This window comes from Cordyceps fumosorosea (genome assembly GCF_001636725.1).
Source record: "Cordyceps fumosorosea ARSEF 2679 chromosome Unknown scaffold_47, whole genome shotgun sequence".
In the NCBI taxonomy this organism is placed as follows: Eukaryota; Fungi; Ascomycota; class Sordariomycetes; order Hypocreales; family Cordycipitaceae; genus Cordyceps; species Cordyceps fumosorosea.
Window position 1 is genome coordinate 61403 of NW_017387347.1, and position 62802 is coordinate 124204.

Here is a 62802-nt window from a genome sequence, read left to right on the forward strand (position 1 = left end):
ACCGTGCGGAAATCCTTCGCCCGTCCGGCCAATCGCGCGACGTCGCGCGACGTGGGTGAGCTCCGCCCTAGTGTGTCGCGCGACCCGCTTCAGCTGAACGAGCCAGGCATCCTTGCAGAAAACTGTTTATTGTTGTTCATTTCTTGTCTGCAGCACTCAGCTCATGGAGGCCTCTCCAGGCCGTGACGAAGATAGAATGTATGGAGCTGACAGTGTTGTTATGCTATATTTGACTCTTCTGCTGGGTAAAATAATATTCTGCATCAGATGGCATAAGCGCTCACGTTGCCCATCTAATGCATCTGACTACCTGATTTTCCTTGACTCTATTAACACCTCTACAGATAGCAGTTCGCACCGTGTCCACGACCAGCGGCTTGTGAATCATAGCGATACCACAACGGTCTTGTTCACTTGCTAAATAATAGCTGTGCATACCTCGTAGCTATCTATTTGTGGTCGATCACCGCAATTGTCACCGCATCTATCGTATGGGCACTATTTGCCTTGACCATGACTGACTATACTTTGTACGAGTACGTGCTGCTCGTAAAGTTGAGAAAAGGAGAATTTGTTGCTTTGCGCACCTACCCTGTAATCCTAGACACGCGATGGGCAATAGGAGCAGAGAAAAATTTATTACTTTTAAGGCATATATAGGTTGATTATACTGCGAAATAAATGCTTGGACTATGTCATGACTCCAGGCATCCGTGCAGGAAACCGTTTATCAAAGTACGCTTTACAGTCCTGCCTCATGAATTTTGCAGTGCCGTGACATGCTCAGCCCTGCCTGTAGGATCAAGAATTTCCGTGAACCATGATTGCTGGAAAAGGAATCGATTCGGCCAGTAACAATGCAGACAAGAAGAAAATCGAAGGCACCTGGAACAGCGAGGAGAGACCTTATCTAACCAGTGTCTCGTTGATATCGCGGTGCATTGAGCCTGTTGACAACACTCGTGTTCCCCAGGTCGTTAGTAAGCTACGATGAGCGACGAGCTACGCTTATTGCTTATCCCAAACCCGCGGCTCTCAGTAAGAAACTTAGCAAGAAATTCGGCAAGAAAGTCGGCAAGAAAGTCGGCAAGAAAGTCGGCAAGAAAGTCGGCAGTGCAGAGAAGGAGAAATGATAGAACTTTTTAAATTCATTGACATTTATACCAAACAAATATAGAAGGGTTAAGCGCAACAGTGTACATTGCCATTGTCCTTACTGCTATGCAGGTCGGACTGGTGACCGAGTCCCTCGGCCCCATTTATGCGTTCTAATCTACATCATACAGTTTCACTCGTCTCTTCAGCTTGCCATGTGAGATCACAAGGTGCACGTTGGTAAGCTATTATAGCGTCTCGCTAGGGTAGCAGCATTGTGCCGTCGCGCCATGTCTTGTGCAAATTACCCAACGATTGTATTCCCGTCCTTTTGCATCACTCCTTATCAAATTAACAATATGATGCATTTCTCAATTGACGGCATGCACACATGAGCTCTAGTACGGCCGGCTCAGTTTGTGCGAGCCTCGTGTCTTATCGATTGGGAGGTTGTCGTGGCAACGACTAGCAAGGCACTACGTCAGGCACTAATACTGTCACAGTGGCTCGCGCAAATACATCATCTACCTCCATCTTCATCTACAACTCAAGAGAAAAAGGAAATGGCGGCCCCATACCGTTTGCGGGAACAGTTGCCGCCTCCAAAGCACCCAGACGACGGCCTTCCGACGAGCGAAACCACCTCCCTGTCTGACCACCGAGTCTTCCTTCACCACCCAGGTTACCCGAAAAACTCGAGCACTCTGCTCATCCTCACCGCGCTCGACCCTCAGAAAACCGAAAACTCCTATCAAATACATTACGGCCTCCATCATGAGACGGCGCGCATAGCCTGCGCCATCGTCGCGAACTGCCACTGGGATGGCTTTCTCTCCGAATCCAACGCCCCTGATGCGACGCCCCTCGCGCTGGCACCCGACGACCTCCTGCTCGGCCGCGATTACTACTTCCATGTCCCAGCTCGTGATGGCGACGCCAGTCCCTATCCGACGGTCCCCTCGTTCGAGCACTTTGCATTCCCGCACAATAACCTGCCTCCAACGTGGAATGCGCCCGAGCTCAAGCTCCAGTCTCGTCCACGCGACACCATCCACACCCGCGACAAGTCGTGCCGCATCACGGCGTCGGTCCTCGGCAACGAAGTCGCGCATCTCATCCCGCAAAAGGAAGACGCATGGTTTGCTGCGAATCAGATGACCATGTACGCTGTGCGCACGGAGGCCTCCCCGTCGAACGCGACCAACGATACCAGCAACGCCCTCCTTCTCCGCTCCGACCTTCACCAGGCATTTGACAACCGCCAGCTCGTTCTCGTCCCGAAATGGGGCGCCTGGGCGATCCACGTCCTCTCGGGCCTCCCGGGCGAGGAGCTGGCGGCGGTGTACCACAACGTGCCGCCGCAGGCGCTGTCAGGGCTGGCTGTCGAGTACCTCTTTGCGCGGTTTGCGTGGACGGTGCTTGGGCAGACGACGTTTGTCCGCGCCGGCGTGGCGCGCCGCCTGGTGCTCGTGGGCGAAGATGGTCGCTCCCATGCCAGCGACGTCTCTGGGAAGGAATGTCGCGATGGCTTCCTGCCGGCTCTAGCTAGGGGTAAGAGCCGCAGCCAGAGCCGCAGCCAGAGCCGCAGCCAGAGCCGCAGCCACAGTCCCAAGAAGCGCACGCGCAACGAGCTAGTGCAAGATGAATGGGGAGATTTGTCTGATTCGACGGATGGGGATATAGTTGATTCTGACTGGGGTACACGCGGACGGGCCAGGAAACGGTTATCACACGCATCCAACTCAGTCTCGGTCTCGTCTTCCGCCGCTTCTAGCTTCGGTAGTTGGCGAGACGCGTTGAAAGATGATGACATTCGCGAGGCGCCGAGTGAAGACAAGAATCGGCCACCAAAGATGGCCATAAGTACGGTAACGACGACACCCGCGATCACAGCAACGACGACGACAACGAAGACAGCGAGGGCGACGGAATAGCTTGTTTAAACCTGTAACCATTTCACCGCATAGTGGCAGACCATCCTTTCCCATCCACCCAAGACAAGTTGTCATCCACCAAGCAAGTACGATTAGATGTAGGAAGAGCAAATCCGTCGTCGATATCGCCTGAAAACTCTACTGAAAACCGGAATGCACGGATGTTGTGCGAAGCAACCCCAGGTCCTCTCCACCAAAAATCCGTAACGAACTCTTCAGTTATATATATACGCGAGCTAATTCCGGGCCACGCCTTTGAATAAGGAATTTATAAGCAGGCGTACGGTAAGACTAGCCGGCCTTGGTGTGCGCTAGAGAAAGCTTATGGGGCTAAAAGGAGCCGTCTGTCATAGTACTAAGTTCCGCCATTTGTTTGCTTTCAACGAAAAGATTGCTTGGATCGATTATAGAGCAAGATGAACTTTCAGAACAGAATGATAAGCGTATAAAGGCCAAAAAAGAAACTATGGTATACGCTACAGGCTCATCTCGACCTGCTCCTCAAAAGTGTTGGCACGTTTAGTAACCACAGTAATTCCGTGTGAACGTGATGCGTCAGTTCCGATGTTTCGCCATCAGTGGGCTCCTCTCCTGTGCCATTGCACCAGGAGCATTTGAAACCATCTCTCACTCCGTCGCCTCGACATCGCGTACAATCGGCCATCATGAGAGTATATGCATTCCTAAATTCCGCAAGAAAGTCTTAGTATACGTCGTCTTTTTTAGAGGCGGCAGGGGAGCGTGTGAGACTGACAGGGTTCGAATGGTAAGTGGCTGAGGGACTTATGTCGCCGGGTGAGGGGTTGTTTGCACTGTTTATATAAATGGTGCAGCCCAACCCAAAACATATTTTTGCGGCCCAAGACTTTTCGCCACCTTCTAGTGTAACCCCATCTTACCTAATGGAGTGTCAAACTTGCACGAGACCGTTCCTCTCGAACACAGCGCTTAACGATCACATTAACTTCTTTCGGGTCTGCAGCTGCTTTCTTTAATCTATCTCAGAAGTCTGACGTGGTCCAGTCCAAAGCACAATACCACGCACGCGAGCTCCAACGGTGTATTGAACATATCAGCGACCGCGAAATCGATGGGCATGAACTCACATTTACGGATGCCTCCGCGACAGAGTATAGCAGCATGGAAGAACTACGATGCCCGGAAAACCGGTGTGATCGAAACGACACGTTTGAATCATTGAAAGAACTGGAGAGACATTTCGCCACCCGTATGGCCTGCCCTTGTTTCCTCGAGCAGCAGAGCTGATACAGTGCAAAATAGACATTCCATGTGCTGAAACCTGCTCCTCGTGCGGCCATCAATTCAAACAAACTAGTTCATATCTGCATCACGCTTGCAAAAAAAAAAGCGGGCGAACGAGTGATATAGTCCGCCGGAGACGAAGTGCATTGCGTGACATAGTCAGAACTGAGTTGCGAAGGACGATGCGCAATCCCGAAGAGAAGACATCAAGGGTTCAGCCCATCCGCAAACGGCAGCGGGTTGAGGTCGGAGTCGAAAATCATGGTCAGTCCAGTAACCCTGCATGCTTCAATTTATTATATGCGTTCATTAATTATAGATATTAGCCGCTGAAAGTGCAATTGACGCGACCCTGTTTGGCTCCCCGAACAAAATGCCCTGCAACCCTCAAGTTAGCACGTACCCAGCGCAAATTGCCGCAGAGAGTGCCTTCGATGTTGCATCATCACAACTCGGCATAGATACCTCAACGCAAGACCTACATCAGTTGTCAAGCTTCTCGGTTCAATCCCCCTCCAATCCAGCGCAGTTCGCAAATTTGAATATACCAGCTGGTTTTACAGGGTGCAGGGCACCACTTATGTATTCCAGCAAGATGTTTTTGAAGGCACCGCTCATGAATCCCGCCGTGACGCTCACAAAGGCGCCTCTCATGGATGGGGCATACATGCAAGAATGGCCATTAACATGTGAGGGTCATGCGCCGGCAATGATTGCGAATGGAGCACATGTTGAGTCCTTTGATGCCGACGCTGTACATCAACAGGAAGGACATATTCTCATATCGAGTATAACTTAATGTAGATATAGACCTTTATGCATGGTTATTTGGGGCCTTAAACTTCATCTTCATGTACATCTGTCTGGCCGGTAAAAGAGAAATTCAAGCTGAAAACCGGACTCTCCATCTCCGCCGCTTTCCTTTGAAGGTCAAGATCGTTTGGGTAAAGCTTCTTCCGCCAAGTCTGAACTTCTTCCCGGGTCGCGAACACGCAATGTATAGCATAACCGGCCGTGATCTGGAACGCAAGCCGAGCATCAAAAATAGCTCTGATTCGGTGTTAGCGAAGCCACGGAATAAATGCTATTGAAACGACATACAACCCACCGTTGGCCATATCAACTTCAATCTTGGTGCACCGTTTGAGGGGTGCAAATGGAATATCCAGCAAGCCGATGGATAGGGGAAAGCCCTCAAGTGGCAATAGGTGCGATCCCCGGTAGTAAACCATTTTCGATTTTGGCGCCCATAGTTGAACCACGACTGCGTTTCGCGGCAGCTTGCCAGTCATGAAACCATAAATTGTTTGATCTTTACTCCATCTGAATACTTCATATATACCGAGTCCGAACCGCGAAAATAACGTATGTAGAAACTGTATGATGCGCTGAAAAGACGGGCTTAGAATGAAACCTGGCAATGAGTACTGCGTTACTGACCTCGTCCTTGAGGACAATATGCTTTAAAAAGTCGATCCCATCGCTGGATTCCAGCTGCATTCCCCTTTTTTGCATTGCTTCTACTTGCCGTCCAACCTCGGAATCCTCAACGCAGTAAACAGCATCTGCAGAAAATATCCTCCGCACATCGTCAGGCGAGATTGAAATGCTTGAGGTCATGGTGAAAGCTGCGCTAACTTGAACAACAGCAACCTGTCAGGAAGGTACTAGTGACGTTGTTTAGGCGAACTGCTGACGAGAAATGAGAACTCAACACGGAATCGGCTTAATGACGTTTCCGGGTAATTCTCGCTCTCCTACAACCCCGCTTTTAGTCTGTCGTGACTCACTGCGCCTCGTCGTCATGATACTTTTCTTGTGCTGGCCCTTAGATCATTTTGGTGCTTCTTCGGGGAGCACGTACTAGCGCCGGCCCCACTCACTTTCATGTTCTTGTTCTGTTCGCGAAACATACACTTGCATCACCACGTCTCACTCTCATGTTCTTGTTCTGTTCGCGAAACATGCACTTGCACCACTACGTCGCACTCTCATGTTCTTGTTCTGTTCGCGAAACATGTACCTGCACCGCCATGTCTCACTATCATGTCCTTGTTCTGCGCGAAGCAAGTGCTGTCACCAACCAACGCACCTCATTGTTCCTGTTCTGTTTGAAGAACAGTGCTTTACCTCATATGAACAGTCTTAGCAAAGAACTTGCTGGTGATGGAGGTTCTCGAGGGCTGAGTAAGGATCAAGCTATTAGACTGCATGTCTGAGTATGCAGATAGATCGAAAAACAATGCAACTTTAGTCTGCATCCTGAAGGTAATAAATGGTGCTTTCCTGGACATGATCCTGTATTACCGTTTCGCTACCGTTTCCTTCTTTGCGTGGACTACAATACACCAGTTCAACCTCAAACACTGCACGTCTACCTCCTAGAACATGACGCAATACCAGAAAATGTGAGCAGAGGCATTTACATTGACTGTTCTGTTTGTTCACACATTGGTAGGCTCACAATCTCCGACGCTGCACTAAATTCAACCACCAGCGTTACGCAGACCCACGAAGAAAAGCCCAACCCTAGTGGGACGAAAATGTTCGAACCCCTCGATTCACGGCCGATTCAGAGCTCCATGGTAACTATGGGCACCAGTGCAGGTGGTGCAACGCATTCCGCCGCAGGCCAACAAGTCTACAATCACGTCAAACGCACCACTTCGCCTGCAGGTAGCGCCAGCGAAGGACCACGGAGTAAATTGCCCTCCACCTTTGCCCAGACTACTTAGCTAACTAATACAAGAAAACGGAAGCGAAGCCGGTAGCGCACAATGTGATGTCGTCGAACAGGCTACCCCGTTAGATGCCTTACCGTCCGGGCTGCCTAAATTAGCTATCGCGGACAAAGATGGCAATCCTGTGGTGAACTGTCGGATGCTTCGCTCTCCCCTCCACACACGGAAAATAATGGTGAGAGGGGCGCGGTCCATTGCGAGCAAGAGCATGACAAAGCCAATGTTGCTGCTACCCCGGAGGGCAGCATCTCTCCAGAAACACCACGAAGTATGAGGCCCTCAATATTTTATCAAAACTATCTGGCTGAATGTTACAAGGTATCACAGAGAATGACACTGAAGAGGCAACCTCACGACGCTATGGCGATGGACTAAGTGCTTCCCAGCTGGCGGCTTTGTTGTCTGAGCTACAGGGCCTGCGTTGCTCGTTGGCGGATCAAGACAGCGGAGACAGTGATGGACTATCGTGCACGTGCGAATCCACAGACTCAATGCCCTCGCCGGCCACATCACTATCAGAGCATGACGCATTATATTTTGCGTTTGCAAGTATGTCAACTGCGATTCCAGCTACTGCTGGGATGGTGCTGATAGACAGACAATCTCCTTAGGCTTTAGCTGAGGCCCAATTCCAAGTCACGCGGCCAATGATGTGCGAATATTCGGTGGGGCAAGCACAAAGTCATTAGGTTTAAAAGGCCATGGAACCCCGCCCCTGCTAGATACTAGTCCTCTGATAGCAATAAAGCCCGCGAAGAACATGAAAATGAATAACTCAAACGAATTATATGCGGTGTATACGTGCGATCGAACAGAAGTTCGGTCGCTCTTTGACAAAATCGTTCAATCTCTCCCATCTCTCACCCCGTCTGCGGAGATAGAGTCAGCGAATGGCAAAATGGTCCGTTATGATGAGACACGTGAGATAGCAATGTTCAACGAATTTATTGACGAGAATGTGAGTTTCGCGCTGGGCGATAATTGGCTATGGCTAATCATAACAAAAGCTCCACAATAATGTGGGTGTTTTCCTCGGTCACCGCATAGAGCAAGGGAAGCGCCAACATGAACCAGTCGCGGCACATTTAGAAGGAGACACTTGGATCATTGTTGAGCCGAATCAGGTCGCCATCCTAACTCCGCTATCCAGCAAACCTGTCAATATTATGCTCGGGAAATGGAACACGGCGGAGGGCAAGGTTCAGAAAAGAGGGTTTATTGAACATGCTGTTAGTTCCTATCTTATCTTGCCGGAGGTTAGGTTTCGGTTTCTTCCGCAGGGAGTACCGTTCCACTTGGCTGTTGTTCCGATAAAAAAAAAAGCTGGAAGAGTAGCTGCGTTCTGAAATCCACGTCCTGTATCTCGTCGCTGACGGGAATGCCCTCGTGTGCCATAGTAGATGTCGCCGGGATGCCGTCGAACATTCCGTCCCAGCCGTTGCACGCCATTGCGGATGTGGCCGAGAAGGGGTTGCACATTGAATCCCAGTCTTCCCAACTCAATCCGCATTTCTGCATAAACTCTTCCAACATTTGGTGCTGCACAGGATCTGCAATGCCACCCACAGCCCCCATTGCAACGTCACCCTGCGGAACAGCGCGAGAAGTAGAGGTAGATGCCGAAGATTCCGGGTCAGCATTCGACGCCTCGCTGATATCAGATTGCTCTGTAGTCTCTTCTGCGCTTGGTCTGTGCCTCTTTGAGGTAGGACTGTCCTCGACCTGGGGTCTCTTCTGCCCGGCCGCCCAACCAATCCATTCTCCGTCGCTCTCGCCAGCGTGCGCCGCGCTCTCAGCCGCGGAGCCGCCTAACCAAGTCATGGACTCTAGGTCAAGGTCGCGAGCGCTGTTGCATCCCGGCATGTGATTCACATGCATATTGTTGTCGTGGCTGCCGTTTATAACTGGAGTCGTCCTGTCACGGCGTGAAGGTTCAGACTCGTGTCGTATGCTGACATCGCGTCCGTGATCGTAGCGACTACTCGCAGTCCTGGTGAGAATAGGATCTAATAACTCCATTACCTTTGACTGAAATGGATATGGTGTGCCTGCTCTTTCGTCTCCTAGTGACATTGACTCTAGAAGCTCGCCAAGCGTCATGTCCATAAACAATTCCATGCATGAAAATGCCCGGTCGCTTGCGCCAAACGTTGACGAAACATATTCGTATGTTAGAAGCTGTCCTTCCATCTGGTGGCGATACCAGATACAAAATGACACAGGGTGGAAAAGAGGGACGACTCGATGTAGAGCACGACTACCCTCAAGCCACCGGGCAATATATGGGAGAACTGAACGCAAAGTCCACTCCAGACCAGCTTTGGAGCCAACCCAATCCTCATCAGACGCTTTGCAGATTGAGTAGAAGCTCGTAGTGGCGTGGCCAAAGACCGTAAGAATGAGCAAGCCAGCCATGCCGAAAGGCGCAAGGAGCTGAATCACTCTTGACGCCTTGCGTGCTTGCCGCTTTAGGTCGCCACTCTGCACCACCAATTTCTTGTCGACAATTTCGAAATGCAGTAAGGACAGGTTCATGAATGATACCACCCAGTGAAGGTACTGTGATGTCTTGGCGTTGCCCTTCGTTGCGTCGTGCATTTTGCTGTAGACAACTGTTGCATCATCCTTCTCTAAGGCATAGCGGCGCCATAGGCGTAGCAAAGAGGGCTTCGACTCCCCGCCAAACCTGCAGAGTCGCATTGCTAATCTGAAATCATCGCCGTTGTGCATCATTTGCCTAAAACCACGCGCAAAGGTTGGCAGGAGCGGAGGGGCACCGGTGACTTCCAGGCCAGCCGGGGTTGGATGTACGGCGCTAGGTTCAACGCTTTGCTGAGAGTCCCACTCAGCATCGGCTGGTGGACTAACGGTCTGGTGAGAACTCGCCCGGGATAGAGCGTCGTTTGCCTGGATAGGCCTGCACGTCTGTTCGCAAGGGAGCACAACTCTGCCGCATTTCGTAATACAGCTCCCTAACTGGAAGAGAATAAAGCGCGGATCTTCCTGCGGCGCGGAGGAGCAACACTGCTTAGCCGTTGCTGTGCAAATGATATAAAGGCATCCAAGCTGCTCAACCTCGACAATGTGTAGAGTATCCTCCACAACATGCTCGTCAACGCGACGGACAGCGACCAGAACAACACTGTTATCGTCTTGGCGCCGGCCACTGATGTCAATCTCGTATGGCAGATCGTGTTGGATGACGGAGGCTGGTAACAACTCCATGGGCTTCTGATGGTTGTAAGGCGGCGGTCGTAGGATGATGGTTGTGGGAAGAAGGAAGGGGGGCGGGAAGGAGGCGGCAGATTCGTACTGCGATACTGGCGCACCTATGACAGTCTCAGCCGCTCACCAACACGACGCTCCTATAATCACCTCTTACCAACTGGGCACGCCTTAACATGGGATACGGACACTACATCCGCAGCGGCGTAGAGGGAGTATGGCCCACTTGGCTCGGCCGGTTTGGCCAAACCGGACCATGGCCGCCAATAATGGCCCGCACTCAGCATGGACTCGATGGCTGCCGTGGACAATTCGCAGAGACAGGACGACCCGAATTATGGGTCCTAGTCCAGCCGCTCTGTCCAGCGTCTTCGGGAACGGAAGTGCAGGAACCGGTCACCATCTTGATTTCCAATTCAACGAATAGCTCATAGTGGACCCGTAGGATCTTGGATGATTGATGGGAGCCTGCGCCATTGATGTAAACCGCTCCGAGCGCAACAGGGCCTCATGAAGCATGTCACTCCGGCGCGAGTTACACATGGCCTGGTATTGCCCAGGTCCTATGCAGGTTTTATGCGAGTGACACTACTTATGACTCGGCGTTCCCGACAACATGTATTCAACATGCAGGCCACACCGCTTCTCGAAATGCTGCCTAGCATTGATCCTCTGGAATACATCTCAGGGTTTACCACATATGCTACCCTCGTTGTATATCTCGCAATCAGGCTTTTGATCAAAAAAACCTTTCCCTCCATGGTCGGACTCGCGTCATGCATTCTCTCGTTATTAGTATGCGCGCTAGTATTCGGCATATCACGCCTCAGGGCCGACACAGGGCTTCAGTTCGGATCGTTTACCGCTTTGCGACTAGCGAACTGGCTGTGCATAAGTATAGAGGTAGTAAGTGTCTAAAGATCGCTTTATTGACCGGACTAAGGCTAATGCTGTTAGACCGAATTTAACAGAAAGCTGCTCTATCAATTCGGCTCATACCTTCACTTGATCATACCGGCGCTGGGCTACATAGCCTCACTTTGCATTGTTATATTGGGCTTTGAAAGCTACCTCGCTGTGCAGTCGCAGTGGTGTTGGGGTTCTATCTTGGTTATGAGCATGGTCCCAGCCTTGACAGCTATCAGCATTGCCAGTGCTATCAACGACGAGGACCTGCGGTGGGATACTCTGCGCAAAGTGCGCAGAACCATGTACTGGCTCGCGTTCCCAGTACTTACTGGTCTGGCACTAATACTATGCTGCAGTATGTTTTCTGCTGCGCAAGCGCCCTCTTTACATGAAATCCAATACCCTGCTCATGCCATACTGGGTCAAGTGGTGGTGGCGCTCTCGCAGAGAAAAAATCTTCTTGGAAGAATGGAGCGAGACTATGACGGCAATGAACATAGAACAGCTTCTCTAAGTACTTCTAGGGAGACTTTGGCGAATCACGCAGAGGATCCTGGGCATGCGTTAGCGGACTTGGACCGCGATGTCACCGAGGCCTACCACTTGCAGCTTCAGGATATGTACAAACCCAGACCTCAGGACGCTTGAGTCAAATTTATCAATTTTGCTTAGCTACAAAGGGACCGATTTACCGAATCACTTCCTTCGAATGCACTTATAAGTAACAGCCACTTAAGCTGAACCCCAGATTTTGATACATACATATGTCTACGTCTTCCTCAATAAAAATAGCTATCAGAGCTTTTCACCCAATACTTTCATCATAAATATAGGTAGTGTCGGCGCCCATTCTTCTACACATCGCTTTAACCCTCAGACACCAGCCATGGACGAGTCTCTGACCGAAGCTTTACACCGAGCAACTGACCTTGCTTCACAAGGCACAAAAGGCGAACAAACACTGTGGGACATTACGCGAAATGCAAGAAACTTTTCCTCGTTTTCAACGGAAATTAAAACGGCCGCAGACGGGATTCTGCCATATTGTGGGCAACCGCTGCAAATTTCAACACTGAAAGAAACCCGCGGGTACAATGAAACATTGTTGAAAATGCTCAAGAGTACCCCGGGGGAACAGATTGTCAAGGCAAAGTGCAAGGAGGAAGATGGCCCGACGGTTGTCACTATTGCAACCATTGCGGTAGTTTGTGCGGAACTCGCCCGCTATCCCCCATCCCACGTCAAAAAAGGAAATCTCAGCAGTTTACTATGGGATACTAGGGTGATCAAGGCCGCCAAAATGTTTTACATGCCTCCGCGAAAGAGAACTGTTGTGCCTGATTTAACGGCAGGGTCTGCATGTGATGCAGACACTGAGGACAACTCCGACGCCCCAACCGAAAATGTCTACGACGACAACGTAGATCGGTATCGCCACGGTGCCGATGCTACGTTGCAAAAAGACAAAACTCACGATGAACGGAACTAGACTGTGACAGGGGACATACTCAGCGGGTGACTACGGCTCTGTTGTTTTGCTGTAAAGTTTGCTCCATACATGAATTGGTACTTTCTATGCTCTAGAATCATATTATCAATGACAAAATATTGCCGCTTTGAGCTTCTTGACTACTGCTTGATGATCTGAAAAGGCTTTTTCAGGGGATGCATGTTCAACGGAGGTGCGGCGGCTGAGTGTAGCATAAAACTCGTTGTTGCTGCACAGATACTGCCTTGAATAAGAAAAACTGGTAATGACTAGTACGCCCTGATACTATAATACTACCGCTACCCCAACACGGTCCGAGCGTGCTTTAAATTACCATGGCATGCAATTGGCACCAAAAAAAGTCCGAAGAGACTGCACCAGGAAAGGTACGAGCCCTCAACGTTGTACTCCAACATTGATTGACAAATAAAGTCGTGCGGGATCAATCTTTATGTCTTGACAATAGGAGATTCTGCAGAAGATCTGCTCCCATTATCCAATGTGCAGCTTTGAGATCATGCAGATGCCTACGCGATTTACGCCTACAAACTCGAATTAGAAGGTGATCCTGCAGCTAAGATAGCCTTTGCTAGCAGCCTTTTCAAGTTTGCGGAAAGTATGGCGCCCTTGTCTGGGAAGAAGTTGTTCGAGCACCGTCTCGCTTGTGTTCGACTCTGGGACGAGACTCAAAAATATTTGCTCATCTCGAAAGGAGAAACTCTTAACTGGGGTTTTCTTCGAAGCCAATCGGAGCGAAATGTGTGGAGATATTGTGACTAGAAGCATGAAATTTGGCCAATCAATGTAATAATGATGCAGGGACAGCCCGTGCTGTATGGTTTTCTTGCCCTTGGAACATGTTTATCCAGCTATATTTTAAACATACATCGACTGCCGACTATTCAGTGGCAAAGTTGAGCCAGATATCTCTCTTTTCGCCTAATTTAAATTTGGTTCAAACTTACTAAAACATTTCCCTTTTCCTATGCGTCAAACCACCATGCATGCGTTGGATGCTTATTTGAATGGTTTTGTCGAGACACAACCAGCACCAGAACAGTCTATCTCACTCCTTTGCTCAACCAAAGACTAAAGTGGCCATCTACGTCGCAACTATGGATAAAGGTACTCATTTTAAGATGGTAGAGCACTCGAATAGTTCTCAAACACCTAAAATGATGCAGTTCTTAGGCGGCCTCCATGTGAAACCGATTGTCTGGGCGGTATTTGCAAGGGCAGGGCTTAGGCCTGAGAAGAGAAAGGAGCTGACAGAGCAGACATGGAAGCACGCTGCCATCCATAATCGATGTCTCATGAGTATCACGCGGCTATGCTTCCAAATCAACACAGTCCCTTTGAGACAAGGTGGTCGCCCAGAGAAAATTCTGCAGCAGCAATGTGGCGAAAAAGTGCTTGACTTTCTTCACAACTTCAGAAAGGACCAGCAGTTACAGAGATCTGGTTGGACACCCCATGAGTTGGAAGATTTAGAACATGATCTAGTAAGTTTTACTGATAACCATAACAAGATGATGCTCATATGTCTTAGTCCGCATTGAAAAGCGCTATTCAGGAAACGGCAGCAAGTAACGGAATTACTGTGACAACCTGTTACTTGTCTAAGGAGGAGGAAAAAGAGGAAGAAATCTGCAAGCTGTTCAAAGAGATAAAGAGATGGCTTTTCCTTTGATGTGAATGGCCAGGGAGCTTGGCGGAACTGGCAGACTATACCAAGAAGCAAAGGGAGGTGCCAGTGGAGAGCTTCGCGACCGGACGGGTTAATGTTGAAAGATTTGGCACAGCGCTGGACAGCCTGTTTGTTCACGGTGGTTTACAAGACTTTTGTGTTGGTTATAAGAACGTCAGATGTTCCTCATTCTCCGCGCACCATCGCCTTGTTTTCTCAACCATCTTCCACCTATTTTGCTACGATGTACTTTTCACTCTACTGCTGAACATAACATTTACTTTCCCTCCAGACCAAGCCGCATTTGAAATTGACATGCCTCACAAGGTCAAGGTTATATTTCAACAGGGCTGCGTTACGTTTAGATGCCAACATAATACCTCCCATATATGTGGGGCTAGCGTCAAACGGCGTGACCCTTCACATGTCGGCTAGAACTGGGCCAGTGATAGCTGTTGGTGGATCAGAAGGAATTTCAAAATGGGATATCAAAAGAGCTTTCGATCAGACTGGAGCAATCTGGGACGAGACGGAGTTCGATTTCATGCTACAGTCTCTGGATTATTATGGACTTATCGATTTGCATGGAGTTTAACCTCCAGGTGACCGATGCCTTTCGGCCACACGTATGTGTTTGCCTTCCTACTATCCCAAAACCGAGATATGCGATGTTGATATCACAGAAACAGAAGATATGGTTACATTTGCAACTTCAGAGCTTTGCCGGAAAAACTAGCGGTGGCATGGCTTGATTTGTCGGACAGGCTCTATCCATCATCTGACAGTATAGCCATCGGGAACAGAGGTATAAATAGCTACGCAACCCTTTCATTAGCAAATAAATCTTAATGTTCTCATATTATGTATGTTTTCTGGAATCTAAGTCTGTTAATATAACCTTCTAATGTCTTGCGTTTGGGGTATCAGCGGCGGGGTATGTATTAAGCGAACTTATCCAAGACTTGTCTAATATGGCGCAGAAGCCGAAGCAAACACTGAAATTCAACGTTTTGGTGGATTTGAAAGATTGTATTGAAGAAAGCGGAACATTGTTAACTGAATATGCGGATGGTTTTGGTGTAACAACTAAGCCTACAGAAGATTCACGGGCTTCCTCCATTTTTCACAATCTCGAGAAAGCAATGAAGACGTCAGAGCCGGAACAAGACCTGAAACAAGTATTGGAGAGTCTTTTCATCTATCCATGTATAGGGTGTCGCATTGGGAAGGAGATGGCAGGCTCACTCCAGAACCAGATACTGGTATTCCATGTGGAGAAACAAATGGTTCTATTATCGCAAGTGTCGATTCATCTCTACGTGATGATCTTGGGCCTGGAAAGCGTTTATTGACAGCACTCAGGAGGTAAAAGATATATAAAACATTTGTGGCTGCCTCTGGAGACTGCGCAGTAGCTCTTTTCTTCAAGCTTCAATTACTGCTCTCAGCGATGGCCTATCCTCACCCTGTTACAGTGCAACGCCGGTATTCCCTTCCAGCAAGGCCGTCTGACTTGCAACCCCAATGTGGCAAAAGCTGTGCCACAGAAACGGAACTCGCAAAATTCAGGAACGAGAGCGGCAGAGTGATTAAAGTTCTTCACAACCGAAGCCTTGTATACAGCCATTACATAGTACATCTCGAAAATGTACTTACATCCAAGCTTGCCGAACATGATCCAACTTTTCCGGGGAGAGCGCTTCGTGATGCGTGGAGAACTATTGCTCTGCAGTCAGCGACCATTGAGGTTTTAGCTGACAGTCTCTCCACAGCTAGCAAATAACTCGCACACACGCAAACGGCAGGGATCCAAGATAAAGTTGGCTGTGTCTGGGCTAGGAAGCCTTTTTTTTGTTGTCTTTTACGCATGCGAAGACACAAGCATAACCGAAAATAGAGGCCCTCGAGACGAATACTATGGACCGAGCCCTGAGGGCATATTAGCCCTTTGCACAGACAAGCATGGGACACCAGAGAAAGTCAACAAAGCTGGACTGTGTATAGTTGGCTGAATTTTCCTACAACTGCATTTGGCCAGTCAAAATATCAGTCCCTTATTTGCCCCTTTTCCGAGTATATAAGCCAGCTTGGCATTGACAACCACTGCTTCAGTGAAATCTTCGGCATGTAGAAAGCCAACACAGAAGAAACACAGAAACAGCAACGCGTGGTGGAACAAGAGAGCATCTCTTTCAAGCTGTTATAGGATCGAAACGATTCCTCACTTCTTCCTCTTGGTTCTTACGAAAATATACGACACAGGCATCGCGTCCTTTACCAAAGGTGACCATACACAATGAGTCTGCCTCAGAATTGCACTGCAAAACAGGCTCTTCGCCACAGCTTTTATGTTGGCAGTGTGTCAGATTCTGTACCTGCGTCGGATTCTGTGTCTATGCCTGGTTTCGAAACTATTATGACAAGAATAATGCAAACTGCGAGACTGCCAGAGTGGACCTTTACTGCAACAAGATTGGATGTGTTCACCATCAAAAGCATGGAACTTTCGTTCTATGCAAACAGATGCTTACTCGAAATCGCTGAGCGGATGCCCTTTTTTCAGGGCTTTTCGTTCATCGACGACTCGCATTTAGGTGTAGGCGCACGCTATATGGTCGCCGCTTTCCTTGCCGGGCTTCTTCATAACCCAACCTATGTGGATTCTATCGATTTTGACACCCTGCCTGGACTTCTTTGGCAAGCCCTTGTACAGATATGTGAGAAAGATGACAAGGTAGGTTCGATCTCCACATACTTCGAATTGAATCTACGCTTATTTACAAAATGAAACAAGGTCCCGGGGTACTGTCGCCAGGCTCCTTGTTCACTTATTTTGGAATTTTCTCCTCTCTTACCATCACCTGTAGAAATTCCGGTTAACTAACCGTACGACCCGTTTCTTCGGCCTATTTTGCTATCATCATCAACTGTTGGCCTTGCGTCGTCGGAGTCAGTCACGGATCGCCTCCTCCCTCGCCTACAAACGACGGAATCGTCGCAGCACAAATCACGATTTTTTTTCCCTCTGCTGTGCTGCTTTGCTTGACGCCTACCCCCCCTTGAAAAACGTATTTCGTCCAGAAAAAAAGCCACCCAGAAGTTTCCGCGACGCGTTTTTGCGCGCCAGAGCATGGACAACGCTACCTATCTAGCCGATGGTTTAAACGGAACCTCCAACCTTCACGACTACTCGTCGCCGGTATCCTTTTCGCCTCACTGCATTCAGCCAGATTCTCTTCTACCACAGACGCTTCGACCTCTGCAGCCTTCTTCGAACACCATGCAGCCCCTCTACAGTAGCAACCCGGACACCCCGCGCTCTAAAATGCCTTACACGCCAAACTCTGCGCATAATCTGCCCAGCTACCCTCAAAGCACCCAGACTAGCGCTCGAAACGACATGCACTCAATTGCTCAAGACCTCCTCTCGCCGCACACTGGCTATGGAACTTCCCAGCCCATGATGAACGGTGCTGCCAGGGCTGCCTGTCGACCGCAGCTCATTGCCCCCGCGTCTACTGGTGACCGCGGTGATCCTGCCCAGCATTCCACGCCGCTCACCCCCGTTGTTGGCTGCCAGGGCCGCAGAGGCATCCTCCCCAGCACGCCTGGGCGGCCTGTCGCTCCCGTCGCCGGTACCTTGGCCGCCATGAACATGCTCATTCCGCCCAAGGACGCCGATGGCAAGTTCCCGTGCCCTCACTGCACAAAGAGTTATTTCCGCGCCAAGGACTTAAAGCGCCATTACCTGCGCCGTGAGTCTTGCTCTCTCAATACCTTGCCACGCCCGATGCGACGTCATGCTAACCCAATTGCACAGACACTGGCGACCGTCCGTACACGTGTGTTCTCTGCTGCGACACTTTTTCTCGCAGTGACATTCTCAAGCGGCATTACCAAAAATGCGCCATCCGACGTAGTAATCCCACCAGAGTTTCGCACCTGTCCAGCGACCAGCCCCAGCTCTCTTGCTCCTCTAGCATGGGATGCCTAGACAGTCCCGCTGACGGCGATCGGCGTGGCTCTCAGTCTAATAGCGGCGTCGTCAATTCTACGAACGTGCAGAACATGCACGGCTATGATGTCCCTCCCGGCCAGCGTGGTATGCCCAACTATTGCGCCGAAAATAACGCTCCTCAGTCCAGCCTTGACTGGGCGAAGATGTTCCCTCCCGCTGGCCCTTAAAACAGCTATTAAGCAATCACCGCCACTTATCAATTCTCTGCAACAAGCTTGGTGGCTTCGGCTCGACTGAGTATTGGACCCGGGCTCGAGAGAGCATAAAGCCTCACGATTCAGCGCGCTCCGACACACCGAAATACATGCACGAAACAAGCAATGGCAGAGAATCTTGCAGCCGCAAAACAGGAAAAGGCGACGACCGTGCAGTTGCGAGCCAACTCACAGTAACAGCTGAAATCAATAGAGTGTTCCTTGTAACCTCAATAACATCGCAATAGTACAAGCGTGCTTGGAGACAGGAGATCATAGTCACTTGCCAGATAATATAAAACTATACTACATTTAACGATTAGGTACAGTAGTGGTGTTGCCACTCCGTACAATACTTGCTTCCGTCTTATTCGAACACTCGAAGCATTATCAGATTATAGTATGGACATTGACCCAGTGGATCAGCTGCGGTAGCGGCTGCATGAGCTGACACAATAGTGACACTCCGTCCTCAAACTCTCGAAGGCTATTCAAGGGCTCAATGGTGATGAAAATGTGACATAAATTAGGAGTTTCCACGGGGTGAATCGGAGTTAGGAGTGTAGCAACATAGTGACTAGCAGTAGGAGCCTAAGTAGACTAATGTGAAGTTGAACTAGAGGACAGCTTATTTCGTTCTATTTACCTAAGTGTAATCATAGATAGCTTGCGTACCGACTGTCAAGTGATAAGATTACATCGAGCCGCTCTCTATTCATGTCTACGGCCTGTTGCAGACTTGCAAATAGATAAATCGCATCCAAATCAAATCAAATCAAATCAAATTGCCTTCACGCTGAACCAAATCAAATCAAATCGCAAAGCCCAAAGTTATTTGGATATCTGATTATTTGAATGCGCACCACACGGGGTCACCAGCACCAATCAATGTTGCGAGCCTGCCTATATATGCCAGCAGCGCCAGCTTCGCGTACTTGCTTTTTGCAGCGCGACGGCTGAGATGAGATAAAGCCTTCTTTTTGCAACATAGGTACTACCCATTGTATAATTAGTATACATTGGGCACGTTTGCCATATTATTGAGAGAGACACCCGTAGCCGACCGTGATAAAAGGTCAGCTCTCGGCCTCTAGCCGCCCCTACAATGGCCCACGCTGCTAAAGGCGAAGAAGCCTGGTCAGTCTCGCTCTCCAATGTCCCACCAACTACTTTTAGCGTCACCGAGAGCTCTTCCGACCCCGACTCGTCAGAGCCTGGGGCGCACGCGACCGACCTATCGCCTTCGATCGATATGAGGGCATCGATTGGAATCGTGTCACGGGCTTCTCGATACGCAAGTATAGAAAAAGAGCGCGAACGGGATGGGTCTGGGAGCACGGGTTTGATATCGAGAAAACCGATTCCGGTCATCGATTCTGGCTTTGCAAAACCTGCCATCAGAAGAAGGCTACGATTACACATGTATACGATGCTGCATCCACAAGCCAAGCAAACAACCATATGGAAGAAATCCACCATATCAACAAGGACGGCCCAATGCCGCCACAGAGGAAGAAGCAGCGCACTCTTTTCGACATGGTTGAGCTGGACTCCCACCGAACCAAGGATCAGGCGATGATCAACGCCTTCATATCGTCCTTTGAACCGCTTCGCTTTCAGCATCTCCTGATACGTTGGGTGGCGTGCGACAACATCCCGTTTCATAAGCTAGAAAGCCCGTACTTTCGGGACCTTATGGCTTACACGAACAGCGCCATCGTAGATTCGGGCAGTCTCCCGACTCATAGCACAATCCGTGACTGGATTGTACGGTCTTTGAATCGCCACAAAGGTGTCGTGACGGAATTGCTTCGTCAGTCACTGGGCTGTATTAACGTCTCCTTTGATGCGTGGACCTCTCGAAAATTCATATCGCTACTCGGCCTTACCGTACACTTTCTTGATGACGAGGGGAAGTTCCGCACGTTCCTCCTCGGTTTGCCACGGATTGAAGGTCGCCACTCTGGAGAAAACCTAGCGGAGCGTGTCAGGGATATAATCCACGAATATGGGTTTGAGGATCGCGTCAGGTATTTTGTCACAGACAATGCGGAGAGCAACGACACGTGCCTTGAAGACTTGGGTACGGAGCTAGGGTTCAAGAAGCAGCATCGTCGTCTCCGCTGTTGTGGCCATATCATTAGCCTCGTTGCCCGATCTATCCTTTGGTACAGACGCCGACGCGTTCGAAGAGGATTGCCAAGCACACAAGGAGATTATTGATGAGGTCAATCTCTGGAGATCCAAAGGCCCCATTGGCAAGCTACATAATATCGTTCACTGGGTAGCAAGGTCTGGCCAGCGCATTGAAAGACTTCACAAGCTCCAGTCTATCGAGAAACTGCACTGGGCCTTGATAAAACAACTTATGATGTCATCATGGACAATGCCACGCGCTGGAACTCATCGAAAGCGATGATGGAGTGCGGATACATGCTCCGCAATGCACTCGATTCGCTGGTCCAAGCGGAAGTGACAGACTGGAACCAATACGTGGCCAGGAGGACACAGAACGGGGCGAAACCGATGCCGAAGAAAACCCGCAGGAAGCCTACCATTGTAGACGATCGGATGACTGCTAAGGACTGGGCAATTATTGCAGAATATTTGGCGATCTTGAAACCGTTGAAGATTGCGACAAAGCGTCTGGAGGGCCGGCCTCGAGAAGGCAAATTCGGTGCAATTTGGGAGGTTTTGTTGACAATGTAGTGGCTTCTGAAACACCTAGAAGAGGCAAAATTGCAACATGAACGAGACGAGGAGCCTTACCTACGTATCGGTTGCAATCTTGATTGGATGAAGCTGGATCAATACTACACTCTAACCGACGACAGCCCAGCTTACCTCGCAAGCCTCATTCTACATCCCGCTTTTCGCTGGTCAACTGTCGAGTCTCAATGGTCTGGTCATCCAGACTGGTTGGTCAGGGGAAGGGCAGGTGTGCGGGAGTTATGGGAGGAGTACCAAAGTCTCCCGGTTGAACAAGATACAATACCGGAGCAACCGACTGTCGCCAGGAGAACAACGGATCTCGATGAATTTATGACTTCAATCAGGAGACTTGGCGCCCAGCCTGCGCCTTCTGTGTGCTGCACGCGCGACGAGTACGCAGAATGGGTGGCCAGCACCATTGCTTGGTGGACGACCCGATCCAGTATTGGCTTCTCCGCAGGCGCCAGTATCCACGCTTATCGCGAATGGCGATCGATCTTTTTTCCATTCCAGCTATGTCTTCTGAGCCAGAACGAATATTTAGTCTCACCGGACAGATGGTTACAGCTCAGAGAGGCCGCCTCAAAGCGGATCCTATAGGAGCTGCTCAGTGTCTTTCGTCATGGGAGAAAAGTGGAACTATCCAGATATCCAAATGAGATCCAAATTAATTCAAATCAAATCAAATCAAATCAGATTCATGATTTTCGTATCCAAATCAAATCAAATCGGACCCCGGATTTGATTTGATTTATTTGTTTGCAAGTCTGCTCGCGAGTCTGTGGCCACGGCGAGCGGAGTCAGTGCGCTGCGTTGGATAGGTGTCGGCCTTCTTCGAACCCAAGAGCATTGCGCGTAGAAGAACGCATTTTGCAGTGCATGATTTGTAGACATCGTACCCGTGCCACGTCGACCACGTTAGGATCCACGCGATCGTGGACTGCATTCGAGCGCGATGCTGCAAATACGTTCCCATGTGCAGTACATGTAAGGTAAAGCCAAGAGAAGAATGGCTCATCATATCACATTCATTTTTGAGATGTATCTTGCACTGTATAATTTCTTCCTTGTCGCCGCCATACATGTTAGTCCCCTCGCGAAGCCACCAGCAGGGCCGTCCCCAACCCCACACGAGCGGTGCAGGTCGCCCAGCGTGCAGGCGTGCCTATACTATGAGGTTTTATTTACCGGCTTCATCCGCCTCAATGGACGTCTCGCAAGCGAGAAGGGTCAAGGAAAAACCGACGCAGCTCAGGCCGGTCAGAACAAGAAACACGACCCGAAACGACTGTTCGTACGCGCTCAGGATATCGACGAGCTCCGCCGGCGACAGATCCAACTCTCTCAGTCGCGGGATCGATCCCAAGGCTTGGTTTTCTTGTAACAGAAGGCGAACCGTAGGCGGCATGTCGCCGAGGGTAGCCACCGAGCTGCTGAACTGGTTGCTGAACGCGGCGGCGGAGACGGCGAGCCCCACTGCCGCGCCGAACAGCCGGAAAGAAACCAGAATGCCTACTGCGTGGCCGTGGGCGTCGGGCTGCGTACGGGCCTGCATCATGACCGGCAGGGCCGTGAACAGAGAACCAAGCCCGATCGCGACCATGGCCTCGAAGCCCACCGTCTGCGTGAGGGTCGTGTGCGCTCCCCACAGCGTGCAGAGACCCAGACCGAGACTGAGACTCGGAAAGAGCCTTGACAGCCTGACCGCCCAGACGTAGCGGCACGTCCATCGATGCCTACGGCCGCGATGCCCGTCAACGCCATCAGAATGACGTAGAAAGGAAGAAGAGGCACGGACGACCGGAGGGGAGTTTCCAGGCCGACGGACTGGAAGAACAACGGGAGGTGGAAGATGAGCGTGTAGAAGATCATCCCGTGCAAGAAGCTGAGAGCCAGCGCGCCGGCGGCGGTACGGGTGCGGAAGATGCGGTAGGGGAGAATGGGCCGGGCGGCCCCCGACTCGTACCAGGCAAACGCGCCGAGAACCGCGCGCCGACGAAAAGCGGAAGCAGCGTCCTCCACGAATCGCCCGGCTACATTGCACCCGCCCAGCTCAACGGCAGGGTCAGGGAGACGGCGCCGACCACGAACTGGGCGAGGCCGCGCCAGTCGAAGCCTGCGAGCTGCTGCGAGAGACGGCCCTCGAGCGGCTTCAGCGTGAGGCAGAAGATGGACAGCGGGAGACAGAGAGCGACGAGAGGCAGATTCATCCAGCCGATCCATCGCCAGGACGAGAGTTCGCCCAGCAGCGCGCCCACCACGGGGCCGAGGACGCTCCCCAATGCGAACGGGATAGAGACCAGGCCGATGTACACGGCGCGCTCCAGCAGGGTAGTGATGTCGGCCACGAGGATTTCGTTCAGGACGTCGATGCCTCCGCACCTAGACCCTTGCAGCGCACGAGAGAGGATGGCGACGGTAAGAGACTGCGCGGTCGCGAAGAGGACAGACCCCGCCGTGAAGAGGAAAAGTAAACGTAGAGCAGTAGCTTGCGCCCGATGACCTCTGAGAGGCCGGTGTACACGGGCAGCACGACCGTGACGACCAGCAGAAACGAGGCATTCCGCCCAGAACGCCTCCAGGTACGTTCCGTTTAAACTCTTTCGCTATTTTCTGGATCTCGCGTCAGCTGATTGCTGCAGGCTGCGCCGCGGCGGCGGACTTACAGGTATGACAACCGCCAACGCCGTGGCGTCGACGGAGACGATGAAGACCATGAGTAGGATGGACAAAAAGCAAGATGAAATTTGAGTGGCTTTTGGAACTTTTCCCGAGCGCTGAACCCTTTCTGCAGGTCGTGATACTCCAGCGAGGAGGGGCTCTCTGGTGCTGTGCTGGGCGTGCTGGCTGTGCTGGGCATGTTGGCCGAGTTGAATCCTGCAATGGCATCGTGTGGCGTAGAATCTGGGAGTGACAGCACACGAGTCGTTCGTGCGCAATGCAAGGTGCTGCCAGTGGTCGTGGTCAGGTCGCTTTGTGCGCAACCGCATTGCGTCTTATGGTTGGGTTCTGTCTGCTGCCGATGGAGTCAAAGGCAGGAGCTGTTTCGGGCCCTTGAAGATCCGCCACGTCCCATGGCTGGGTAGCCACCCCCCACCATCATGCGTGGCCAGCCAACCCATCATACCCGGCTGAATTTGGCTAGGTAACATGGTGAAGACATTATCTGGAGAGAAAGAACAAGGTAGTTGCCCCAGATGCTGGGAGCCAAAATCCCATGTCATTATGCTCGCGGCTCCCGCGTCAGCCAACACACCTACCAGTTCGCCAGCAGGTCCTGCCATATCGATCCACGCCACGCTCCCACAGAACATCCACGAGCTATTCTCCAAACGTCGTATGCTGCAGCAATGTGTGGTTTCGTCGTCGTGTATACTCACACCGCGGCTGCCAATACGTCCTCGGCCCGGACCGAGTCGCCGGCAGCCGGGAAGAGCAACACAGTGTCTGCTCTTTCCAGGCAGCTTGAAAGGTCTCTCGAGCTGATCAAGCATCGAGGACCGGACGGCTGTTATGTATGGGTCAACGCTGCGGCGACGGTAGGTCTCGGGCACTGCCGACTCGCCATCAACGACACGTCCCCGTCGGGATCCCAGCCACTGCACAGCGCAGATGGTCAGGTCCACGCGGTCGTCATCGGAAGAATCTACGAGTACGAGAAGCTGCGACGGTACTGCGAGGACAGCGGGTACGCGTTTCGCGGCCACAGCGACAGCGAGCTTGTCCTGGCCCTCTACAGCATGCATGGCACGCCTGGGCTCTTTCGGCATCTCCGCGGTGAGTTTTCCTTCGTGATCGTGGACGAGAGAGCGCATGCCAGGAAGCTTGTAGCCGCAAGAGACAGATTCGGCATCAAACCGCTGTTCTGGACCGTGCAGCAGGGCAGAGCCTTATTCGCAGCCGACGTGAAGGCGTTCCTCGGCCTGGGCTGGGCCTCGGAGTGGGACGTCGAGAGCATAGCTACGTCTGGCTGGCTGGCAGAGGACCGTGTTTTAGGGGACCAGGCCACTGGATGTAGATCGGGCTGGAATCCGCCCTCGCGGACCTGCGCACCAGGCCGTACTGGGATCAGCAGTATTCCTCCAACTCGGCTACGGACCGCGACGGGAAGGACGACGAGGTGTCCATGGCGCAGATGATTGAGGATGTCCGTGAGAAGCTGGTCGACGCCGTGCGCGTCCGCCTCCGGGCAGACGCCCCCCTGGGTCTCTACCTCTCGGGCGGCATCGATTCTTCCGCCGTCGCTGGAATCGTGGCGCATCTTGTGAGTTAGGAGGGCAGGAAGTTTGGCAGCTGCCGAACGGATGACGCCGGTTATCTGCCGCGGATCAAGTGCTTCACTGTTGGCTACACCGATGCCACGTATGATGAATTAGATGAGCTCCGGCGGCGGACGCTACACGCTTTGCAAACACTCATGTGCTGACCCATGGGTCCCCCGCCCCGGCAGACATTGCCGCGAGAACAGTGAAATAGCTTAGCAAACGATTCGGGCTGTGGGTCGAGTGTCACAGGCTCGAGATGGACGATCAGAGGCTCGCCGACAACTTGTATATCACACCGAGCATCACATCTTTGACCTGAACACCACAGCCAAGTCTGTGTTGTCGAGTCTGCCGCGGGAGCACGGGATCAGGTCCGTGCTGTCCGGAGAGGAATCGGACGAGCATTTTGCGGGGTACTCCTGCTTTACCGCAGATTTCTTGCAAGAAGCTGACCACAGCATGGCGGGCTCAGTCCTAGTCAATGACGGCGTGCGTCTGGCGCTGCAGTCGCGCGTGATTTTCGAAATGACAGACATAGTCAGGCCGCAAGGTCCAGAGATACGCCCGTGCAGGACTGGATCCCTCAAGCGGCATGACGCTTCCCGCAGTGCTTTCGCTGTTCTCGCAGGGTAGGATCTTTGCCGACTGGGTGCTCGGCGCGCGGCGATCCGTGCCAGGCTCGAGGCTCCGCTCCTTCTTTGCCGCCAAAGACAAGATGGAGCGCTGGGACCCGCTGCATAGGTCGCTGTACATGTGGACGAAGACACTGCTGCCGAACACCATCCTGACTAGTCTCGGGGACCGGCCCGAGCTGATGCACAGCATAGAGGGACGGCCGCCTTTTCTCGACCACCTCGCGGAGCATGTCAATGCGTTGCCTCCCAGCGCCAAGATGCGGTACGCGCCAGACGAGGGCCAGGACCTTGCGCAGGGCAACGCGGACGATTAGTGGTGGAAGAGCTCGGGTCCTGGCCTGCGATCCGTCACCGAGAAATGGATCCTGCGTGAGGCGGTGCGGCCATTTGTGTCGGAAGACATGTACAGACGCAGAAAGGTCATGTTTCTCGAGCCCATCCGATGGGCCAAGTGTGGTCCGCTTTATCTCACGTTCCGGCGGATTCTGACGGAGGAGTCGGTCCGAGAACTGGGGTTCGTGCACTGGCTGTTTGTGCGGGACGCCCTGGAGCGCGGCTTCGGCGAGGCGGCTGACGGAGCTTGCTTTAGGACCGTCGTATACGCCACCAGCTGGGTGACCCTTTCCGATCGACTGAAGAAGGCGCAAGAGCAATCGCGGTCTGAGGAAGCCTGAGTGGGCGTTTCGGATAGCGGAGTGTGCGCTTTGCACAGGGTACCAGGATGGCGGCTAGCTCTAGTACAATACGAAGTGTGTAGATTGAATGCTATCATTTTCTATCTGCCACTACCGTCACTGCTCGAGACTGCGCGCCCCCCCCCCCCCCCTACCAGGATGGTGGCTAGCTCTAGTACAATACGAAGTGTGTAGATTGAATGCTACCTTTTCCTATCTGCCACTACCGTCACTGCTCGAGACTGCCCCCCCCTCCCCAACATGGTCATCGCTGCAGCACGTAAGGAGGCTTGGACAGTCGTCGCCGGCTCGTCAGAGCGGAAGAGGCCAAGAGCGAAGCCCGGACAAACAAGGTGCCTTCACCGAACTCCAGCCCCCTTCAGGCTACGGACAGAACACGGTACTCCCTTGTCCGTGACCAGCCTGGCAGATTGGCCGACGAGACCTGCTGCCAAAGGCAGGAACTCTATTCCGAGGTCATCTATCGTCTTGAATCCAGGTTGTGTAGCCTTCCAGACCTTCTTTTGCGTGCTGATTTCCTCCTTAGGCGAGTCTTCCCAGTTTTGAAAGACGACCCGGTCACCGGCCGTCGATTTCGCCGGAGGGTCGACCATCTCCACGATGCACTTGCGGTTCGCTCCCTCATCGTCCCCCGTCTCGAAAACGGCAGCAAAAAACATGGCAGTGAGGTGACGCCGCATATGCCCACATGCTTGACGTTCCGTACGATGACGACCTTGCAATCCTGGAGCTCTTGCAGAAGCACCAGCCCGTTCAGCCCCGAGCACACGGTGCGGCACGTCTGTCCTTTCTATTGAAATTTGCCTCTGTGGCCCGGACTGTCGCCAGCGGCCACCGCCGAGACGTAGAGCCGGTCGGCGTTTGGATGTTTCGGGATGCTGAGAACATGTCCGACGCGCAAGTCCAAGAATGATGGTGAGCGTGAGGTCCACGCCTTTGCTTTCTTGCCGTCTCCGCGTGCCAATTCAGTGACGCACCGGTCGGCCGCTGGCTCCCTCAAGGTCGGCTCTGGCATTGTTTTGGGTAAATAGACAAATTCCCAATTCAAAGTTGGTTTTGGTGAATTTGAAAGCAACGGTATGAGTCTGCCTCGCCTCTATTGCGCGTTTCTCCGTACGTCTACGTTCAGCACTAGAAATTTAAATGATGAAACTCATTACTGACATCTCCCCGTAGCATCACAGGTATGGCCGTCAGCGATCGAGGTCCGCTTTCAGTTGCCGTGACAGATTTTGGAAAACCCTTTCTCTTGTAGCCGAGCGCCGGTTTTGACTGGCCATGCTCTACCAGGGCTGTTGTGAACCTGAGCATATTGGGGCGGGCCATCGGCTGCCGCATGTACCCATCGCAATTTGATAACGTAGCTACACAATTATTTTGAGCATAACCACCGGGTACGGCAGAACACTCTCGCAACCTGAACGCTCGCGAATGTGCAAAACTTGACCACCGTCGAGCCGACAAGATGCTTGTCGCCCAAGGCCCCATCAATCACTGAATGACTGTTGCTACACCTCCCCGATTTCGGTTTTCTTTTTGATGGAGTGTATTGCCTACTGGTATACTGGTGACGAATAACTTTTAGAAATGGAGATCCAATGCAGAATGCCCGCAATCTGGAGGGGGAGGCCTACCACTAGTGATGCATATCGCGCATCCAGGTGCGTTGCCAGACTAACACTGAGACCAGCAGAATGCGAAGGAGCCTGAGCACATCCAACCTGATTCTTCAGGTCGGTCTTGCAGATCGCTCAGTTCTTATCTGTCCCGCCAGCCCGCCAACGGATCTCTGTAGAGATTAGCTAGTGATTAAGCTATTTCAGCAGAGTATGACGTAGGCAGAGTGTAACTCGAAGCACACTCCGAGAGTGCTCTTCATGATTTATTTAGTTACCTAATTAGCTCAGTGACGTCAGCAAAAATGGAACGAAGGGGGCCGAACAGAGCTACGACGTATTGCCACGGCTTCAACTAGCCTTAGAGGGAACTGCTATGGACTGATGGTCGATCTTGCGATTGTTTGAGAGCTGATAGCAAATGTAACGACAGAGGCAATCGAGTCGTCCGCAGTAACAGAATCAACTGGTTTCTGTTGCGCCTCCGCAAGTAGGTTGGGCATGGACAACTAGTCGAGAGTTCCGTCGCACTTGGATAGATAGATTTTTGAGGTCTAGTGGTAGGCCCCGACAGATCCGGTGTGCAGCGATGCACCGTCTTTGCTCATAGCCGATTCTCGCTTGTCATCGCTTCGCTGAATCAGTGTATTGAAAATGCTCCCTAAGGTAATCTACAATTGATACCTAAGGCAGCCACACCATAGCGGTTTCTTAGTACGGTGATCAATCGCAGCATTTGTGCAGTTTGATCCACAATGGCAAAGCTGCTACTTTCGCGATGGCATACATTCTTGCAACTTTTGGGGCAAAGCCCCTCCTGGTATCGAGAGCGTTTACGCGAGGAGTTATGGGTACGTCGCGAGGCTCTGGTCCCGTTGCAGAAACTGAGCGAGACTGCCGATGTCTTTTACGTCCTTAGTCGTGCCATATATGACGGCTACCCGCTTCATAGTGTATCGCCATTCAAGACGGTACCACACAGTCTCATCTACGCCGGCATGATTTCCAAATATACGTCAAGGTGGCTGTTTTATCGCGTAGCTGCTAGGGCTTGCGGTTCTACAAATGCCAGCCAGATACGAGAAGTGATCAATGCAGCCAAGGAGAAGAAGATCAGAGAGGTTGCCTTCGCCATGACCTGAATCACTTCAGATTTGAACGAATATGCTTTCGGCCAAGGCAGTTCTGGCCTCTTCTTCCTTGAGCCTTCATTGCGTGAGTGCTGGGCCTACCACTACTGCACCTCGACGCCGCTATGCAAGGCTGCCCAATGACAAGGACGCCGAACTCGCTGCTTTTCGCCAACGCCAGTCCTTATTAACAGACAACGCTGCGTGCTCCCACTGCATACTCGCTGGAACCATCACTTGCCTTTTCACGGCGCTCGCGCAATTCTTCTCCGCTATTGTCCGCACTATACCAGTAATATGGCTCCAACCACTCAATCACATACGTCTACCGGTACTGTCGCAACTGAGAAGGGATCTGGTTCAGTTTTTGACAGAAAGCCGATGGTCATCGGCTTGTACGGACTTCCAGGGTCTGGAAAGTCTAGCTTGATGAACCAGATAAAGCTTCAAGTTAACCACGAAAAGTTTCTCTTTTACGAAGGTTCCGAGTTGATATCCACCCTCATGGCCGGAGATCTTGCCGCTTTTGCGAAACTCAACGAACAGGAGAAGCGTCAGGTGCGGGAGCAGGCAATTACCAGCGTTGCAAAAGACTGCTTGACACACAACTGCACTGCTTTGGTTGTTGGTCATTACATGTTTTGGCCAGAAGATGAAATGGAAGGCAACGTCGTCGCTACTTCCAGCGACTTTCGAGTCTATACACACATCATCTATTTGAGTGTGACTGTCCCCGCCATGCTGGAACGTCGGCTGAGTGACATGCACCGCCAGCGCCCGCCAGTGTCCGCCGCACACTTGCAGCAGTGGCAGCAAGCCGAGATCGACCACCTCCGCCGTCTCTGTAGAGAGCATTGCATCTTGTTCTCAACTGTCCCGCAGCACAGCGACCCACTTTCTTTTACTTTAAAGTTAGTGCGCCACTTTGAGCGGACAAACGGCAGCTGCAACCTCGCTCACGTCGCCACCAGAGTCAAAAACGCACTTGTTGCTGATGAGCGCACAAAGACTGTGTTAGTTGTTGATGCAGATAAGACTCTGGCGGGCGAAGATGCCGGCTCTATGTTTTGGCAGGCTGTCAATGGCTCTAGTCAAGAATTGCTAGATACATGCCCGCTGAAGATCCTCTTTAGCAGTCCGTTCGGCTATTCTGAGGCTGGATTTCGCCAGGCAACGCTTCTATATGAAGAAGCTGCCAACGACGCAGACTTTGAGACTCTTTGTGAGAGACTTGCATCTTCTATCACGGTACATCCTGAGTTCATCACTCTCTTCCAGCAAGTTTGCAGCCACGGTCACGTGCGAGTCGTCGTACTGACCTGTGGAATTCGACGCGTCTGGCAAGTGGTGCTGGAAAAAGCTGGCTTTGGAGATAGCATCAAAGTGATTGGTGGCGGCAGAATTTTGGACGAGGTTGTCATCACCCCGCAGATTAAGGCACAGGTTGTCTCGAGTCTTCGAAAGCAATCTGGCCTCTATGTATGGGCCTTCGGAGATAGTCCACTTGATCTGCCAATGCTGGAGGCAGCTGACAGTTCTATCATCGTGTCTGGTAATGTACGAAATCGAAGTCGCAGTATGGAAGATGCCCTTCGCGGGGCCATCGACAACCGTGGATTCTGTCCTCGCCAAGTGCTCCTCCCGCCACATGTCGCTCCAAGGCTAAACACCACGAAACTACCGCTACTGGCGTTCTCTGATCCCGATTTTGTCGAAGCAGTCGTGTACTCCCGCGCGATAGGGATAACTACCGTGGCATCCAAGTTAGTGTCGACTTACAGCTGCACCGTGGTCCATGCAACAGACACCGGTGCAGCAAAACTACTCATGTCTCAGACTCGTGATGCCTCTGTCGCCGGGATCGGCTGAGAAAGGCCCACCAGGATGCTGGCAAGTTTTTGGCGCTACAATTTCTCACAGAAGTCATTGGAGTTGAAGAGTTCAACATTCCACATGTGCAAGGCCATCGAATTGCTGGGTTTCGCCTCGCCCACGAATTCCAAACTACGATCATAGCCCTCATGAGAGGGGGAGAGCCCATGGCCTTCGGTATCAATGAGGTATTTCCGAAAGCCATGTTTTTGCATGCTTTTAATCCAGAAGATATCAAGGACTACCACCTGGAGAACCAAAAAATCTGATTCTTGTCGATTCTGTTGTCAACAGCGGCAAAAGCATTATGGATTTCCTACGTCATGTCACTCGGCTTAAACAAGATCTCTCAAACATTATAGTTGTGGCAGGAGTGGTTCAAAAGGAAGCAGTAGCTGATGGTCATGCGTTACGAGCGATGATGGAACAACATCGGGTCAGACTGGTAGCCCTGCGAGTCTCAAGTAACAAGTTTACAGGAACTAAAACTACTGATACTGGAAACCGGCTCTCCAACACTACTCATCTGGCCTGCTAGCCAACTAGATTTATAAGTAGCATAACCGAAGACTAAAAATTGCTGAATGCTTTTCCAAAAGGCAGCCTAAATTGTCCGCCATGTTTGCAGTAATATCGGCTCCGTCTGGCAGCTACGCATCATTATTACGACCAAAACAAACACGGGGTGAGGCTAAAAGCGTTTGGATAAGTTTTGCCTGTATTCTAAGGTCGTTTCGAGAAATTAAATAATTTTTGACTCTATCGAAATTGGTTCAAAAAGTGAATAGTTATCAAAACTGGAAGCCACTTTGCCCATGAGTGTACAATACTTGACAAAATCACCAGTATTCACTGAAAGCAGGGCTAGGATCGACAACACTTTTCAGAAAGGGTAAGCAATACGAGGTCAAAGGACAGTCGCTCATCATACCTCCTTTTCGAGCTGAGATCCTCGAGTATATTTCGACAAAATCAGAAGGACCACACCACCAAGAAAGGCCTCGGCTACCAGAGCAGTATGCAAAGAAACAAATATGTCGCAATGTCGCAATGCATCGTCCCCGCCCCCCCCCTGGTCCCGTTGCAGAAACTGAGCGAGACTGCCGATGTCTTTTACGTCCTTAGTCGTGCCATATATGACGGCTACCCGCTTCATAGTGTATCGCCATTCAAGACGGTACCACACAGTCTCATCTACGCCGGCATGATTTCCAAATATACGTCAAGGCGGCTGTTTTATCGCGTGGCTGCTAGGGCTTGCGGTTCTACAAATGCCAGCCAGGTACGAGAAGTGATCAATCCAGCCAAGGAGAAGAAGATCAAAGAGGTTGCCCTTCGCCATGATCTGAATCACTTCAGATTTGAACGAATGTGCTTTCGGCTAAGGCAGTTCTGGCCTCTTCTCCCTTGAACCTTCATTGCGTGAATGCTGGGCCTACCACTACTGCACCTCGACGCCGCCATGCAGGGCTGCCCAATGACAAGGATGCCGAACTCGCTGCTTTTCACCATACCAATCCTTATTAACAGACAACACTGCGTGCTCCCACTGCATACTCGCTCGGACCATCACTTGCCTTTTCACAGCGCTCGCGCGATTCTTCACCGCTATTGTCCGCACTATACCAGTAACATGGCTCCAACCACTCAATCACATACGTCTACCGGTACTGTCGCAACTGAGAAGGGATCTGGTTCAGTTATTGACAGAAAGCCGATGGTCATCGGCTTGTACGGACTTCCAGGGTCTGGAAAGTCCAGCTTGGTGAACCAGATGAAGCTTCACGTTAACCACGAAAACTTTCTCTTTTACGAGGGATCCGAGTTGATATCCACCATTATGACTGAAGGTGTTGCCGCTTTTGCGAAACTCAATGAAAAGGAGAAACGTCAGGTGCGGGAGCAGGCAATTAACAGCGTTGAAAAAGACTGCTTGACACACAACCGCACTGCTTTGGTTGTTGGCCATTACATGTTTTGGCCAAAAGATGAAATGGAAGGCAACGTTGTCGCCACTGCCAGCGACTTTCGAGTCTATACACACATCATCTATTTGGATGTGACTGTCCCCGCTATGCGGGAACGTCGGCTGAGGGACACGCACCGCCAGCGCCGGCCAGTGTCCGCCGCACACTTGGAGCAGTGGCAGCAAGCCGAGATCGACCAACTCCGCCGTCTCTGTAGAGAGGAATGCATCTTGTTCTCAACTGTTCCGCAGCACAGGCGACCCACTTTCTTTCACTTTGAAGTTGGTGCGCCACTTTGAGCGGACAAACGGCAGCTGCAACCTCGCTCTCGTCGCCACCAAAGTCAAAACGGCACTTGTTGCTGATGAGCGCACAGAGACTGTGTTAGTTGTTGATGCAGATAAGACTCTGGCGGGCGAAGATGCCGGATCTATGTTTTGGCAGGCTGTCAATGGCTCTAGTCAAGAAATGCTAGATGCATGCCCGCTGAAGCTCCTCTTAGCAGTCCGTTCGGCTATTCCGAGGCTGCATTTCGCCAAGCAACGATTTTATATGAAGAAGCTGCCAACGACGCAGACTTTGAGACACGTTGTGAGAGACTCGCATCTTCTATCATGGTACATCCCGAGTTCATCACTCTCTTCCAGCTAGTTTGCAGCCACGGTCACATGCGAGTTGTTGTACTGACCTGCAGAATTCGACGCGTCTGGCAAATGGTGCTGGAAAAAGCTGGCTTTAGAGATAGCATCAAAGTGATTAGTGGTGGCAGAATTTTGGACGAAGTTGTCATCACCCCGCAGATTAAGGCACAGGTTGTCTCGAGTCTTCGAAAGCAATCTGGCCTCTATGTATGGACGTTCGGAGATAGTCCACTTGATCTGCCAATGCTGGAGGCAGCCGATAAGTCTATCATTGTGTCTGGCGATATACGAATCCGAAGTCGCAGTATGGAAGATGCCCTTCGCGAGGCCATCGATACCCGTGGATTCTGTCCTTGCCAAGTGCTCCTCCCGCCACATGTCGCGCCACGGGTAAACACCACGAAACTACCGCTACTGGCGTTCTCTGATCCCGATTTTGTCGAAGCAGTCGTGTACTCCCGCGGGACAAGGACAACTACCGACGTACAGCTACACTGTGGTCCATGCAACAGACACCGGTGCAGCAAAACTACTCATGTCTCAGACTCGTGATGCCTCTGTCGCCGGGATCGGCTGAGAAAGGCCCACCAGGATGCTGGCAAGTTTTTGGCGCTACAATTTCTCACAGAAGTCATTGGAGTTGAAGAGTTCAACATTCCACATGTGCAAGGCCATCGAATTGCTGGGTTTCGCCTCGCCCACGAATTCCAAACTACGATCATAGCCCTCATGAGAGGGGGAGAGCCCATGGCCTTCGGTATCAATGAGGTATTTCCGAAAGCCATGTTTTTGCATGCTTTTAATCCAGAAGATATCAAGGACTACCACCTGGAGAACCAAAAAATCTGATTCTTGTCGATTCTGTTGTCAACAGCGGCAAAAGCATTATGGATTTCCTACGTCATGTCACTCGGCTTAAACAAGATCTCTCAAACATTATAGTTGTGGCAGGAGTGGTTCAAAAGGAAGCAGTAGCTGATGGTCATGCGTTACGAGCGATGATGGAACAACATCGGGTCAGACTGGTAGCCCTGCGAGTCTCAAGTAACAAGTTTACAGGAACTAAAACTACTGATACTGGAAACCGGCTCTCCAACACTACTCATCTGGCCTGCTAGCCAACTAGATTTATAAGTAGCATAACCGAAGACTAAAAATTGCTGAATGCTTTTCCAAAAGGCAGCCTAAATTGTCCGCCATGTTTGCAGTAATATCGGCTCCGTCTGGCAGCTACGCATCATTATTACGACCAAAACAAACACGGGGTGAGGCTAAAAGCGTTTGGATAAGTTTTGCCTGTATTCTAAGGTCGTTTCGAGAAATTAAATAATTTTTGACTCTATCGAAATTGGTTCAAAAAGTGAATAGTTATCAAAACTGGAAGCCACTTTGCCCATGAGTGTACAATACTTGACAAAATCACCAGTATTCACTGAAAGCAGGGCTAGGATCGACAACACTTTTCAGAAAGGGTAAGCAATACGAGGTCAAAGGACAGTCGCTCATCATACCTCCTTTTCGAGCTGAGATCCTCGAGTATATTTCGACAAAATCAGAAGGACCACACCACCAAGAAAGGCCTCGGCTACCAGAGCAGTATGCAAAGAAACAAATATGTCGCAATGTCGCAATGCATCGTCCCCGCCCCCCCGCTTCTAAATAGATCGAGGTCCAATCCGGAGGGTGCATAAAATATGTCACGTATAGTTTCGAAGCTGTTAAAGATGATATCGGCTCCCAAGACGAATGCTAAAGGGATCCTATGTATGAGGCATAGACAATGACGATCCACTGCGGAGGATCTATAGAAAGTTTCCTGGAGCGGGAGCCTGCACTGATCCCGCGCACCTTGCTACAATGTGAATATAGTTCAACGAGCGTCTGCCTTGTGTAGGGGAGCTAAATCCAGGCTGATCGTCTAGCTTGAGCTTTCCATAGAGTTCGGTACAATACTGATATACACAAGGCACCGCGCACCTCCCGTACGCCAACGATCAGTCCTAGAGGTTTAGATAATCATACTCCTCACCATCTCTTCGTAGATGGTATCTTGTATTTTCGATCCCTGTCCGCTTTCAGCTGCGAAGACAGGCGCTGGGGCGACCCTTTCTCTCGTCACTGAGAGCCAGTTGCTACTGCGCATGCTCTACTAAGGATGTTGTGAAATTTACGTTTGGCAAGGCTATCGGCAGGGGCTATCTGCAGTGGTTTCTGTCCCCAATGCTGTCACAAAGTAATAACTATGCTATTACTCGAGGCATAGCAGCGGCTCACAGGAGACGCACTTTGCATCTTGACCGTTGGTCGCAAATGTGCAAGATTTGGAGCCTGCAGCGCAACCTTGTTGCCGCGAGCCCGTTTAGCTATGGTAGCTGGCCCGGCCACGGCGCTGCCAATATCTATGTCGCGTTATAGGGCAAATCTCACTGCGGAGTGCAAAATCCAATGAGGATTGGGTCGTGTGAGGTATGTCTGTTGATGGTGCAGCCGGCTGAAAGATCTGGGGAGCTGACTTTGCGCAGGTAAGCAGGCAAGGTGAAACGGGTTCCAGCAGGCGGCAGCACGGTGAGGTTCGCGACCAGAACAGCGGCGTACCAGTAATCGTGTCAAGATGCTGGGCGTACCGAGATGCTCAGCGTGTCGAGTTGATTGTCGTGTCTTTTTGGCGTCCCGCTTTGTGGTGTCAGGCCAACCCACACACACCGAGGCCTGCATAGTCCTATTTTAAATCAGAAAATTCAGAAAAGTAAGCCACATATGACAATATAATCAGGAATTTTGAGAAGAAAGAAAAAGAGTTCAGGTCGCGATTGGGGGATATTCTGATGAGAGGCCCATGTCTCGAAAGCGCCATGTGTAATTCATGGGCCTGGGCAGTAGAGCGAAGGAGCGGCTGCCATCCATCCTCTTGGTGTGCTGATCCGTCATCGGCACGTCGGGCTAAAGTGACAATGATACACGTCGTACAGCCTCGGACAAGGATCGTCAAGGGGAAATTGCCAGTTGGGCCAAGTTGGCGCTGTGACATGTCCGGGGACGACTTTGCTCCGGCCATTCGTCCCCTCTGCACTGCTCAACAGAGCTTGGCCGTTTGGTTGGCAGTTAGTGGCAAACTACCCTAGCGTACTCCGACAAGAAATGCAGTGTAGACCAGGCTGCAGGGGCCTACCTGGGAGTCTGTGCGGCTTGCGTTCGCCAACGCCGCTATATGAACTGGCCGTTGGCCACAGCCATGCAGCAGCCATGACAAATCGTAAGACCCGTCGCTGTCCGTCTCCAAGCGGGGCTAAGTGCACCCGTCTTGACAATGGTTGGATGGGTCGATTGCACAGCCTTGGCTGTGCCGTTACCGTTTGAGGCTAGGCCCCACGGCGAAGAGTCTCTGACGGATCTGTCGCGGACAGAGCCTCGCGGGGCAGAGATCGTAGTGCACCAATCAACTAGCCGCTGTGTAATGGTCCTGTGCCGCCGTACTTCACATCATGGGCTGGCGGCGGCTGCGATGCAAAGTAGGGCTGCAAGAAGCTCGAGTCTGGTGTGCAGCCTGCGCTCAAGAGTAGATGATTGCTCTGTACCGTAAAGAACTGATACACTGCGGCCTGAACATGGCTATACAATGCTATTCGTTGAACCGAATACTTGGTGCAACCAGTGAAAGACGTTGACCACCCGCCACTGCATCCCGTCATCTGCGAGAGTGGGTGCGATGAAATTGCACTCGTGCTCAAAAAGGGCCGAATGGAGAGCTAGCCCGATTTTTTCAAGCGAGTCCCTCTGCGGGGCTGGTCAATTTCGGCTCGGAAGGAAAGCCATGCTCCTCACTGTAGAATGTTTTACATCTGTGCTTGAAAAACAATAATCTCGAGATGTAATACTGGCGCCAGTCGTTGGCGAGCTGCCCACAGCAAGAATTCGAAGGATGTCTCTTAATCCCAGCCAGTCGCGAACTGCTCAAGCTCCAGGAAGGCCGCTGGGCAGGCGGTGGCCGCGGTCCGAAGTGTGGATCCACGGAAGGCTTGTAGCTCCAGTCCAATCCTTGCTTCGCTGGTTCGATACACTACATCGAGGACGAAAGTGCATGAACGTATGACGGGTGGACTCGCAGTCGCCATTGCTGGACGTGCTTGCCGAATCGTACTCCGTGTCGAGGCAAGAGATGCTTCCGGCGAGCCTCAGCGGCCCATAGAGCCAGATTTCGTTAGCGTGGTGGTGTGTAGGAACCACGAGGAGGGCTGTATTGTTAGGAGTCACCTTGATGTGTCGGCGTTGGCTTTCGTGCAGCGAAAAACAGGTCAGTGGCGCAAAGTGGATGAGTGAGGGCAAGGGTAGGGTCTTCCCAGGCGCATACGTCGGCACGGCCCTCAGAGCTGGGGACGGTGCCTCGAGAACACACTGCACGCAGGGTCGGAGAAATGCCTCTCGACCCGAAGATCATCCTCGGATTTACCACGCAAAATGGAGACCATCCAATAATCTTCGTCGGAACCGTGGAAGGCCCGCGCACAAGAGGCGGTGGATAGTCTAACCGACGACGTATGCGCAGGCTGGAGGCTCGCTGTTGCTGAGCAGCTCGGCGAAGAACGGCAATACGAAGTCCGCGCGTGCTCATCACCGGTGATCTGGGGGATTGGTCAACGTCCACAACCTCTGTCCATCCAACAATCAATTAAATTTTACGACAGATGCATGTACTATTTCCAGCGATGTGCCTATGAATCTGCCCTATGATGAAGCTTTATTCACGTAGCCTTGTTTTGTTAGTTGGCAGCGGAGCTCCACAGCTCCCATCACCCCTCTTGTCTTCTTATTAGAATCCGCTCTGGGCCCCAGGTCAAGCGCCCCACTGCAACATCTTCGCAGCCTTATTGCTTTCCTGACCCAACGCGAGCTGCTCAACAGGGCAGGTTTGATGACGGTACTTGGTATGGACCACCACAGCAGACGACAGCGCCGAGATCACGCTGGCCTGGTTGCGAGGCACCCAATCGCTTTGGCGTTGTGCCCTCTACCACCGTGTTCGCCTACTTGAAATGTGCTCCTCGCTCTACCAGACACTCTTCTTCCTTTTCTTTTCTCGCCGACGCGGAACTTCGAAGTACGCGAGCTCATCACCATGGGCAGGTGGGAAGCAAAACTCTTCAAAACTTCGTGTCGTCGCAGAAAGCTGCCGAAAACAGTCTCGAAGGCACGAGGTGAGTAGACGATCGATAGAGACATGGTGCAGCAGCTGACAATTGCTAGATCTAAGGACAGAGAAACTGCGGCGCCAGGCTCGCCTATTACAACGCGGTCAACCATTGCCGCGCAAGGCTCGCCGATCACAACTTAGTCACCCAGAGCGGCTCGCCATCAGCGATGTAGAGGTGTGGTCACAGGCAGTTCTCGCAGGCAAGCGCAACCCGGCGCGATTCAACGCTGATAGGAATGCGGTCGTGGAAGTGCTGAGACGGGAGTTGCGACTGGTGGATCAGTTCCCCATCGATGAGATGGCAAACTTGTGGGCCGAGGGCTCGTGGCGAACAACCTTGGTGGGGTGAGACGGCGATCGGACGAGCCAACTTCGACATTGGGAAATTTTCACACATGTTCAGCCTGAGGACTGACAAGGTACAATGACAAGGCACTCATTTACGAAGAAAGACACGCGGCTGACTGGCTCCAGTTCTGGCTAGGATGCATGGAATCCGTTCTCGACACTCTCGATGCGCTACCGCACAATCTCGGCAGGCGGATCGAGATCGACGATTGGACCGCATTGATGCGCGAGATGCCCGGCTTGAACAAGAAAGAACGGGCTTCCTTCTTCTTTCCGCGGCAAATCGTAGTTCATGAGCAGAGTATACTTCAGCGGCGACCGGACTTTCTCCTGAGTTTTGACAACGAAGAGTACAAGGCTGTCTTGAAACATTTACAGACTGATGAGCTACAGTTCTCGGACGTCCAATGGTTGCTCCAGACAACCCCGGTAGAAGCCACGACTATGGCGCGTGTTTTGGAGCATGTTGTGGACTGGTTTGACGAGACCTCAAGCTTCACCAGACAGCGGCAAGGAAACATGAACGCCCAGATCCGTGACGGTTTGTGATCGGTACTCCAGAAGTTTTACGAATCTGAGGAACTCAGCGCGTGTCGCTTGAAAGAAGAGATTGAGAGGCACAGCCAAGAGATCGAGTCGTCAGTGATGGGCTCTGTGCGCGAGAATATGAACTTCTTTCAGAGCCCACCTGGTCAAGAAACACTTCGAAGACGACTAGAAGATGATCGAGCAGGGTATGGTCATCGATTTGCTGAACCTGCGTGGGGCGCGGTCCTGTCAGTGGTGGAGGTTCTTTTTCTGGAGGCTTGCCCCTGCCCGTGGCGAAGCATTGCCGGAAAAAGCAGTACCAGGGCCAGAGTGGAGGAGATGAGACGGGAGGTGCAGAAGTTCATACCCGAGGTTCTGGGCAGGTTCTTTGATGTTGACGAGCCGCCACGCGGTATGGCGAAGATGCAAGGGCTAGTTGGTGGCGTGGATGGATTGATCGGGGAGTGGGCTAAACAAATAGAAGACGGCGAAGATGGGGTTTCAAAAGAGAATCAGGAAATTGCGCAAGCAGCCGCACTCGTGGGAGATACTCGACAAAGCATGATGGGAATCGAGGCATGGGGGAGAACCGGTTCAGCACCACCACTGCCCACGCAGTTGACACAGCCGCTGATTGCACGCCAAGAGATACAACTGCCATCTCAACAGCACGGGTCAAACCAACAGCAGATCGCTCACGCATTGCAGCCGTCTGCAGAGCCAGCATCGTGTCAACAGAACAGCGTCCAGCAACGCTGGCACCAAAAGCCCTCCCAAATGCTTCAGCAACCACCATATCCATACCAACAGGCCGCACTGGGACAACAGGCCGCACTGGGACAACAGGCCGCACTGGGACAACAGGCCGCACTGGGACAACAGGCCGCACTGGGACAACAGGCCGCACTGGGACAACAGGCCGCACTGGGACAACAAGGCTGGATGCAATCGCAACCTGCGCAAAAGGGACAACGGTGCCCACAAGTGTGGTCACCAGCTCAGCAGCAAGTGGAAAATTTGAGACGGCAACAGATGGCTCGCTGGTGGCTTTGGTACTTGGACTAGTTAGAGCGGCTCCAGTGGTGTACTGTATTAGTGCGCTATCGTATATAGTAAAGACCATATCGATCAAAGAAAGCGGCAGGCACAGCTACGGCATTTTGGAAATATGTGCTGATGTTACGCGCTCCATACTCATATCAGATGCGGTGGCAGTCCTCCGCGTCCCCGAATCGGTAAATCGAGCCATTAGCATTATTTTTGTAGATATAGTCGCCACGATCGCCGTTGTCGCTCGCCATTACCTCGCCGGCACCAGATTTACAGTATTCAGGACCGGTGCCACAGAACTCATACTGAGAGCAGCTGTCCACCTAGAGCTCAACTACTAGGCGGTAGCACTGCTGTCCAGATCTGGCCTCTGCATTGGCGCAGCTGCCAGCTGCCTAGCCTAAAAATGCTAACGACAGATCCATGCGCTGTTGCAACAGGACCGAAAAGCAGGGTGGCATTGGAGGCGAAAATAGACATGCTAGGCTTTCTTTCAAGCATCCTCGTCACATAAACGCCAAGTTTGGATGACAACATTAAGCCACAGCTGGATTGAAATGGACGGGTGCTCTGCTGCAAGTCTGCTCATTTGCCTCAAGGCAACAAGTGGGTGGCGCATCCTCGCGACAGCGAAAGAATTCAAGTTACGTAGCTTATTACAGGAGAGTCCAAATCACTCTTCCATTTGGAGAGGTCTGACGCGGTTTGGCGTACTCGTAGGTGCCTTTGCTCCATGGCGTAGGAATTCTGGTGCACATGATGGAGGGAGGTTCACAGTGTCCGAAACTCCCAACTTAAAAAGCAACCAAACCACGCGGTATTATTAAAAGCAAGAGCCCGTTGGCCAATCATAGCCGCATGTGAGAGCGGAGAGGAGGGGGAGGGGGTGGGGGAAGGGGTGTGCTACGCGGAACAATTTCGAACGTGAGTGGCCTTCTTTGATCTGATGTGGATGCAGTCCCGCCACGGGCCGGCCATCTGGTTTGATCGCATCGTACGCTGGAGAGGTTTAACTTTCAGCAGGTGCGGATGTGCCTTGGCTGGCAGCCACCAGCAGATTGCCTTTGCCGACACCCGACCAACCTTGCGCAACCTTTTTTTTGTAAAGAAAGCAGGGGAGTGCCAGTGTCGGCAACCAGAGAGGCGGCAGAATAGTGGTACAAGGCATGCACAGCCAATCAGTACGTTGTATCTAGCTAGAGGCAAAGCTAGGCAGCAGCGAAAATCCCGCGGGCTGCTGAGCGACCTAGAAATAGCGAGCTCTGGGGAACCAAAAGGTCGGGGGGTCAAGGGTACCGTAAAAACCGTTATGGGTGTCGCTAGTGCTTTTAGTTAATTTTAGTTGCCTCGCGAAGTAATTCAGAACCGTTATTTCTGGCTCTCCAGGCAGCAGCCAAAATACACCCCACTAAAATTAGTATGTTAGAAACCCACGACGCCCATAACGGTTTTTACGGTAAGGTGGTGGCGCCTTACAGTTTTGATGTAGCTTTCATCAGCACACAAAGCATGTCCTTGCCCGCGCCTGTCCACTCGAGGGGGAAAAGCCAATAATGGATTGTAAACCCCCCAGAACAAAAATTTCGCCCACAAACACTCCGTAAATTTTTGCTCATCAACGCTTCATACACTCGACATCGGTGCTCGGCCAGCAAGGAGGATACGACTTCGATGAGATCCCAAAAGAGAATGGTTGGCGAAGACCATATTGGAGAAATCCCTCCTTGGAGAAACCGTTATTCGGCGAAATGGAGAACTTCGCCAAGGTTGTACGCCAGAAGCGTCAGGAAGCGAGGGTCGATAGAGCCGTCGTCATTACGGAAGCCATCGCGAAAGCCCTGAGCCAGCGAAACACGAATGTCCACGTCGCGCGTCTTGAAATTGACCAGCCCCTGCACTATTCTGACCTCCCAATTCCAGAACGAAATCACAGTCACCTGTCGCGGGTTGTCAGCCGCCTGGGCCGGGCCGGGCCGTTGGGGGAACTCACGCCAAAGTGGTCCAGGCCTTTGTACGCAGCCTTGAGCTTGTTCGCAGCCGCGATAAAAACAATGGTCTTAAACTCGCTCGTTCGGAGCGTGCCCGACTTCCACGGCGTGGAGTCAATGACATGATGGATGACATGTGGCTTGCGAGGATCGGGCTCTCGAGGCTCGGAGGGCAGTAGGTTTATGAACACGGAGCCAGACTTCCAGATGTAGTTATCGTCGTCGTTGTATAGGTAGCGATTGGTGCCCTCGCCGCTGCAATGGAAGGCATAGTTAGCATAAAAGTGCAGGCATTGACCCGTTGCCCATGTAGTCTATCTGAGGCAAAAAAGGGAGGGAAAGAAACAAAAGAAGGAAAGCAGGCAAAATCAACGTACCCGCCGTATTCCCAGGATGTTCTGCCTCGCAAAGTGTCGGAAGAGTTCGTGTCCTGGTTAGTGTCTAAGTACACTTTAACAGTATACGTGAACCATTCGGCGTTATTACGATGACGGTACGGCTTGTCGACGGAATCCAGGAGTGGCTGATAATCATAATTGTCCGTAGACCCGTCCGATTCTATCCAGGGCTTTATCTCGTCAATAGCGCGTCTCAGCACTGCTATGTCCATAAGGCGAATAAGGGTGGGAGCGCCGTTGTAAGGCGCGCCGGTGGTGAAGTCTAGGGGTATGACAGTGGCATGGTAGTCTTTTAGAACTGGGTCGAGAACGCCGGGTTCCTTAAAGTCCAAGAGTGGCTGAAGGGTCTCTCGGAGAAATGTCGTCACATCAGCGCTCTCTGACTGCGACGCGTCGTTTGATTGCTTTGTTTGATGCATGCCCCCAAGTCTTGTTGATGGTGCTGAGGGGCGTGATGCGAACGGTGTGATTTGAAGGACTCGCTGCACGGGGTTGGGTCGTCTTTTTGTACAATTGATGGTTGATTGATGATGATTATTCCAAGTCTCGGTGGAGGCCAAAGAAGCCTTTTATGGGTGTCGAGCAACTTCCTCGCCTGGACCCACCTAACACAACAAGTAAACAAACAATTTAGTATCCTGGGTAGGGCGCTGAGCGCCACAGCGCTACGGAGGTACCTACATGCCGGGATAATTTCCCTCTGGGCGTGTAATTCATGTCCCTGATCCCGGTAGATGTCAAATATCCTCAACCGGTCAGGGGAACTGAACATGCGTACCTATCCCACACTTGTTTCCTGGACCCATCCGGCCCAACGCTCCCATCTCTAACGCGGGCTTTGTCCGATAGCTGGGTTGCCATGCCCGTACCGCAGAGGCTGGGTCCCTACCTACTATATGCATTGAGTAACAGAAAGCCTAGAATACAAAGCCTAGAGTAGAAATGCGAATGCAGATGACGGATAAACGATTTTCGACGCTTGTCTCTGGGCGCTTCATGTCACTGATCTGCTGGCTGCCCCGCCCACTGCCCCAGCAGCAAAACCAAGGCCGCATTGGAACCTGCGTTGTTGAGGATCGAGCCTTGTGCATGGTTTGTTGTGTGTTATCCCTGACCAGTTGGGTACTCTTGGCTCAGTCTACTGTAGCAGGAAACGTAGCGGCCCGACTTTGTAAGCCAGAGAGATGCCTGCTTAGCCAATCCTTGTAGCCGCCTACTCAACTCGAGGCAGTGGCTTCGCCGCCGACGCTAAGAACAGATGACACGGGACAGCCATCTACATAACTACGGAAGAACCAAGATGCAGAAAATACTGGGGACGACCTGCATATACGAAGTAATTCAGGCTGTGTGGGCACGGAGTAACGGGGTCACGAAATATTAGGGACGTATTGCAGCAGAAAGGAGAGCAAGCTATTACCGGTACGCACTGGCCAGAGTTCCGCCTCCCCCATCTCTGACAGCGAAATCACTCACAAATTATGTACGTACCTTGTCACGCGTCCCGGCCCATGACTACATAGGTAACGGTACGGATAGCAAAGACCAGATAACTAGAAGAAACGAAGTTCCCCTTTCCACACCATCTCACATACCCTACACTTGCCCCCTTCCCCACATGACCAAGACCAAGTCCACAAATGGCCGTTGAGCATTAAGCGCCCAGCGCGCGCCGCAGTTGCAGGGAACTTCGCCAGCTCCATGGCAAGCTGCATGCAATTCCCCCTCCCATGAGGCCCAAGAGAGCATCTAGCCAATCCCCTCAAGCACACTCACTGTACGACGATGCCATGTCGCGGGCGGACGAGAAAGGAGGAGAAGAAGGGAAGGGGGGGAGGAGGGAAAGGGGGGAAAGAGAGAAAGAAGCAGAGGCGGCTCTAACATTAACTCGCCCAGGTATATGAATACGGCTTGTCCCCTTCTATCCCTGACTACTCCAACACTCCTCACATTCACTTTAGCACACACCATATATACTATTCTCAACCCTTTTATCAACCGCAAGCATGACTGCTCCGCAACTTCCAACCTCAAAGCCGCTGTGGCACAAGCAGGTAGAGGAAATGGGCCTTAAAGGTGAAACCCTCTTTACAATTAGTCGATTGAATTCTGCCTCCAAGATCGAACTACCCCAGTTCCTTATGCTGCGGGCTCTTTATCAACCGAAATCTCGGTTGGACCTCGAGAAGCTTTTCGACCACGGTGCAGTCACGGAAGAAACGTGGAGTATCACTAAGAAATGCCTCGGCTCCTGCCAGGAATACATGGCGTATCTTAGGAGCATCTCTTCTGAGAAGGAGGTCCTTGGACCCTTTGAAATGGCTCGTCTATATCAGAAGCGATCATCCGAGCTCATCAGTAACTCGGAGTCCAGGCGGGAAGTAGACAGCTCAAAGATAACTGTCCAAAGAAGGGTAACTCGCAGTCAGACCCGCGCCGAACAACAAGGCTCCCCGACGCCCAAGCCCAGTGAAGAATTGCCACCGAGAATGGAGAAACTCAGCCTGCACACGCCTAAGCAGCAGTCAGGAGATGGCTCTTCCTCACCAGCTGGAGGAGACGAGCCCAGATACCTGTTTAGCCCTACCTGTGGCACTCCAATTCCCCCCAGCATCGCAGACAAGGTGTATAGGTTCATTGAAGATGAACAGATTGTCAACTTTGCGCTGATACTGCTTTTGGACACTCTCGTACTTACCTCCCCATATGTGGAGGGGTTTTGGAGCCCCTACCGGTCTCCCTTTTCCGTGCGTGACGGCGCTGAGGAGGTCTACCAAGCTCGTGTTGACGGCGTGTTCCGACGAGAGCGCGACCTACCGGGGAACATGATCGCCGAGGTCAAGCCGCATAGCCGAAGCACAAATGAGATGAATGTCAACATGCAGGAGTCTGCGCAGATGGCGGCCTGGATCGCCGAATATCCGCAACTCGACAAGCAGATAGCTCTCAAGAGAGCCACTCTGGGAAAACGCAAGGGGATGACGAGCAAGCCTGCGGCACTCCCGGAGCCGGCGGAAAGGAAGGAGCCGAGACGCAAATATCGACGCGCTCTTATTTCGCAGAACCGCCGGGATGTGTTCATTACAATCGGCAGTTACGACGAGGCGTACATTGACTACATCACAAATGTCAGCCAGTCTGAAGCTTTCCTTGAAATGAAGCGGTATGGTCCATTTGAGATTGTTGATCCCGCGGATATGGAAAGACTGTGTCATTTTTTGCTTGCCCTGTGTATTCAGGGACGGATTCTAGATTAACAGGGCGAGGTGTGAAAGCGAAGGTTAGGGGCTATTGACGAGCGGAATCGGCGATACGTAATTTCGATACTAGATGGCAATGCCGAATTTGCGCATTACTTAGGCCGATTTCAACATGCACTTTGACAACCCGTGACTGGTATGGAGGTTAGGGATCGAAGCTTCATCGGGCTAGACTGGATTCATCAGGCTGAGGGTTCTCGGAAGCTTTGCGTGCCCATTTTTGGCTTTTTCAGCGTCAAGCTATTTTCCACGGGAGCAGTGGACCCTCTAGAGGAAGACAAAATTTGGCCAATGGGAATAGACGATCAGCGGCGGAACACGACCCGGCTATATTTTGAAGTCCAACGAGGCAGCCCGGATTGGCGTAGATACGGAGGAATGGTGTGCACGTCCAAGAGGGACAAAACAGACCGCTCGTAGCCCCAAATGCGTCTGAGTCGAAAGAGCCCGTTTTCACCACAAGTCGCCAGAAGCTACGCAGTTCAAAGTTGCCAAGGCAGAATATGGCTACTTGTCGGTACCCGCGTCGTGCATCGTGATCCGGATGCCGCTCCACTAGCCAGCCTACCCTGGAGGTTTTCCTGAGAACCCGCAGGCGGCGGCATGCAGCTCCTGATGTCGTCATTTACCCTGGATAGCATGCAGTAATGGATGTTGGCATGAGACTGAAGATGTCGCTGTTGCAGTGGTTTCGGGCCGTAGACAGAAGCCAACGAATGTTGCGTTTCGGCATGAGCAAGAACAATAGCGGCAGTCATTATTGGCTGTGAAGCGCGTAGGCCATCTACCCGGAACTATCTAGGTGAAGTACGGCGAAAAATTCGTCAAAAAGAGCCTCACTTGGCGCCGTCGCCCATTTCACAGGATGCCCGCCAGTCACGTTGCGCCGGTTTCGTCTGTCACTCTTTTCTACACTTGTTCTCTACACTTGACATTGCAGTCACCAATTTGCGATACGGGGTGCGAAAGCAAAATTACTACTCTATCGATGTTTACGGTGTATTTTGGCCACCAAGGCCTTTCGTCTCACAGTGCTGATCTTGTGACCCGGCACCGCACCGACCACTTGCAGTTCTGTTGAGCTTACGATGCGTAGCCGCCGCCGTCCCGCACACCCCGAACGTCGCGCTCATCCGCAAAACGCGCTTCGCCTTCCTGCGGGGTAGGCAACCTACGATCGCGGTACCAGAAGTAGGCGTCCACGGCCAGTCCAAGGATGGAAAACACGAGAGTGACGGCTGCCCCGACCCATGCTACCCCGGTCTTCAACTGGCCACCGAGGGCTTGCTGCAGCTGTGCGCCGATTTCATGCGTGCCCATCGCGAACGCGAAGCCCACCACGACAAACGCGAGTCCGATCCTCTGGCAAAAGACGCCGACCCCGCTCACAAAGCGGGGTGGGCTGGCCATCACCGCCACAGCAACGCAAAACGCGAGCGAGAGCAGCAAGAAGAAGAGGATGGCGGCGGCGATGCAGACAAAGACGTTGAATGCGATACATATCTCGTCACGGCCGGCCATGGTGCCGCAAATGTGAGATGTGCTGATGCGCGCCGACGTAAACAGCGACTTGGCCACATCCGACCCCGCCGACTGGAGGAGATCTCACAAGCCTCGTCTCGTGTCATGCGATACCCGTGCCGTCCACTGGAAGAAGCCTTCCTTGTCAGCAGTTTTGCCCATCACGATGACAAAAGTCGTCACGATGACGATGACGCACGGCAACTGCTTCGCGAGGTTTATTAGTAGATGTGTAGTCATGTTGGCCTGTTCCTTTCCGTGTGGCCGTCCTGGGGCGCCGCGCCGCGCGCGGTAGCCCTGCTATAAATATCCCTCGTGCCATAAATATCCCTCGTGCCGAGCCATTTCTCGCTGCCCTCCCGCTCGCCCGCGGGCCCGCGGGAGAGCCCCCGCTGCAGGTGGTGCACTGCACATACAGCGCAGCCGGTGGCGAGGATGGCTCGGAATGCTTCTGCCGTTCAGCGGATCCTGTACAAGCCGGCGCCGTCTGTCGGGCGACGCTGTCTGTCGGGCGACGCTGTCTGTCGGGCGAACATTGGCGACTGGGTGCGGTGACACACGGCCAGACCCAGCCGCGCGAAACAACGGACGATATAGACCGTGACCAAAGCGGATGCCGTTCCAGCAATTCGAATCGCTGCCTTGGGCGTCAGGTTCCGGCTCCTCGCCCGACAAGGCCACGGCCAGAAAAGCATTTTAGTCGACCGACCCTCTGCTGCCACTGCGGCGAGGGATCTGTGCTATGCACGACGTGGCGACAGCATCACAGATGGACCACTTCAAGACAGTCGTGGAACTGACCGGGGTCGAGCAGCTCTGCTTCAACTGCCGAGCACTTCTCGACGACGAGCCGAAACACCGCATCCATGGACATGTAGGTACGAACGACCAAGCAGGTTGAGGTTCTGACAGAGACAGCTTCTCTGCGACGAGAGCGCCGACATCGTGTCGCTGCTTCGAGTGCACAACTGGCGCGTGTGCCTCGTCTGCGCCTTGGCGGGCGAGGCCGACGACATCGACTGCGCGGACATTCAGAATTTCCTGGACAAACCGGTGAGGCAGCACTCCTTGACTGAAAGGCAAACGGCCCGACTCTGACTGCGGCAGAACACGTTTGTGAAGCAGTATGACCGGAGACACTGCCCTGTCTGCGACGACGCGGACGACCCTCTGTTTACGCCATGCGGTAGGCAGCCCCGAATGCGCAACCAGTTCCAGGCCGCTGACGATGCAGGCCACGTCGTTTGTAGCGTGTGTTGGGGCAGGTGGAAAGCAGAAAAGAAGTGTCAACGTGCCGAGCCACCGCCTTGGCGCTGGTCGCGGCGCAGTCGACATTTCTCGTGCGGGAGCATGTTGAGGTCGTCTCCAGGAGCGGCCGCGGATAGCTTGAGCTGTATGGACTGTATGTTAAAGCACTTGTGTCAGCCAGTCAACAATCCTTTTGCCAAAGCCCCGCTCACCCAAGCCGTAGATGTTGTAGGGATAGTGTAGATATGTCGGGGCGCAGACTTGCGGCTTGCAGACATGAGGGGCTAGCATGGTCTTTCAAACGTCTGCGTGGTCGGAGATGACTGCTGTCGACTATGCCGCCGCCGCGCTTTGACTGACCTGTCGCCAGCAATGCCTCGTCGATCTAGTAGACGGGGACTAAAAAATGAAGTGAAAGCTCGGTTTCCTGGTTCAAGACTCAGAACCTTGTTCGTGCAGGTGCCGCGTCGAAATTGCCGTCCCGTCGTGCTGGTGAGCGCATCGACAGCGCTGCGCAGTGCGCCTCGCACCACATAATCTGCGCTGGGTACGTTTCTCTCCTGGAAGGCAGTCGGCAAGCAGGGAGGGCGAGCGACATACGCGTTGAAGCCATCAAGGAGTTCTACGAAGCGGACTGGACAGACTACAAGTTCTTCCGGAGGGTCGTGCATGACCAGCTGGCCATCTGTCTGGTATCTTAGAATTGCGTTCTTGCATATGATCTCTCTTGGTTCGTGACACCGATCCGGGCGTAGCTGGCCGCCAAACTGCAGCTGCCCGTCCAACATATCTATTGACACGACGCTCTGCCATGTGCCAGTAATAAAAGCCGCGCGAACAGCCTGCCGAGTCATGGCAGCCTTCAAAGGGCTTCCAAAAGGCGAACTCGCGGGCCAGTGGCTGGGCTCGTGTCTTCACTTCACAATACACCGTTATCGATACAGTTATAGAAACGCCCCTTTGACGCGTCCCGCAAAGAAAGAATCAATGTAGGAGCATTTATCACTGGTTGGTAACCAGCCAGAGGCGCCTTGGCACAACGTGGCTAAAGTGCTCTTCAAGAATTAGGACATGAAAAGCTAGTGCTCCCTGTCCAAGTCAAGCAGAGGCGCTTGCTGCTTATATTAAATCATAGTATTATATGTTTCGATCAAGAGGTACTGCGAATTTAGATGCGCATCTGGGCAGCGAACAAACCTGCCGCGTGACGGCCCCCAGTACAGGTTTGTGGTCCTAACAGGTACATGATGCCGGCGGACTCAAACGGCCAAAGCAGATTTCCAACAGCACGCGGCTGTCCTTTATATATAGAACCTTTTTCGGACGGACTTCTGCTCGTGGGCGCGTTGCTAAACGTTGCGATGAAGATGGTGTGGTTGAAAGCCCAGTGATCCTCCAACGAACCGAGTGTCCCTATGTAGCCCTCCATGCCTTCCGAGGGTCAGGCGTCAAGCATAGCGCCGCCGCTCCGGCTTGCAAAGCTATTCCTGCATCCTCACGCCAGCTTCTTCGCCCGTCAGCAGTCACTGCGGGTGCATCGTCCCCCATAGATGCTCCATCTTCTTCCTGTAACAATGTTCGTCAGCATATGGGCCTCTTATAGCGATGCAACTCGAGTGCTCACCATGTTCCCTCCACCAGCTCAATCTCCTTGCGTCGGCAAAACTGCATGAACCTCTTCATCGTGTTCCACCGCTTAAACGCCACCATGACGTCTCCCCTCGGCTTGTTATCCTCGAAGCAGATGTGCCTGTCGCTCATCACCAGGTACACCCGCAGCGCCTTGAGGTTCCACGAAATCTTCACCACGTCCTCCAGGCGCACGCTGAAGTCGACCGGCTCGCGGTGCATGCTCCAGCCCGCCGAGTTCCTGTCATGCGGGACCTGGTGCTCAAACATGCTGTTCTCCGGCACCCATCTCCAGTACTGCGTCGCCTTCTCCGAGCTCGTAAACAGCCGCGTCTTGATCTGGTAGATTCGGAAATCGAACCCGCTAATCGTCGCCCCGCTCACCGAGTCCGCATCCGACACTTCGCCCGTCTTCAGGCTGTCTAGCACCTTGGTTACCGCCTGTTGCTTCTTTCCCTCCGGGTCTTGGTCGGCGTCAAAAGGATTAGCCGTCAAAGGCTTAGCACTGGGCGGCTTAGCCCGTGGGCTTGGCGTGCCGTATGATGGAGGGCTCTTGCGCTTGCGCTTGCGCTGGCTCGACGTCGAAGGCACATTGACGCCCGGAGGTCGCCCGATGGTCTTGAATCCTGATTTCTGGCGGAGCGCTGCCAGCTTGGGATCGTTGTAGAAGCCGTGAATGGTCTTGGAAAAGTTGAAGTCAGAGCCCTGCGCCGTAATCAACTCGTGCAGACGCTGACGCATCCAGTCGACGGGCCCGACATCTGTCTTGTAGTTGGCCAGCGCCTCGATTGTCTCGCAGAGCCGAAACAGGGTGTCGTAGGAAGTTATGCTGCCCTTGCCCACGCTAACGTATTTTTTGGCTAGAAGCTGATACGGGCTGATTGGCCCTTGCTCTAAAAACTTGAGAATCCTGTTGCCTCGGTTGACTTGGCGTTCCGTATTGATACTTGACGCTGCCACCACCATTCTGGACTCTGCTGGCCGCCTCCACCGACTGAAACTTTTCCTCCCACGAGCGCAGGATCGGCTCTGTCAAGGTTTGCAACTCGGGCCACTTAGTCTCCCAATATGGATGGCTTGGGGTTATCTTTTCCAAAGGCACTCCTGCGATACATTCGGGATATGTATAGAAAGTGCCGTCGTGCCGTAAGATGAGCGTTTCTTTTGTAATGTCATTTGAGCTTGGCGCCGCATCCATTGGGCCAAAGAATATCTTCGCTCTTGGCCGCGGAATGGAGCATTCCGAGGCCGAGGCCTTGGGGCTCCTCGGGTAACTGGTGCTGCTGGAAGCTGTTAGAGATGGGACGGCGCTGGGTACTGGTGAGGCCGGTTCGTACTTGACAGCCTGATTCACGGCTTTGAACCCAGACATTTGTACCTGCGGTGGACTGCAGTGCGATGAATACGCTTTGACAGTGGCCCGTTGCACAGCGGAGTCGATGATGGCAACCATTCTATCGTCATTCTTGGGCATCTCTCTAGGAAGGTGCAAATTTGCCAGCGGCGGCAGCTTGAGCTGTCTCTCCGGGGGCCTCCTGTCAATAAGCTCTGGCAATGCCAGTCGTCGTTCGTTGACACCGTCTTGATTTCTGCATCGCCGAAACCAGTCGTTCATTTGAGCTTCGATTCTTTCGTGCTTCTTGACCAGACCTTGCTTCTCCACGCTATGCTGAGTGTCTATGCTGTTCAAGCGTTGGGCTTCCTGGCTGTATGTCTCATTGACGAGGGCCGTCCGACTGCGAATAGCGGCAAGCTCTCGACTGAGCTTGCCCTCCTGTTCTCCGAGTTCACGGATTTCGGCCTTGGCACCGCGTATGTGGGCTATGATGGATGATCTGTCGCGATTCCAACGCTGGGAGTGTTGGGAGAATTGGTCGTGGCGCTCAATGGCATTCCTACGCCAGAAGTCGTCTTCTGTGACATCCCACATCTCGGCGCGCTGTGAGGGTGGGAGCGGTGGCATGGAATGATCTCTAAGTTCTGATCTGATGTTCTCGGGTCTCCTCTCCATCGCATCCGGGTAGGAGATAGATGTGTGTGTTTGGAGCCAGCTAAGCTGGTTGGCTCCGGTGTCGACCGTTGATACTATAACGGGTCAGCGCCCCGCCCGCAGCGATGTGCAAACGGCCCCTGTATGGCTAGGTATGATTAATGACCTACCTGGGCACTGGTGAGGTTGTGTAAGCGTAATTGCCAAGTTAGTTACGCGCAGAGAGAAGAGTGACGGCGTTGTTAGCCACGTCTTCATGTGTAAGTAGGAAGGGAAGCAGCGGCTGAAAACCTGATAAGCGTCGCACAACCTTGGTTGGCCGTTGCTTAGTTTTCCATCGAGTCAGAACCAAGTGCATATCTGTAAAGAGCTTTTCTCTTAGGGAGGAGGAGATGTATGATGAGGTATAGTAAAGGGCCTGAACGAGTGGGTGCACGATGGGATGGAGACGGTCCGGAGATTCTGCGATCTGCGGGACATTTTGGCATTTGAAAGGCCGGCGTTGAATGACCTTGTATGCAACCTGTATCCAAGTGGACATCATCTCCTTCAAAGCATGTATTATACTGTATTAATAAATATAATATTAATATAATATTAACATAATAATGGCACTTGGAGTATGTCGGGCTTTGCGTATTCTATGAGGAGGGGCCTGGCTGTGCGGCCAGCCTCATTACTCGTTACGCCACCAAGACGCCAGTTTTAGCTCTTTATTAAAATGAGCAAGGGAGCTATGTAGATGAAAACTACTGCTGATACAAGTGCCAGTACCCTAGTGAAAAAGGTCAAGCTTTGGTCCGATGGCAATAACGGGGCGCTCTGGGCAAGCAGCAATAATGCCACCCCTTCCCCTGTTCTATCGTCCTGCCTGAAGTTGCCCTTCAGTCTGTCTTCGGGATTGACATCAAAGTTACCGAACAGACAGGGGGGTGGGGCGCACTGTTGCTAAGTCAGTCAGGACCTCTCTACCGCAGCCGCCTCTTGAAGTGGAAAGACGTCAAGACGAAGGAGCACCCCTCCCTTCTTCCATCGTCCGTCGCAGTGAGAGCGGATCGTTACTGTACCAGATTGCGTCTTCCAAATTTAGTTCCGCCAGACATGACAATTTGCCAGTACTGTGACACACACACTGCAGCGGTGTGACGAGGCTGGGCATGTACTGAAGCAGGTTTGCTCCACTGATCCTAGCACCTGCAAGCCCCAACATATCCCACACACTAGCTAGATATGCACGCCAGATCAGAGCTCATCGAGTGCTGAGTCGCTTTATGCACTGCATAACTTAGCATAGATGCTCCCATGGACGATGGACGGGTGCAGTAATAAACGTACACCAATTCACAAGATTAAAAGTTGCCGCGAAGCCGATTTAAGTGGGAAATGTGAGAAGTTATTATCTTATATCGAGGAGATTGAACTTTTCGACGCAGTATCGCCTGCGCATTGCCTGCTAGGTATTACGTGGTGTTGTTGTTGTTGTTGTTGTTGTTGTTGTTGTTGTTGTCGTTGTTGTTGTTGCTGTTGCTGTAGGACTTAATGCCCCAGAAGTCATTCTGAATTCCTTCCAGAATGTGCATGTCGATGCGTAACGAGCTCGTGGCCGTAGCGGATTGGCGCAAAAAGGCAATCGTCTTCTGGAATAAATGGCGAAGGAGCTTTTTATCAACATACTTACCCATGATCGGATCTTTGTAAGCGGCGGACAAGACGAGCAAGTTGCCCCATTGGGCGTGCGCGGTGCCGAACACACTTGTAATGATGGGCCGTTTGCCGCCAAGTCCATGGAAAGCCCTTGTGCTCTCAACAAGAGCTTTGATGGCCTTCTCAGCGAGTTCGAGAATGTGAGGGTCTAAGTCCTGTACATTCTTTGCCTGAGGATCAATGCGAGGGGCTTCGACTTCAGCGTGGAACTCTGATGAAGGCTGTCCTGTGCTCGGGTGTCTCTTAGCAAATGAAAACTGCAACATCTGCCTCAAGAAGGGGCGAAATGTCAGGACTTCAGCTCCCCAGTACTTGGCGCGGAGTCTGGCTGATAAAATGTCAGAGGCAGGAGGATCGTCTTCTCTAAAGGCGAAACTTGGCGCAACCCATGCCATGGACGAAACCGCAGCAGAGACCAAATCGACATCTTTACATGGAATATCCTCTCTTTTGTCTGACTTTGCATCAGACGGTGCGTAAAACATGCGGTGAATACTGTTGAGATGTGTTCGCAGGTAAAGCTGACCAAGGTAACTGTCGAGAACTGGCTGGGGAAAGCCCTCGAGCAAGCTCATATTTGGATGCGGAATGTCCATTTCATAATTCAAGAGGCCTGAAGCTGGACAAGGGAGTTCAGCAAGTAAATCGCTCTCCAGCTGCAGACACGTCCAAAACGCCAGCGAAAGTTGGTTATACTTGGTATCTTGGGCGAGATTGTTCGTGTTTCTGAGTGTTTTGAGCTTCTCCAAGCTAGGCCGCATAATGACTTGGAGCCTGTGGCCAGCTGCATGAATGAATGAAAAGCTCTCCAGCGGTCGCCCAAGTTGACCATAATAGAGACTAGCAAAAATGTAGGCATAGACATTTTTCATACTGTTGTAAGATCCGAAATGGTTGCCTAGAATGTCTGAAGCGATGACGAAGTATTCGAGACCAGGGATATTCTTGTAGTTCTTCAGCAGGCCTGAACGAGTGTTGCCCGCCAGAGATGAACGGCGACCATGGTATGGACGTTTCTGTTCTCGAGGATACGCCATACTTGACGACTGCGAGCGCATCTCGCTGGGCGGCGAGCTCTCGGGCGATTGAAGGATACCATTCAAGTAAAATATTTTGCGGGGCATTGGATCACCCAAATGAAGGGCATCGGGCACATCGTCTCAATGCAGGCAGATCTTGCCGAGTGCCAAAACGGTCAGCACGAGCGCCGTATGTATCGTTCGATTTGGTCGAGCAATTCTGGTAGTTGGTGATGCCGCCGATGAACTCTCAATACTATCCAGCGGCCCCGGGGATGACCTCTTGCGCTTTGCACCGGGAGGTTCCATTGAACTGCTCACAGCCCATGCTGTGCTGGTTTTGCTACTTTGCTTGTTGTCTGCCAGTGGGAAAGATTCGAGGAACTGGCGCACCCATTGGTCGAGTATTGGGGGCTGAACGATAGGATGCATGTTGAGCATGTTGTCGTTGAAACTTTGTACGTATTGCCAAACTGTGCCCTCGGAAAAGTCAGGATTGCCATGAGGGCCGAGAACTCCGCTTGTATAATCGACTTGATCAAGTGGGCTAAGGCCACTCATGTAACCCCGGTCTGCTTCTTTTATTGTCGGTGATGACGGAGAGTCGGGTGAGCCGTCTGGTATGTCGACATCTTGCCGATCAGCTTCGCGTTCGCGCTGCCTGCGCGACATTATGTTGTCCTCACCACGCCCAAACAAAATCAACGAACCTCGGTTTTGCTCTTGGCTGATAGGGTATTCTCCTACATAACTTATACCTTCGCGCTCGCAATGGTGCTTCATCAGTGCTCGAATGGATGGCCAGTAAAGCAGGAGACCAGCTAATGTTGTATGGTTCGGAGGGATGGCTGGCTCGCCGGGGGGAACCGGGCGCCCAGGCTCGGCCTCAACTTCGTCCTCGGGTAAGGAACTTTGATCGTCAGTTGTAGCAGCGCCAGGGTCTTGCACTTGGTAGTTGACGATTGCCTCCCTATTGATCGGTGTACCCTCTATTTTGCGCCGATCCTCCACCGCCAGGTCCAAGTTGGCAGTGGCGTCGCTTTTGGGTGAAACAGAGGTTTCGATGTTTGTGAGGCGTTCACTTATCTCGGCGCTTTTGTTGGTCAGGTTATTTAGCTTTCTTCGCATTATATTGATGCCATCGAGAATATCCGATTGAGTTTGTTTGGCGCTGCAACTCAAAGGTCAGTATTGAGGGGAAAAACGTACGAGGCCGGACAGAACTGACACTTTCGATGGCGGGTCGCGATCTTTGCACTCGGTACCTCTAATCCTACAGGTTTTGCATGGTCTTAATTCGTCACATTTCGCTTTCAGTTAACGGCAGGAGTCGCAAGCCTGGTCTCACGAATTAGCCATGTCCTATGGGACAGAGAGAAGGATCAGAATTATACCTGCGATGCTCTCGAATTCTTCTTCATTACCGGTTGCACACTTGAAGGCGTATACATTCCACCATACATGGACTGATCCCCCGGCGTGTAAGCGGGCTGCCCCTGAGGTTCGTATGATTGCGGAGGTTGAATAGATGGTGAAGGCCCGCTGTGACGACGATACGACGAAGGCGTTGGAGGAAGCTGCGGTGCATATTCGTAGTTGACATGGCGCGGTGACTCAGAAGAATAGTGATGCGAGGGAAGAGAATCTCGGGAAGAATAGGGAGGATAGCACGGCTGGGCTGGCGAGTGAGGCGACGGCTGCTGCGGTTGAAACTGCGGATGGCGATAGTTGTGCATGGGAGCGAGGGCCTCTTGCTCGTGATGGCGACTGTCGACGTCAGGATACAAACGGCCATGCTTTAAGGTGGAAGGATGACCTGGAGAGATCTCAACGTGCTGGTGCTGGTAGGACAGATATACGGGAGCAGCAGACGGTGGATGATGGTGGAAGGACGACATAACCAGTGATGCCTTGGCGTCGAGATGAATCGCCAGTGTCTGCATCAGGTCTCGCTTGCTAATTAAACCCACACTACCATGGACAAACTGTTGCGTACAACGGTCGAGACTTTAAGGCCTCCGCGCAAAACAGAAACTACATCACTTTCCGGCCTTGCCGCCGATGACCTACGCCACAACTCTCGGACTAGAACAGACCAGCTTGATGTGATAAGACTGTACACCTCGGGCTTTCTCCGCTTGGGTAAGACATTGATCTAGGAAGGAAATGCGAGTCGTTGCGCGCACGCCACAGTATCTGTATTGACACTATGCGGCATGGTTACATTAGTGTCTTGGTTGGGCGGGGGTGGCATGATGGACTTACTTTGAGTAAAACGCTCTTCTCTTCTGTTTTGGTAATTCGGCTGGAGAAGCGGATACACATCACATCATGAGTCCGTGCGACCGGACGACCAGTCAACGTTTCGAGTAAGTACAGAGCGTCGATCTCAGTGCTGCTTGAGCCCCCTCATTCCATGGGACGAAGCTCTGTCGCCGATCAATAGGTGTCATCGCTTATTCAACTTCTCAGTTTGAGCTACTACCTTTCTACCCTGTCCCACCCGCTGCCGTAGCTGTCAAGCATGCGTAGACCGGGTAGTAACCACCCCAACACTGTCTGCCAACCCTGCTGCAATCGTCCCGGTCTCAACTTTACCTGGCGGAGGGCTTTCAGCTTCAGCTTCCGGAGCTCCATCTCCCTGTTTTTCTGCAGGAATGGCTGAAGGTGTTTGCACATTAGTTGTATTGTGGTCGCGCTGAGGCCACCGCCGTTCCACTTTGCCATACCTAACACTCTTATATCTCACACGGACTGAACGCTAGCCAGCTTGGTTTAATTGCGTTTGGATTGTCTTTCCATATTCGACTTCCTGCCATGCTACTTGTTCCAATACATCTTGTCGCCAAATTCATCAGCTCAGACACTCTTGCATGGTCAGGGGGCCCAGATAAGACTACAGTCCACGGCACTGTAGACAGTCTTACACCAACCGAAACAGAGGGCCTCAGCACCATGCAGGGGACAGAAATGCATCAGGGCACACAGTTGATAGAGACACACTACTAGACGTGGAGCTGAGCATAGTGAGCCACGATATTGTGCGTGAAACATGGATTTGGGAAGCTGGAGGCGCAGTGGAAAAGAATGTGTCGGATTTTTGAATTGAGCTCGACTAACTAGTTCATGCAGAATGAGAAGGAGGTAAAATATGCGTAGCGGGGTGTGAAAGCTAGGTGTCGCGACTACTCTCAGGATTGGCCATTTCCATGAGATCACGACGAAGCTCCTGAGGTGTTTTGAAGGATTGTATGCTCAACCATGCGTAGTGCTCGTTGCGGCTGGTCATTTTGCCACGAAAGATGAGTCCTTTATTCCGCGGCCACGGAATCGCCTTATTCGATTCGGAAACTGCGACTTCTACCACTCCGGATGAATACGACAAGGCAAGGCCTGGAAGCTGAACGTTCTCGGGCAGAAACCCTGTGCCTTTTCCGGCTAATCTTAATAGCTGGGGGTCACCGGCTTTCGTGCAAATCGTGCTGCTAAACAAGTTCAGAGGAGGCTGTGCTGTTAGTACCTCCGATCTCTGTTCGTAGTTAGCTTTTGCTGCTTTTGGCTGTGGTCGACCACGCACCAGATACTTTATGACCGCTGTCACAAACATCGCACACTCGCTAAAGTTTCGCCCCTCAGGGTAATCCTCACTCTTACCCGTTGGGTTATCTGCCGTAGGCTTCAATCCTTGAATCTCTGCCGTGGCATTCTGGTGAAGCTCTCTTAGTCTCTGCTGAGCTTCTGTACCTCCGACCACCGGGTATAGCTCGAAAGTGTCAGACAGGGGCCAAAGCAACGGCCAAAGAAGTACAGGCGCCAAATGACTAGGATCTAGCAGTCTGTTAAAGGCATGATCCTGTATTGCGATCGAGTTCGATGCTACTTGTTGGATAGCCTCAATGTCGTTTTCTGTGTACCAGCCGTCATCTATAGTGACGGTGAGTAGGGAAATACTAAATTTTAAAAAGAAATACTTACTAAATAGCGGAATGGTATGGGCAGAACCTCCAATTAACTTGGCACATGCTGCTGTGCACTGAAACAGCTTTCTAGCTGATCCCCTGCGCTTCGCGACAGTGTTGAGGTTTGAGATCGTGCCCCCAGACTTCCCGGACCCTTCCCATGTTTGCAGGAATGGTTTCAGATGTTCATCAGCCTCTTTGTGATTATCAAAACCAGCCGACACGGCTTTGTCAACCACATAAGACACAAATTTTGCTACAAAGGCCAACGGGAAGCTTTGTAGCTCGGGCTGTGATGGCTCAGAGGCATCGACGTTTTGCGAAAGTTGTTGAAGCTGTTGGAGCAGGCTTTCCGTCCATCCTTCAATAAACCTTTCGACAAAACCTTCCTCCGGAGCCAACGGAGAGAACGATAAGTCGGAAATTAATCGAAAAAAATCCTGCACGAACTTTTGGTGTTCTTTCGTCGCTAAAAGTAGGGACCTCACTCGTCTTGGTGGTGGCGGTGGCTGTCCATCAGCCGAAACAGGAGGGCCTTCTCGTATCGATAGCGCGTTCCCGCTTTCATAACGACTAGGAGTCAGTATCTCAAACCCTTTGATAGGTTGATGGCTCATGGCGTGTCTCTATCTTGACGAACAAATTTATCCAGGTGCCAAGGGTGCTTGAACAGTCCGTCAAGAGGACCCCGCTAAAAATGGACCCTTCCATAGACTTCCGTGTGAATGTCTCCGCTTTCCCAGCCGCGCCCTCGAAAAGGACTAGCATAACACATGATCGCTGTAAGCCCCGTGCGGGCAGCGCCCCCGGCTTCAGAGACCTCCCCTTCCCCTTATTTACGTTGTCCATAGAAGCGCGGGAAACTCGGTGCAAGAATAGGCGAGCCAAGGAAAGGGGTCCATAATCGTCAGTTCGCGGTGGGGTGGCGGCAAGACTCAGACCGCTGAATCTAACTGATGAGAATGGAGTAGTGATGAAGGAAAAGAAGGGGCGAAGAAGAATAAGAAAGGGAGGGTCGGATCTCGGAGAAAGCAGCTACTGTATGTGTCGAAGGAAGTAGGAGTAACAAAGGGTAGGCCTTGTTCTGAATCAAATGCGCTGTGGCGGCGGGGAAAAGGACAGGCGTCAATAGGCGTTACCTGGAAGTGTGACTCAGAAGTGCAGGGCTATCTGTTGATGAGAGCAGCTCTCCCCGTCGGAGCAATACTTTGCACGTCAGATTCGTTCAGGAGTGTGGTGGTTTAGAATGCTCATTGCAATGTGCAGGCCAAGGTTGAGCAGATGTCTATCTCGCTGTGCTGTCTCGAAAGCTGTTACCTACTGACGCTCGGGCAGGAATACGCCGGGGCACATTCGACTGCGAAGAAATGCGGCTAGCACTTCTGTTCAGAGCTTATGGATGGGGGACTTGCCATAGGAGTGATGCAGGCCCCGATATTTGGCGGTTTGCCGCTGGCTCCGGGAATGGTACAAGCTTGAGCATCCCTCTTGGCTGGGACACAAGTACTCTCGCTCGGATGGAGGCTTGGCCTGGTGACTCCGACCATGTGAGGGGGGCTGCAGCTCAATGGTGACACTCAAAATACTTTTTCTTGTGATGCTCGTCTCTTCAACCACTCCCCTATCCCCCTCCCCTTGCACATTTTTCCAGCCACCGTGCTAGTCAGGATCCTGCAGGCGCCTTACGACCTTGAATCCGCACAGCGGGAGAAGACTACTTGCTTGGCCAGCTATCATATTGAGCATAGGGAAAACGACGCGGCAAGCACAAACAGGGAAGGAGGTGCTTACTGGCCGACGGAATCCGCCAGTTGGCAAAATTGAGTGTTACGTTGCTATCTTTTGAGAAGACATGTGCGGACATGATTGTGACTGGTGTGACATCTAAGGAATCGTGGCTAGTATGACGATTGTGGTGAAGAAGGCGTGCTTGGTACAAAGAGCGCCAAACAGGAAGTTACGACGGCCTGTTGGGAACGTGTATAGCGTGCAATAATAGTGATAATGGTCCAGGTAGTGGTGTATGGGTGCGCAAAGATGCACCTTGATATGGAAAGGGGTCAGCTCTGCAACTCATTCTTATTGACAGTGGAAGGAGATCCACGGCTCCGTGTCTGTTCCACAATACATCAGTCTCAAGCATACTCGAATCAACCAAGCAGGGGCGAATTTGATAACATGCGGGAAACTGGGGTAACCATGGCAAGCGGCGTGCTTCATTGGCAGAAATGTAGCTACCCTGGACATTCGCAAGCCACGCGCCAACCGCTTGAGGTTCAACACAGTATTATTCACCTTCCTCTTACATCTACACTGGTACCCACATTTGTAGAGAGAATTTTCAGACACCTAAACTCACGCCCAGTAGACATCAGCACCGAGCGAACCGTACAGCGCTCTTGCGCAGCCGCAGGCAATGGCGATTGGCCAATCGTCTACGCCCGCGACCGGCGCAAGGGGCCGCCGACAGTTCCCGGAAGGCTTCCATCATGATGCACAGGAGGAGCTCATGAGAGGCGCCGCTCCGGTAACAACCCGCCCTTTTTTGCCCAGCAGTAGCCCAGTGCGACGCTCGACAAGCGCCGCCAAAACTGGTCACAGACAACGCCGACACCTCGGGAGAGACGTGAATCCAAACGCCAACTACTACAGGGTTCTCGCCGACGAAGAAGACGAAATTGTGGACGCGCTTGACGCCATGGACCTAGAATCCGAGACACGCAAAATCATCGCTAGAGAGAAGGAACGTATGACGACTAGAGCCGACGTTCTACGCACCTTTGCGGAGTCCATCGCCGCTTGCGCAAGAAAATTTGATCACGGCTACGCCCACGCCATCGCCAACGACTTCACCAGGTCCCTGCTTCACCACTGGAATCGATTC

At 52.1% G+C, this 62802-nt stretch overlaps 14 protein-coding genes across 14 annotated transcripts; 7 read left to right on the forward strand and 7 right to left on the reverse strand.

Annotated features, from left to right (window-relative positions):
- Positions 1 to 1658: 1658 nt before the first annotated feature.
- Positions 1659 to 3029, forward strand: ISF_09372 (hypothetical protein; the record flags this gene model as incomplete). The annotated part of the gene is made up of 1 exon (XM_018852974.1): positions 1659 to 3029. The coding sequence occupies one exon, from the start codon at positions 1659 to 1661 to the stop codon at positions 3027 to 3029; it is 1371 nt and encodes a 456-aa protein (XP_018699840.1).
- Positions 3030 to 17623: 14594 nt separating this feature from the next.
- ISF_09373 (C2H2 transcription factor RfeC) lies at positions 17624 to 18528 on the forward strand (the record flags this gene model as incomplete). The annotated part of the gene is made up of 2 exons (XM_018852975.1): positions 17624 to 18098; positions 18164 to 18528. The coding sequence occupies 2 exons, from the start codon at positions 17624 to 17626 to the stop codon at positions 18526 to 18528; spliced, it is 840 nt and encodes a 279-aa protein (XP_018699841.1).
- Positions 18529 to 22447: 3919 nt separating this feature from the next.
- Positions 22448 to 25528, reverse strand: ISF_09374 (Major facilitator superfamily domain, general substrate transporter; the record flags this gene model as incomplete). The annotated part of the gene is made up of 5 exons (XM_018852976.1): positions 22448 to 23300; positions 23359 to 23873; positions 23934 to 24239; positions 24528 to 25127; positions 25232 to 25528. 5 exons carry the CDS (start codon positions 25526 to 25528, stop codon positions 22448 to 22450), a joined length of 2571 nt encoding a protein of 856 aa, XP_018699842.1.
- Positions 25529 to 26115: 587 nt separating this feature from the next.
- On the reverse strand, positions 26116 to 27877 carry ISF_09375 (Nucleic acid-binding, OB-fold protein; the record flags this gene model as incomplete). Its single annotated transcript, XM_018852977.1, has 3 exons — positions 26116 to 26895; positions 27246 to 27801; positions 27840 to 27877. The coding sequence occupies 3 exons, from the start codon at positions 27875 to 27877 to the stop codon at positions 26116 to 26118; spliced, it is 1374 nt and encodes a 457-aa protein (XP_018699843.1).
- Positions 27878 to 29905: 2028 nt separating this feature from the next.
- ISF_09376 (HAD-like domain protein) lies at positions 29906 to 31477 on the forward strand (the record flags this gene model as incomplete). The annotated part of the gene is made up of 1 exon (XM_018852978.1): positions 29906 to 31477. The coding sequence occupies one exon, from the start codon at positions 29906 to 29908 to the stop codon at positions 31475 to 31477; it is 1572 nt and encodes a 523-aa protein (XP_018699844.1).
- A 1636-nt stretch (positions 31478 to 33113) lies between these two features.
- ISF_09377 (KAP P-loop) lies at positions 33114 to 33922 on the forward strand (the record flags this gene model as incomplete). The annotated part of the gene is made up of 3 exons (XM_018852979.1): positions 33114 to 33660; positions 33704 to 33830; positions 33892 to 33922. The coding sequence occupies 3 exons, from the start codon at positions 33114 to 33116 to the stop codon at positions 33920 to 33922; spliced, it is 705 nt and encodes a 234-aa protein (XP_018699845.1).
- A 5279-nt stretch (positions 33923 to 39201) lies between these two features.
- Positions 39202 to 41217, forward strand: ISF_09378 (hypothetical protein; the record flags this gene model as incomplete). Its single annotated transcript, XM_018852980.1, has 5 exons — positions 39202 to 39280; positions 39330 to 39621; positions 39680 to 39695; positions 39751 to 40165; positions 40229 to 41217. 5 exons carry the CDS (start codon positions 39202 to 39204, stop codon positions 41215 to 41217), a joined length of 1791 nt encoding a protein of 596 aa, XP_018699846.1.
- A 1721-nt stretch (positions 41218 to 42938) lies between these two features.
- On the reverse strand, positions 42939 to 44007 carry ISF_09379 (hypothetical protein; the record flags this gene model as incomplete). The annotated part of the gene is made up of 3 exons (XM_018852981.1): positions 42939 to 43139; positions 43193 to 43445; positions 43568 to 44007. The coding sequence occupies 3 exons, from the start codon at positions 44005 to 44007 to the stop codon at positions 42939 to 42941; spliced, it is 894 nt and encodes a 297-aa protein (XP_018699847.1).
- A 1587-nt stretch (positions 44008 to 45594) lies between these two features.
- Positions 45595 to 46845, forward strand: ISF_09380 (hypothetical protein; the record flags this gene model as incomplete). Its single annotated transcript, XM_018852982.1, has 1 exon — positions 45595 to 46845. One exon carries the CDS (start codon positions 45595 to 45597, stop codon positions 46843 to 46845), a length of 1251 nt encoding a protein of 416 aa, XP_018699848.1.
- Positions 46846 to 47931: 1086 nt separating this feature from the next.
- On the reverse strand, positions 47932 to 48369 carry ISF_09381 (hypothetical protein; the record flags this gene model as incomplete). Its single annotated transcript, XM_018852983.1, has 1 exon — positions 47932 to 48369. The coding sequence occupies one exon, from the start codon at positions 48367 to 48369 to the stop codon at positions 47932 to 47934; it is 438 nt and encodes a 145-aa protein (XP_018699849.1).
- Positions 48370 to 49138: 769 nt separating this feature from the next.
- Positions 49139 to 49754, forward strand: ISF_09382 (hypothetical protein; the record flags this gene model as incomplete). Its single annotated transcript, XM_018852984.1, has 4 exons — positions 49139 to 49243; positions 49288 to 49422; positions 49477 to 49615; positions 49669 to 49754. 4 exons carry the CDS (start codon positions 49139 to 49141, stop codon positions 49752 to 49754), a joined length of 465 nt encoding a protein of 154 aa, XP_018699850.1.
- Positions 49755 to 51140: 1386 nt separating this feature from the next.
- ISF_09383 (hypothetical protein) lies at positions 51141 to 53257 on the reverse strand (the record flags this gene model as incomplete). The annotated part of the gene is made up of 3 exons (XM_018852985.1): positions 51141 to 51183; positions 51242 to 52106; positions 52174 to 53257. 3 exons carry the CDS (start codon positions 53255 to 53257, stop codon positions 51141 to 51143), a joined length of 1992 nt encoding a protein of 663 aa, XP_018699851.1.
- A 1439-nt stretch (positions 53258 to 54696) lies between these two features.
- ISF_09384 (hypothetical protein) lies at positions 54697 to 55977 on the reverse strand (the record flags this gene model as incomplete). Its single annotated transcript, XM_018852986.1, has 1 exon — positions 54697 to 55977. One exon carries the CDS (start codon positions 55975 to 55977, stop codon positions 54697 to 54699), a length of 1281 nt encoding a protein of 426 aa, XP_018699852.1.
- A 123-nt stretch (positions 55978 to 56100) lies between these two features.
- On the reverse strand, positions 56101 to 57087 carry ISF_09385 (hypothetical protein; the record flags this gene model as incomplete). Its single annotated transcript, XM_018852987.1, has 1 exon — positions 56101 to 57087. The coding sequence occupies one exon, from the start codon at positions 57085 to 57087 to the stop codon at positions 56101 to 56103; it is 987 nt and encodes a 328-aa protein (XP_018699853.1).
- Positions 57088 to 62802: the final 5715 nt, after the last annotated feature.